This window comes from Heteronotia binoei, chromosome 21 (assembly GCF_032191835.1).
Source record: "Heteronotia binoei isolate CCM8104 ecotype False Entrance Well chromosome 21, APGP_CSIRO_Hbin_v1, whole genome shotgun sequence".
In the NCBI taxonomy this organism is placed as follows: domain Eukaryota; kingdom Metazoa; phylum Chordata; class Lepidosauria; order Squamata; family Gekkonidae; genus Heteronotia; species Heteronotia binoei.
In genome coordinates, this window is record NC_083243.1 from 1,035,973 (window position 1) to 1,108,061 (window position 72,089).

The following is a 72,089-nucleotide window of genomic DNA, read 5'->3' on the forward strand; positions in this document are numbered from 1 at the left end:
GCATTTGTCTCTTTAAATCACTTCTCCAAACTAAGGCAGCCAGCAGCTTGGAGAATGCATTTAAAGTTAAAGTTGCTTTCTCTCTCCCCAATCCTTCCTTCCTTCCTTCCTTCCTTCCTTCCTTCCTTCCTTCCTTCCTTCCTTCCTTCCTTCCTTCCTTCCTTCCTTCCTTCCTTCCTTCCTTCCTTCCTTCCTCCCTCCCTCCCTTCCTTCCTCCCTCTCTCCAGTTTGGTGCAATGGTTAAGTGTGCAGACTCTTATCTGGGAGAACCGGTTTTGATTCCCCACTCCTCCACTTGCACCTGCTGGGATGGCCTTGGGTCAGCCATAGCTCTCGAAGGTGTTGTCCTTGAAAGGGCAGCTTCTGGGAGAGCTCTCCCAGCAGGGTGTCTGTTGTGGGGGAGGAAGGTAAAAGAGATTCTGAGCCATTCTGAAACTCTTCGGAGTGAAGGGCAGGATATAAATCCAATATCTTCTTCTTCTTCTTCTTCTCCCTCCCTTCCTTCCCTCTCTCAAACATTTGATGTTCATGTCATGCAGCTCTCAAACATCTGGCATTTATTCTATGTGGCTCTTACATTAAGCAGTTTGGCTGACTCTGGCATAGGCAAATGGTGGAGTAATTCTGGAGATTTTTTTTTTTTTAATTGGACTCTGTGGAAGTTGGAGTAGGGCACCGATCTCTCTCTGTGATTAAATCCTCTGGTCTATGTGAGGCCACAGTGAACTGGCCTTATTTTTTATCCGTGACTATTTCCCAGCAATCCTCACTCCTCCCCCTTCTCCAATGGCACTATTTCTCAGCCTAAGTGCTCAATTCCAGCTCCCCAAAAGTTAAAGCTGCAGGAGTCCTAGGGATTCCATCCCTGCAAGCCATCTGCTACGTGAGTGCAGGAGGGAAAAAACGTTGCTTTTAAAATATATGACAGGCCATAAATGAAGGCTTTTGAAGTCAAAATGTCTTTTCACAAACTTACCTGATGAGACTCAACTTTTTCTCCTTCCTCAGGGCAGGGGGAGGATTTCCCCTTTGTTATCAGGTTCAGCCTCCATGGACTCAAAGATGTTCTTTTGCCTGAGCACAGGATAGCTTGACCAATCTGAGGAGCGAAACCCTTTGTGAATAGAGCAAAAGGAAAGGGAAGGCAGAATGGGACAGTGCGGTCTTGTCAGATCTCAGAAGCTAACCAGGGTCGGTCCTTGGAACGGGGAGCACCAAGGAGGACTCTGCGGATGAAGGCACTGGGCAACCACCTCTGCTTCTCATCGGCCTTGAAAGCCCCTTGGGGGTAGAAGCTAAGCGGGGTCAGTAGTCGGAAGGGGGACCACCAAGGAAGGCTCTGCAGAGGAAGGCAATGGGCAACCACCTCTGCTTCTCATCGGCCTTGAAAGCCCCTTGGGGGTAGAAGCTAAGCGGGGTCAGTAGTCGGAAGGGGGACCACCAAGGAAGGCTCTGCAGAGGAAGGCAATGGGCAACCACCTCTGCTTCTCATCGGCCTTGAAAGCCCCTTGGGGGTAGAAGCTAAGCGGGGTCAGTACTTAGAAGAGAGGTTAGGCGTTTGCCACTGTGAGGTCAGCGTCATGGTTTGTATCTAAAATAAATTCAAACACTTCGAATCATGGCAGCGTTTCTTGTTCACCTTTTCACAGAGCGTGGCCTTTATTCCCTCCCGCCAATAATTGGGAGAGTTTGGTGGCTCCGACAAATTTTGAAGCTGTAGAAAGGGAACTCCTCTTGGGCTCCCGAGTTTTTGTTCCTTTTTCGCATCCTGGCAGCTCCCGCAATCTGTGTGCCCTTTAAATGGGCTAATTTTATGAGGGAATGTAATTGCCACAGTTTCTCACATCTAGAAGTGCACATAGTTTTCTTTTTTTAACATTTCTGTGGACCTCGTTACCCGATATTTAATTAGAGTGACCCATTTCACACACATACCAGCTTGTCGCTTTCTAATGAAGATGATCTTCGTTGCCAAAGAACAGCTCGGTGTGTTTTCAGATGGCGTCGGGGAACCATCAGTGTGAGGTTATCTGCTTTGAATGGGTGTTCTTTATCACACAGCAGAGAAACAGGGGAAATCACACAATGGCCTGGAAAAGGCCAATCAGATTCCTTTGTGTGCTTTTTAGGAGTTATAGACGAAAATCCTGTGTTTTTTTTATAATACGACAGCGTTATTCTTGCTTAATTCCTACATTACGGAAATGACAATGCTCCAATTGTAGAATGTTTGAAGAGGAGCTCATAGCATTCTGGTGGAGCAGATGGAAGAAGAAGAAGAAGTGCAGATTTATACCCCGCCCTTCTCTCTGAATCAGAGTCTCAGAGCAGCTCACAATCTCCTTTCCCTTCCCTCCACCTCACAACAGACACCCTGTGAGGTGGGTGGGACTGAGAGGGCTCTGACAGAAGCTGCCCTTTCAAGAACAACTCCTATGAGAGCTATGGCTGACCCAAAGCCATTCCAGCAGCTGCAAGTGGAGGAGTGGGGGATCAAACCCGGTTCTCCCAGATAAGAGTCCGCACATTTAACGACTACACCAAACTGGCTCTCTATACCAGTAGGCCTGCAGGAGATCCCTAATTCAGTCTCATCATCACTATAAGCTCCTTAAATCCAATCAGTACCATAAACTCTATAACAGGAAGGGCTGTGGCTTAGTGGCAGAACATGTGCTTGGGAAGAGGAAGGTCCCAGGTTCAATCCCCAGCATCTCCAGCTAAAAGGACCTGGCAGTAGGCGATGGGAAAGACACAGGGGTTCGTTTGGTAGAAAAATAGTTGGCAGAGCTCATTACCATAACTCATTAGCATATGCCGCACACACACGTCCTTGCCAAAAGCAACCCAATGCAAGAAAGGAGAGCCCTGGGTGAGAGAGGCCTGCTTGGGCTGGCTAGAGATCCAGCCAGCCCAAGCAGGCCTCACTTGCCTGGGGCTCTCCTGAGCCGCCCCCCGCCCCAGTCAAAAGGTCAGCAAGCTACCCGCAGCTCAAAATCACATCAGAAGCGGAGAAAGGGTGGTGTGGGCTTCTCCAGGGTTCATGAGGGCTGTTGGGGGTTTGGCAAAGGCCATGGGGGCTGACTGGCTGCCCGCTCTCCTAATCCACGGATTGTTATGCAGCTGCACCTCCTATAGGCTTCCCAACCCTCCCGCCCTGGCGGGGCACCCCAGGGTTTCCACCCTCTTACCCCACTCCCCCAAAAAACGGAAGCGGGGGAGGGGGAGGGGGAAAACAGCGCCGGGGAGCATGGCGAGCTGCCCGATCCTGGGCGCCGCGCCGCTGCTGCCCCCTCCCCGCCCACCACAGCTGCTCCTCCAAGATGGGCCCAGGCTGAGCCCATCTCGGAGGAGCAGGCAAAACCAGAGAAGGGGAGGGCGAGGCAGGCCAGGAGCATGGCGAGCCGCGAATCCGGGCCCTTCTAGGACCCAGACTTGCGGCTCGCCACGCCCCTGGCCTGCCTCCACCACCCCCTCCGCTTCCACCCCAGAGGCAGAGCGGGTGAGGCCGCCGCACCGCAGCCGCCTCTTCTCTGCTCGCCGTGGCTGCTCCTCCGAGATGGGCTCAGGCTGAGCCCATCTCGGAGGAGCAGCCACGGTGAGCGGAGAAGAGGCGGCAGCTGCGGGGCGGCTCGCCACTCTCCCAGGTGCCGTTTCCCCCCTAGCTCCACCCCAGTGTCTCCTGGCTCCACCCCCAAAGTCTCCTGGCTCCACCCCCAAAGTCCCCAGATATTTCTGGGGTTGGACTTGGCAACCCTAACCTCCTATTCAATGGACAAGGTAGGTGGTGAGGAGGAGGGGGAAAGATTCAGGAGCTGCGCCTGGAAAAGACCTTTCTCTGCCTTAGACCTTGGAGAGCTGATAATAGTGACTCTGATGGACTGATGGTCTGAATCAGTATGAGGCAGCTTCATGCCTCCTCCTGCCCTTCACATCTCCGGTCAAAAGGCTCTCAGTTTACAGGACCGGAAAAGGCTCCTGCCCATGTTCTTGGGGAGCCGATTCAGTCAGAGCAGAGAGTGTCCAGATGGACAGAGGTCTGACTCAGGCATTCAGTCCACAGATCAATATATGAGAAACGTTTGTATAAGCTGGCTTTTATCTGGTTCTTGTCTCCTGCAGATATCAATTCCTCCATCTGCAGTAGCCAACCAGAGGCCCCTGAACACAACACATTGCAGTAGTCTAGTTTCCATGTTACTGTGCCATGGATTTTAGTGGTTTGTTCCACCGTGTCAGTGTAAGGGGTCATCTTTTGGGCTAGGCTGAGTTGGAATCCTAGAATCATAGAGTGGGAAGGGACCTCCAGGGTCATCTACTCCAACCCCCTGCACACTGCAGGAAACTCACAAACACCTCCACCAAAATTCACAGGATGGAAGAAAGCCTATTTTTCCTTTTTTTTGCAGCTGCATTGAATTGCTTCTCCAGCAATAAAGTTGGGTCCAGACTTGAGCATATCCTCCATAAACTTATGTTATTTATTTAAAACATTTCTGTGTTGCCTTTCTGCCCATATAGGGTCCCCATGGCAGAAAGCAGCAAGACATTAAAACATCATTTAAATAAAGCACCTGTTTTGTTCAACATCTTTATCAATGAGTTGGATGAAGGAATAGAGGGAATGCTTATTAAATTTGCAGATGATACAAAATTGGGAGGGGTTGCAAATACAGTAGAAGACAGAGACAGGATACAGGATGACCTTGACAGGCTGGAAAACTGGGCTAAAACCAATAAAGTGAATTTAACGGGGATAAATGTAAAGTTCTGCATTTAGGTAGGAAAAATCCAATGCATGATTATAGGATGGGGGAGACTTGTCTTAGCAGTAGTATGTGTGAAAAGGATCTAGGGGTCTTAGTGGATCATATGGTGAACATGAGTCCACAGTGTGATGCAGTGGCTAAAAAGGCAAATGCAATTTTGGGCTGTATCAACAGAAGTCTAGTGTGCAGATCACATGATGTGATGGTATCGCTTTACTCTGCTCTGGTAAGACCTCACCTGGAGTCTTGTGTTCAGTTTTGGGCACCACATTTTAAGAAGGATTTAGAGAAGCTGGAACGGGTCCAGAGGAGGGCAACAAAGATGTTGAGGGGTCTGGAAACCAAGTCCTGTGAGGATCCTGTGAATTTAGGGGGAGGTATTTGTGAGGTTCCTGCATTGTGCAGGGGGTTGGACTAGATGACCCTAGAAGTCCCTTCCAACTCTATGATTCTATGACTGTTAGAGCGATTCCTCAGTGGAACAGGCTTCCTCCTGGGGAGGTGGTGGGCTCTCCTTCCTTGGAGGTTTTTCAACAGAGGCTAGATGGCCATCTGACAACGATGAAAATCCTGTGAATTTAGGGGGAGGGGTTAGTGGCCTTCACTCCACCCTAAGGCCATAAATACTTTTCTCCAAGAAGCCCGTTCTCTTTTTCTTTCCTGAATCTGTTGCCCATTAACGTTATAGGGTGCCCTGAGTCCTAGTATTTTGGGAGAGAGAGAAGAAGAAAAAGTTTTCTTCCTCCCTTTTCCCCACTGCATGGAATAGTGTTGTAAACATCAGTAATGCCCCCACTCCACACCATCCTCTATTGATTTTTATTTATTTGTTTACTAGGCTTATATTCCGCCTTTTCCCATAAACGGGCTCAAGGTGGATCTCTCTCTCTCTCACAACATATAAAAATGTTATATGGGGAGAGACAGTGGCTCAGTGGTAGAGCATCTGCTTGGTAAGCAGAAGGTCCCAGGTTCAATCCTCGGCATCTCCAATTCAAAAGGGTCCAGGCAAGTAGGCGTGAAAAACCTCAGCTGGAGACCCTGGAGAGCAGCTGCCAGTCTGAGGAGACAAGACTGACTCTGAGGGACCCGGGGGGGGGTTGATTCAGTAGAAAGAAACTTCATATGTTCATATGCTCAGGGGAGGGACGGTGGCTCAGTGGTAGAGCATCTGCTTGGTAAGCAGGAGGTCCCAGGTTCAATCCCCGGCATCTCCAACTAAAAAGGGGCCAAGCAAATAGGCGTGAAAAACCTCAGCTTGAGACCCTGGAGAGCCATGAATGTGGCTGTGGCTGAGTGGTAGAGCATCTGCTTGGGAAGCAGAAGGTCCCAGGTTCAATCCCCGGCATCTCCAACTAAAAAGGGTCCAGGCAAGTAGGCATCAAAAACCTCAGCTGGAGAGTTGCTGCCAGTCTGAGGAGACAAGACTGACTCTGATGGACCTTTGAGGGGGGTCTGATTCAGTAGAAGGCAGCTTCATAGGTTCTGTTATTAGGGGAGGGACGGTGGCTGAGTGGCAGAGCATCTGCTTGGGAAGCAGAAGGTCCCAGGTTCAATCCCCAGCATCTCCAACTAAAAAGGGACCAAGCAAATAGGCATGAAAAACCTCAGCTTGAGACCCTGGAGAGCCATGAATGTGGCTGTGGCTCAGTGGTAGAGCATCTGCTTGGGAAGCAGAAGGTCCCAGGTTCAATCCCTGGCATCTCCAACTAAAAAAGGGTCCAGGCAAGTAGGCATGAAAAACCTCAGCTGGAGACCCTGGAGAGCCATGAATGGAGCTGTGGCTCAGTGGTAGAGCATCTGCTTGGTAAGCAGAAGGTCCCAGGTTCAATCCCCGGCATCTCCACCTAAAAAAGGGTCCAGGCAAGTAGGCATGAAAAACCTCAGCTGGAGTCCCTGGAGAGTTGCTGCCAGTTTGAGGAGACAAGACTGACTCTGATGGACCTTTGAGGGGGGTCTGATTCAGTAGAAGGCTGCTTCATATGACCAAAATAACAATAAAAACCTATATACCAAAGTTAAAACACTAAATTAAAATTAACAATGAAAACAATGAATAAAAGGCCCCCCGGTGGACAGGCGCAGCATATCAACAACCAGCAGCAGGTCTCTGGGACAGCCCTTCAAGCCCTTGAAGATGGGGATCCTGTCCCCTCTCAGCCGCCTCCTCTCCCGGCTGGGCATATTTGCCTTGTGTTGGTGGACTCTAATTATTCTTCATAGTAATGTTTTTCTACATACTTCTACATGACTAAAAGTGATACTGTAAAGTAATTGTTGCATCTTATTGTAATATGAATTGATAATTGTAATTATATATTCATAGAATCCTAGAGTTGGAAGGGACCTCTTGGGTCATCTAGTCCAACCGCCTGCACAATGCAGGAAACTCACAAACACCTCCCCCTAAATTCACAGGATCTTCATTGCTGTCAGATGGCCATCTAGCCTCTGCTTAAGAACTCCCAAGGAAGGAGAGCCCACCACCTCCCAAGGAGGAAGCCTGTTCCACTGAGGAACTGCTCTAACAGTCATAGAATCCTAGAGTTGGAAGGGACCTCCAGGGTCATCCAGTCCAACCCCCTGCACAATGCTGGAAACTCACAAACACCTCCCCCTAAACTCACAGGATCCTCATTGCTGTCAGATGGCCATCTAGCCTCTGTTGAAAAACCTCCAAGGAAGGAGAGCCCACCACCTCCCAAGGAGGAAGCCTGTTCCACTGAGGAACCGCTCTAACGGTCAGGAAGCTCTTCCTAATGTTGAGCCGGAAACTCTTCTGATTTAATTTCAACCCATTGGTTCTGGTCCTACCTTCCGGAGCCACAGAAAACAACCAGAGTTTTTAGTAGCTAACTAGTGTAATAATGAGTTGTTGACACGGTTATCTCTAGGTCTACAGCCTGAAGACTGTCAACCCGAACTCCATGGCTGGCCATCCATCAACAGAGATAACTGGGTGTCATCAGCATAGAATAATGAAGGCTGTCTTAAGCCACAAAAATCCACAAAGGAGTAATCACACATATTCTATCTGGAATTTTTCATAGGCTTGTGTAGAGGCGTGACGACATGCATCCCAGGTGACTATTTTGCATGTTTCAATAAGGTATCTTTGTCAAGGTCGTCTTCGTCTGGTTGGAACCACTGCTCACAATTTTAAAGTGCATGAGAAGGATTCCTGGCAGTATAGTTCTGACTGAGCCTTCATTATTCTATGTTTATTAACCTTGTAATATGTAATTGACCCTAGTGGAATTGTTCGACAACCCTGTGAAGTTCTTTTTTAATGGCTTACACGTTGTTTGCGTCTCTCGATTATCAACCTATACACCATGTCGTTTTCCTCTGGTTGTTCAGTCCTCAGGTGGGGGAGGGGATCCCCTGGTTTGGAGGCCCTCCCCCCGCTTCAGGGTTATCAGGAAGCGATGGAGGGGGAGGGAAATATCTGCTGGGCACTCCATTATACTCTATGGAGACCAGTTCCCATAATGGAGAATTGAGCTGTGAGTATCTGGGGTTATTGGGGGCTATTTTTGAGGTCAAAGCTATGTATTCCAAGTAGTAATGTATGGCTATGAGAGCTGGACCATAAGGAAGGCTGAGTGCAGAAGAATAGAGGCTTTTGAGCTGTGAACATAAGAACATAAGAGAAGCCATGTTAGATCAGGCCAGCGGCCCATCCAGTCCAACACTCTGTGTCACACAGTGGCCAATATATATATATATACATACACACACACACAGTGGCTAATAGCCACTGATGGACCTCTGCTCCATATTTTTATCTAACCCCCTCTTGAAGCTGGCTATGCTTGCAGCCGCCACCTCCTCCTGTGGCAGTGAATTCCACATGTTAATCACCCTTTGGGTGAAGAAATATTTCCTTCCATCCATTTTAACCTGACTGCTCAGTAATTTTATTGAATGCCCACGAGTTCTTGTATTGTGAGAAAGGGAGAAAAATACTTCTTTGTCTACTTTCTCCATCCCATGCATTATCTTGTAAACCTCTATCATGTCACCCCGCAGTTGACGTTTCTCCAAGCTAAAGAGCCCAAGCGTTTTAACCTTTCTTCATAGGGAAGGTGTTCCAAGCCTTTAATCATTCCAGTTGCCCTTTTCTGCACTTTTTCCAATGCTATAATATCCTTTTTGAGGTTTGGTGACCAGAATTGTACACAGTATTCCAAATGAGACCGCACCATTGATTTATACACGGGAATTATGATACTGTGGTGCTGGAGAAGACTCTTGAGAGTCCCTTGGACTGCAAGAAGATCCAACCAGTCAGTTCTAAGGTAAATCAACCCAGACTGTTCCCTGGAAGGTCAGATGTTGAAGATGAAGCTCAAATACTTTGGCCACCAAATGAGAAAGGAGCATTCACTGGAGAAGATCCTGATGCTGGGAAAGACAGAAGGCAAAAGAAGAAAAAGAGGAGATGGCTGGACATCATTACTGATGTAACTAACACAAATTTGAACAGACTTTGGAGGATGGTGGAAGACAGAAGGGCCTGGCATGACTTTGTCCATGGGGTCGCAAAGAGTCGGACTTGACTGTGCAACTGAACAACAACTACAAAAATTGTAAAGGCATACAGTCCCTTTAAATGTGATGGCCAGAACTCCTTTTGGAGTTCAATCATGCTTAGAATCATAGAATCCTAGAGTTGGAAGGGACCCCCAGGGTCTTCTAGTCCAACCCCCAGGCTACACAATGCAGGAAACTCACAAACACCTCCCCCTAAATTCACAGGATCCTCATTGCTGTCAGGTGGTCATCTAGCCTCTGCTTCAAAACCTCCCAGGGAGGAGAGCCCACTTCTTGTCACACCCTTGCTCCTGGCTCCACCCCCAAAGTCCCCAGATATTTCTTGAGTTGGACTTGGCAACCCTAAGTAACTTCCACATGGAACTGAAGGCAGTACAATTCCATGCATTAAAGTTAGGCATGGATGGTCCAAGATAGGCTCGTTTCATCATACTTCAGAAGTGAAGCGAGGGCAAATTTGGGTGGGAAACCACTGGTGAAGTCCAGGGTGACTCTGCAGAGGCCGGCCAGAGTAAACCCCCTCTGAAGGTCCCTTGTCCTGGAAGCCCCATGAGTCAGCTTCAGTTTCACAGCTCTTTCCATCGCTACCAATGCTAAGAAAACTGGATTCCACCGAGAATGCTGGTTTGGATCCAGCAGTTCACATCCACAGCAGGACTTCGCTCCAGTCTAAGGGCCTTCTCCTAAATGGAACCATGACATTTGTTGAAGACACATTCTGGTCTTTGCCAAGGGGTTGTTTTGTAGGGAAAAAAAAGTGGTAGAGCTCATCCAGAGATTGTTATGCGGCTTCACCTACTATTAAATGGACAAGGTGAGAAGAAAGAGGTGGAACTGACAGAAAGGTTCAGGAGCTATGCTCCTGTGAGCTCCCACTGAATCCGAGGCCTGGTCTTCGCGTCGGAGCCCTTGGCATAGCTGTTCCAAAAGTTCTCAAGGACGTGTGCCATTCGAAGAACGTAGATTGAAACAGCACAGCATATTGCCAAGAGGCTGTTGTATGGCTCTCTGCGTGTTAAATCATTGTGACGATGGAGGGGGCGATTAGCATAATTCCTTCCGCAAGGGGTCTGTTGCAACAAAGTGAGTGAATTGGCTCTGAATGAAATGGGTGATTTAATTTTGTTTCTATCAATAAAGCAAGGAGATTTTAATTCGTTGATGGGGTTCACTAAGTGGAAGTTTGTAATCAGGGGATTGCCTTGCCGCCACTTCGAGAGACACCAGCACTGTGTTTGTCACAAAGACGACAACAAGCCGTTTGAATATTTCCAGTAGCACAGCTTGCATTTCAGTCTTGGGATGAAGTGGGGGATATTGGGATGGAGAATTTATATTTGGAGGGCAAAACAAGTGTTGGGGACAATATGAGCTCCTGGGAAGAACAACCAACAGAGGTTAATGAGAAGCTGCTGTCATTTTGATGTCTGGAAAATCCATTAGGCATCTCCTGAATGATATAAAATCAGGCATGGGGTTCCATCTTCTTGGGAAGGGCTGGATGGCTCAGTGACTGAGAATCCGCTTGGCATGCAGAAAGGTCCCAGGTTCCATCCTGGGCATCTCCTGTTCAAAGGACCAGCTAGGAGGTGATGTGAAAAATCCCATTCCCATTAAGACTTTGTACATGCAACTTAAAACAAGTTGATCTGTCGTCCCATAGTCTTCTTTATTGCTTCCAATATGATACTCTACGCCTTCGGTTTCAAGACCCAATTCTGCTAAATATGATTTGCCATCTGAAATAACTGAAGAGGCTGCTTTATGCTTATGGTAGTCAAGGATCAATTGTCCAATGTGTAGCTGCATATGATATGGTTTATTTTATTATCTCTGTTTCTCTTTTTTTCCTATTTAGAATCTGATATATGCAAATAAAGAAGAAGATGAAGAAGGTGAAGATATTGGGTTTATATCCCGCCCTCCACTCCGAAGAGTCTCAGAGTGGCTCACAATCTCCTTTCCCTTCCTCCCCCACAACAGACACCCTGTGAGGTAGATGAAGATATTGGATTTATATCCCGCCCTCCACTCTGAAGAGTCTCAGAGTGGCTCGCAATCTTCATTCCCTTCTTCCCCCACAACAGACACCCTGTCAGGTGGGTGGGTCTGAGAGAGCTCTCACAATAACTGCCCTTTCAAGGACAACTCTGCAAGAGCTATGGCTGACCCAAGGCCATTCCAGCAGCTGCAAGTGGAGGAGTGGGGAATCAAACCTGGGTCTCCCAGATAAGAGTCCACACACTTAACCACTACACCAAACTGGCTCTCTTATAGAAACAGAAAGAACATTATTTTCAGCTTCCTTTTATTATAGGATTCACCAGACCAACCATCATTGCATGAAGCCCTCCCCTCTCCTCCTGTCACAAATGGATTCCTCACTATCAGTTGTTCTGCCCCACCCCCCCAGACTTCTCCTTTCTCTGGCTCAAGTGATCGATTTCCCACCAGTTGCTGCACGGCACGTGTTGACTCACGGCTCCCTCCAATTTCCCCCGAGGCTTCTTGTTCTTGTTTTTCTGAGATCAGGAAGCCTCAGAGAAAATTGGAGGGAGCTGTGGATCAAAATATGCCCATGCAGCAACTGGTAGGGAATTGATTGCTTGAGCCAGAAAAAGCAGAAAAAGCCTTAATGTCAAGCTCCAATAGTCCCAATAACGATATCCTTTGTTTATTTCAAAGAGATTCATTTATTAAGACCTAGAGATGCTTACAAGAAGAACCAAAGTACATACAGAGATATATAATGGGCGTTCACAACCCTTACTTTTGGCAGACACTTCTACCTTAAGAGTCAAATGTTACCATAATAAACAACAAATGAGAAAGAACTACATATAAGAACATAAGAACATAAGAGAAGCCATGTTGGATCAGGCCAATGGCCCCTCCAGTCCAACACTCTGTGTCACATAAGAACATAAGAGAGGCCCTGTTGGATCAGGCCAGTGGCCCCTCCAGTCCAACACTCTGTGTCACAGAAGAACATAAGAGAGGCCCTGCTGGATCAGGCCAGTGGCCCCTCCAGTCCAACACTCTATGTCACATAAGAGAAACCATGTTGGATCAATCCAATGACCCATCCATTCCAATATTCTGTGTCACATAAGAACATAAGAGGAGCCCTGTTGGATCAGACCAATGGCTCATCCAGTCCAAAACTCTGTGTCTCATAAGAACATAAGAGAAGCCATGTTGGATCAGGTCACTGGCCCATCCAGTCCAACACTCTGTGTCACACAGTGGCCAAATAAATAAATAAATTATATATACACACACACACACACTGCAGCTAATAGCCACTGATGGACCTCTGCTCCATATTTTTATCTAACCCCCTCTTGAAGCTGGCTATGCTTGTAGCCGCCGCCACCTCCTGTGGCAGTGAATTCCACATGTTAATCACCCTTTGGGTGAAGAAGTACTTCCTTTTATCCGTTCTAACCCAACTGCTCAGCAATTTCATCGAATGCCCACGAGTTCTTGTATTGTGAGAAAGGGAGAAAAGTACTTCTTTCTCTGCTTTCTCCATCCCATGCATAATCTTGTAAACCTCTATTATGTCACCCTGCAGTTGACGTTTCTCCAAGCTAAAGAGCCCCAAAGAGATAAAGATGTTTGAAGCTCCTAGAGCATTTCTTCTCACACTTGTGAGACACAACAGTATTCCAAGAGAATCTAAACATCCCCTAGCCAGATGGCCCTGTCTATTAAGTTCTAAATACCACAATTCAGCTTCTAAGGGAAAGATATATGCAGGAGCATGACACTTTGGTGGAGCAACTGCTAGTGAGGAATCGATCTGAGACTCAAATCAGGCAGCAAGACCTGCAGCCTTCCTCTGGTTGCCAACTCCGGTTAGAGAAAGGTTTGAAGATGCAGAGTTGGAGGCTGGGGAGGGCTGGGTTTGGAGAGGAGGGTTCTCCATGGGACCTCATGCTGTAGAGTCCATGAACCAAATCAGCTAGGTTCTCCAGGGCCTCTGTAGCCTGGAGGTCAGTTGTAATTCCAGGAGGTCTCCAGCCCCCACCTGGAGTTTGGCAATCCACCCTGTCGCCAGTGTTGGGGCTGTCATTCAATGGCCCATGTCATCATCCATCTGCCCAGTGACCTCAGCCATTGACTCCTTCCAGTCCTGATGTTCATGTCTCAATCATCTCTTCCTTCCAACTCAGTAGGTCTGACTTATTTCATCAAGGAAGAATGGATGCCTTCAGTTTATTGCCTGGGCCCCAAGTGAATCGTTCTTGCCTAGTGTTGTAGAATCGGCAGTCAACTGAATGAGAAAATACCTAGAGAGGAAGATGAGACACAAATACCATTGCTTGGTCCTGGTCACAATATGGGGGGGGGGGGGGGGGGGGTTGGAGGTGGTCGAGTTCTGCCTTCCCCCGGGGCCGCCATTGTTTATGGATATTGATTTCTTTTGTACCGGGCAGGTTGTTAATAATGGAGACTCAGCAGCTTCAGCAGAACTCTGGCAAGGTGGTTGGTGGCCCCCGAGACTTCCGCCATCATAAAATCCATTGCCGACTCTCTCGCCTTTAATTAATTATGTTTGGTTTGGCTCCTGGTGGAAAAGCAGGTCAGTGGCTCTTCTTTTGAACTGGAACTAATCGCTGCAGCTCAATTGTTACTTATCCGAGAGAGCAGAGACTCTGCTGGATTTGTGAAGATGTCGGAGGTTTCTGTGGATTCCCTCGTCTTTCAGCCCGACCCAGGGGAGCAGCGCCTTCCTAGAAAAGATGCAACCAATCAAGTGTGGCTGGAAATAGAAGTGGGTCGCACAGAGGGAGCTGGATGGCATCGCGGCCAAGGGCTTTGTTCTGCTCAGCGCAAGCAGAAATGAATTTGAAGGGAGAGGGAGAATTCCGAGCTATGGAAGTGGAAACCGTCACCTTCAGCTGGTAAATGGCAATCAGTGAGGGCTCGTGGAAGGAAAACAGGAACTGCTCCTGAACAAAGTATAGAGTCCAGCCAGGCACCTTTAAGACCAACAAAGTTATATTCAAGGGACAAACTTTCATGGGCATGCGCACAAAAGCTCACACCCAGAATTGAACTTTATTGGTCTTAGACACTGTTCCTGTAAAAGTATTTATCATTTTCTAAATTTAAAAAAAAGTAATTTACTGTCTATATGGTCCTTCTTTCACACTGAGACTCAAATTACTATGTTTGCCAGTTCTGGGATGGGAAATTCCTAGAGATTTGGGGATGGAGGCTGGGGAGAGTGGGGTTGGGTTGGGACTTTTTATTGAGACATTTTGTTTTCATATATTGTTCTGATTTATAGTCCATTTCAAGACCTTCCTCATGGAGGGGCTGAATGTTGTCCTGTTGTTGTTGTTTTTTAATTGTTCCATAGCACACGGGATAGTTTACGAGTATCACAAGCACATCAGGTCTTCAAAGAAAAAAAATCTCCACCATACATGGGCCTAGTTAAAACCGAAACTCTACAAAAGTATTCCAAGATGAGTATCCCCTGTGGAAGCTTTTACACCACCAAAACTTATGAAATTAAACCAATGCTATAAGTATGAGGATTTATTGCAACAAGATAAGGAACTAAAAAAGAACTAGAAACCAAGTACATTGATATGAGCTGGTGGCTCAGAATGCAAATGGAGTCCAGATATGCGAAGGACAAGGTAATAGGGTTTAACACGGATCAATATCCATTTGATAGGATATTTTTAGGCCCTCGAGAAAAATTAATTGTGAAAGACTGTATGGTACAATGGGTGAAAAATATAGGGCATAGTATTATGATAGATGAATGGAAGACTTTATGGAATTCAAATATTAAGCTAACTAAATCAGTTTCTTTTTTTAAAAAAATGTATAAAATGTTCTATAGATGGTATGTAACTCCTCAAAAACGTTCTAAAATGTATTCTAATATGTCTAACAAATGTTGGAAATGTACAAAGCAAGTGGGGTCGTTGTACCACATGTGGTGGACTTGTGAGAAGTCGAAAGATTATTGGAAGATGGTCCATGAACTATTATAAAAGATTTTGAAGCTGCAGATCCAACTTAAACCACAACCGTTTTTGTTGAATATGTTCCCTAAAGACTATACAAAAGAAACAAGACAATGGATGGTGCACATGAATACTGCAGCTAGGATTTTATCTGCTCAGAAATGGAAGCTTCAAGAGTTACCTACAAAGCAGGAGGTGATAGGGAAAGTACTGGAAGTAGCGGAGATGGAGTATTTATCTTTAATGCTTGCTGGAAAATCCGAAGAGGAAGCAAGCAAATATTGGGAGAAGTTATATGTATGGTTAAATACTTAAACTGCTTTAATGATGAATGGTGATAGATACCGTTCAAATTATTTGATTGGAATATAAACCAAACATGAACTAAATTGAGAATCTAAATGGGAACTTACAATATAACTTTATATGACTAATGTGATAAGAGGCTTAATGTGTAATAATAATGAACATAAGAGAAGCCATGTTGGATCAGGCCAATGGCCCATCTAGTCCAACACTCTGTGTGACACAGTGGCCAAAAAAATGTGTATATATATATACACACACACACACACACACACACACTGTGGCTAATAGTCACTGATGGACCTCTGCTCCATATTTTTATCTAAACCACTATTGAAGGTGGCTATGCTTGTGGCTGCCACCACCTCCTGTGGCAGTGAATTTCACATGTTAATCACCCTTTGGGTGAAGAAGTACTTCCTTTTATCCATTTTAACCTGTCTGCTCAGCAATTTCATCAAATGCCCACGAGCTCTTGTATTGTGAGAAAGGGAGAAAAGTACTTCTTTCTCTACTTTCTCCATCCCATGCATTATCTTGTAAACCTCTATCATGTCACTCGCAGTGGATGTTTCTCCAAGCTAAAGAGTCCCAAGCGATTCAACCTTTCTTCATAAGAAAAGTGTTCCAGCCCTTTGATCATTCTAGTTGCCCTTTTCTGGACTTTCTCCAATGCTATAATATCCTTTTTGAGGTGCGGCGACCAGAACTGCACACAGTACTCCAAATGAGACCGCACCATCGATTTATACAGGGGCATTATGATACTGGCTGATTTGTTTTCAATTCCCTTCCTAATAATTCCCAGCATGGCGTTCGCCTTTTTTATTGCAAACGCAAACTGTCTTGACATTTTCAGTGAGTTATCTACCACAACCCCAAGATCTCTCCCTTGGTCAGTCTCTGCCAGTTCACATCCCATCAACTTTTATTTGTAGCTGGGATTCTTGGCCCCAACCTGCATTACTTTGCACTTGGCCACATTGAACCGCATCTGCCACATTGACGCCCACTCACCCAGCCTCAACAGATCCCTTTGGAGTTCCTCACAATCCTCTCTGGTTCTCACCACCCTGAACAATTTAGTGTCATCTGCAAACTTGGCCACTTCACTGCTCACTCCCAACTCTAAATCATTTATGAACAAGTTAAAGAGCATGGGACCCAGTACCAATCCCTGCGGCACCCCACTGCTAACTGTCCTCCACTGCGAAGACTGCCCATTTATACTCACTCTCTGCTTCTTATTACTCAGCCAGTTTTTGATCCACAAGGGGACCTGTCCTTTTACTCCATGACTCTCAAGCTTTCTAAGGAGCCTTTGATGAGGGACTTTATCAAAAGCTTTCTGGAAGTCAAGGTAAACAACATCTATCGGGTCTCCTTTGTCCACATGTTTGTTCACCCCCTCAAAGAAATGTAACACGTTAGTGAGGCAAGATCTTCCCTTGCAGAACCCATGCTGAGTCTTTCTCAATAACCCATGTTCATCAATGTGCCTACTCATTCTGTCCTTGATAATGGTTTCTACCAACTTTCCCGGTATTGAAGTCAGACTGACTGGCCTGTAATTTCCCGGATCTCCTCTGGAACCCTTTTAAAAGATGGGGGTGACATTTGCTACCTTCCAGTCCTCAGGAACAGAGGCAGATTTCAATGAAAAATTACAGATTTTAGTTAGAAGATCCACAAGTTCAACTTTGAGTTCTTTCAGAACTCTCGGATGTATGCCATCCGGACCCGGTGACTTATTAGTTTTTAATTTGTCTATCAGTTGTAGGACCTCCTCTTTTGTCACCTCAATCTGACTCAGGTCTTTCAACGCCCCTTCCAAAATTAGTGGTTCTGGGGCGGGCAAAAAGTTCTCATCTTCCACAGTGAAGACGGAGGCAAAAAATTCATTTAGCTTCTCAGCCATTTCCCTATCCTCCTTCAGTAATCCTTTTACCCCATGGTCATCCAAGGGCCCCACTTCCTCCCTGGATGGTTTCCTACTTCTAATATATTTGAAGAATTTTTTATTGTTGGTCTTTATGTTTTTTGCAATATGCTCCTTATAGTCCCTTTTTGCCTGCCTGATCACAGTCTTGCATTTGATTTGCCACAGCCTGTGTTCCCTTTTACTAATCTCACTTGGACTGGTTTTCCACCGCTTAAAGGAGTCCTTCTTACCTTTTATAGCTTCCATTACTTTAAGCCTTCTATCATATTATAATCCTCTCTCTTTTGATTTGGTGGGTGATAACAAACTCCCATAGTTAAATTTCCTTTTGGGCCCTCTATTTCAACCCAAAGCATTTCTAAAAGGGAATCTAATTCTCTGACCTCAGTCTTACTGGACCGTATATCCTCTCTGACATACAGAACCACCCCACCTCCAACCCTTCCCTCCCTATTCTTCTGATATAACTTATATCCAGGAATCACCATGTCCCACTGATTCTCCTTATCCTCAGTACGGTGCCCTGTTCCCTCTCAACCCTCGTGCTCCCTGGCAGCAACGAGGCTGCCATGTTCAGAGCGGGGCACATCTAATATGACCCCGAGGGTCTTCCCCGAGTGCCTAACTGACCGTCTCTGCTTCTCCAGGGCAGTCACCTCGGCCTCAAGGGTACGAAGTCGTTCCCTGAGGACCAGGAGCTCCTTGCATCGAGCACACACCCAAGACTTCTGTCCTTTGGGCAGATAGTCATACATGTGACACTCAGTGCAAAACACTGGAAAGCCCCCACCCCCCTGCTGGCATTCTAATATATATATATATATATATATATATATATATATATATATATATATATATATATATATATATATATATATATATATATATATATATATATATACAGTCCTCTTTAAATGCTGTTTGTTTAAGTGGCTCCCCTTCTGGAGAGTCAGCCTACCTTATTGGGGGAACAAAAAAATCAGGAATCTGGGTTCCTGGTCCTTAGGGAGCCCCTAGGAGAAGAGCCACAGGAAGAGAAGAGCCCTAGGAGAAGAGCCACAGGCCAAGAGCCCTTTAGCTCTCTGGCAAGGCGCAGCTTAAAATGCAAAGAGGGTGGAGCAGAGGCACTCCTAAGCAATCAGCAGCAATCACTCTCAATCACTCTCAATCTCTTTCACCTTTAGCCCACTCAACCAAACAAAGAGCAGTTCCCCAGCTATCACAACTCAGAATTTTAGGCAGCCCCACAAACCTCAGAATGAAGTCTTTCAAAACTCAGAAATTCTCAGCAACTTCTCCAGCTGTCTCAGCTATTAGAGCTCCTCTGTTCTGCTGCTCTCAGACCTCTGTGTGATGATATGATGGAACTTCTTTATATTTGGTGATACAGTGATATGCAGAATGTTTTCTATAATTTTTGAACAGATGTTTTAATACTTTTCTACATCCACTTCCCCTTTTCCTTTTTCATTTGAAAAAAAATAGATAAAAAATAAGCGGAAAAAAGGAAAAAATCTCCAGATTTAATTATTTGGCAGGTTGACAAAAAAATAATATAGACACTATAGACAATACCAAAGAAAGAGCAGGAAACGTCTGCACACTCTATTTCATTCATGCACATATCTTAATTTCTATCTGAAGAGTAAGAAAACAGCTACAAAAGCAGCAAGGAAAATGAGTTATTCACCCAGAAACAGTCACATATAGCTCCATAAGAACTAACGGCACAATTGGATAAATAATTAAAGTTTATAACATAGAACATATTGAACTCTTCAGGAGTGTTTCATCATCATATTCACAGCAGAAAATGAATCGACAACATTAGTCACATTTACATATTCTTCCATTATTTCAGGAAGTCTACATAGCACATGTTTTTAGATAAATCTGTCACATTTAATCAAGAAAAATATCTTGGAAAATATGCTGTACATGCCCACCCCATGCACAGGAATTATCATTATCTAGTTCTGTGGATTGCCTCATACAACATCCTTCCATTGACATATTATGAATAAATAAAATTGTGCCTTATTTCTTTGACGTATTCCAAAAGATACATTTTCTTGGAGGTTTTTTTCAATGTTCTCCAGAAGTTCTCCAGTGTTCTTCAAAAGGAAAAAGAAAGGCATTTATGTATTTGTTTGTTTGTTCATGCATTTCGGGCTTCACATTTTCAGTCCAGTCTGGTTGAGAGTTCTCAGAAGGTTGTGCTCACTATTAAATTAGTCATCGGTCCAGATTATTTTTTTATTTCTGTTTGTTATTGATTTACTTTATTTGCAGCTCACCTTTCTCATTGTACTCAACAGGGTGAGACATCTAACAAGCAAAGGACTGGGATGGTGGAAATCTGAAACACTTTTCTAGCTGGATTAATGTTGAAGATGCATTCTGTTTAAGAAATTGTAAGTTCGGTGCCCATTTACCCTTGCAGGTCTCTTCTCTTTGTGAATGTAACAGAAGGACTTCTGAAGAAACATCCCCAAAGAGAGAGTGACTGGTGGGTGTGACTACATATCTTCTTGAAAAGGGAACCTCGTATATACTCATTTTGGCAGTTGATTTTACAGCATATTTTTTATGATAACAGGAGTCATGTTTCCTGTCAGGCCAGAAATCCTGTTATCTCTGCTATCAGTGGGCTTTGGAAACCACAGTAAAAATATTTTGATTACAACTTTGTTAGCCATCACTGGGATAGTAATTGCTACAAAATGGGGAGATGAAAGTTCACCTTCTTTATTGTCCTGGCAAAATGTGTGGGAATATTTTGTCCATTGCAGAATTAACAGTTATTATCTCATGCCAAATTTGCAAAATTATCAAGAAAAATATACAGCAGTATGGTTTCTTGTAGTATCCTATTTGACTCAGCGAAAACTGGTTCCTAACAAGGCTTAGTATCTGGCCTTGTTATTTTTTTAACACATTCCTTATTTGTATCTTATCTGTAGCACATCTGGTTCTCTGTATTCTGTTATCATCCTTTGCATTTGTCATTCCGTGAACTGTATCAATGTATTGACATATTGATTCGGTGTATGTTAAAAATAAAGGTTATTTCAAAAATTTTAAAAAGGGAACCTTGAAATGTGTGTATTGATTATATTCAGAAACCATGTTGGGCTTCTCTAACAAATTTTGGAGGACTTCTTTGATATATCATGGACACTGTTGATATTTTTTGTGATTGAAACTGCTTAAAGCATTTCTTGTCCCCCCCCCGCCTTATGCTATGAATGTTATGAATAAGACATTCTATTTATAGGTGTTGTGTCATTTCATTATTTAGAATCACTAATATCTAATATGAAATTACACATAGGACAATAGTTGGAAGAGACTCCCTTCCATACATTTCTCATAAAACAACTGAATCTTTATTAAGGTTTTGAAAGGTACTTGTAATTAGGTATTGATAATTTCTTATTCAGTGTTTCTTTCTAGTTGTTGAAATCTGAAGCAAAGTATAAGTATTAGGCATCATACGTTAAATGCAGGAATGCTCTTTTATTTGTTTATTAAAATATTTCTACCCTGCCTTTCCTCATAATTTAAGGTAGATTACAGTAATAGTTAAAACATTCCCAGCAAAAACAAAATAAACGATCTGGGAAACAATTCAGTCACAACAGGATGATGCATACAGCAAAGAGATAATACTCGCTATACCCCGTTGCTCTGTGTGTATCCACACTCCCCCTCCTTTTTATTAAATCACCCACTGAGCCATTCCCTTATAATAGAGCCTTATTACCTTTATAAAAATACCCTCCTGAACAATTTCAATTTCTTCATCGTCAACTTTAAAGTTGTGCAATTTCCCTGTAGTCATTGCTTTTGTCTTCTTGATGTTTAGCGGCTGTTTGGTTTAAACGCTCCCCCCTCTGAAAAACAGCAGGGAGCAGAAAGCAGAATTTTAAACTTTAAATGGTTCTCGAACCAACAGGAACCGAGTCGGTTCACAAACCAGCCTCCCAGTTAGTATGGGTTCATGGTTCATGGCTGAACTGAATGGGGTGCTGAGGCCGAAACACGACAGCCTCACTCCAGTCAGGTTTGCTTCAAGGGTGAGTATAGCCTTGATTTGAAATAGAACCCACTGATTTCTCTTTCTGGCAGTCTAAGGTATCCTTTCAAGTCCTGAAATCTCATATTTAGTCAGAAGTATGCCCTGTGACGCAGAGTAGCAAAGCTGCAGTACTGCAGTCGGAGTTCTCTGCTCATGACCTGAATTCGATCCCAGCGGAAGCTGGTTTCAGGTAGCTGGCTCGAGGTCGACTCAGCCTTCGAATTAGAAGTGGTGGGGGGGAGGACAATTTGTAATGTATTGGCTGATTATCTTTGGGTTTTGATAGAGGTATATTTTTTCAATGTATTGCAAAAATAATAAAAAATTTGATTTACACGAGGTTGACTCAGCCTTCCATCCTTCCAAGGTCAGTAAAATGAGTCCCCAGCTTGCTGGGGGGAAAGCGTAGATGACTGGGGAAGGCAATGGCAAACCACCCTGTTTAAAAGTCTGCTGTGAAAACGTGAAAGCACCATCACCCCAGAGTTGGACACGACTGGTGCTTGCACAGGGGACTACCTTGACCTTTTTATTTTTATGCTGGTATATTTCCCAATCCATTTGCTTGGATCTGAGGTGCTGTCAACATTATTTTGTTTGTTTGTTTCTAGTTATGAGTGATGTCTAAAGTCCTTGCAATGATGTGGTTAGTTTCAGAAGCACCAACTTTTCTTTTACTGTGAACTTTCACACACCGTATTGCTATGAATATGAATCCTATAGTCATAAACATACTTAACTGGGAAGCTAAGCTGTGCTATTTATTTCTAAGCAGAGGTACAATGCTTAATTGACTTTGATTTTGATTAATTAGATGAACCAATCTAAAGCTTTAAGGTCAATTAAAAGAGGGCCATGATTTATTTAGCAGCAGATTTTTAAAGAGTGCGTGTGCATGCAAATGAACATATGCTTATGAACTGGTGGCAGCAGGCACAATTGTAAAAGGAGAATATTCTTACTTGCACGTGAGGGAAAGCGTCTGACATAAACCCTTCTCTGAAATGAGTGTGCAGCATGAGAAACTATGGAAAGGATAGGAGTAGGTTTTGGGGTAGCAGTTTGGCCAATATATATATAATAATAACAATAAAGAAGCAACAACTGAAGGCTGAAAAAAAATACGTGTTGCTCCTAGAGCCAAAGGAAATACGTCAAGATCTGACATGGGTGGCTTTAAAGTGAAATTAGGCAAACTCTTGGTGTTTTGGGGGGGCACAGTGGGAGGGCTTCTAGTGTTCTGGCCCCACTGATGGACCTCCTGATGGCGCCTGGTATTTTTGGCCACTGTGTGATACAGCGTGTTGGACTGGATGGGCCATTGGCCTGATCCAACATGGCTTCTCTTATGTGACACAGAGTGTTGGACTGGATGGGCCATTGGCCTGATCCAACATGGCTGCTCTTATGTTCTTATGTGAGACAGAGTGTTGGACTGGATGGGCCACTGGCCTGATCCAACATGGCTGCTCTTATGTTCTTATGTGACACAGAGTGTTGGACTGGATTGGCCACTGGCCTGATCCAACATGGCTGCTCTTATGTTCTTATGTGACACAGAGTGTTGGACTGGATGGGCCATTGGCCTGATCCAACATGGCTGCTCTTATGTTCTTATGTGACACAGAGTGTAAGACTGGATGGGCCACTGGCCTGATCCAACATGGCTTCTCTTATGTTCTTATGTGACACAGAGTGTAGGACTGGATGGGCCACTGGCCTGATCCAACATGGCTGCTCTTATGTTCTTATGTGACACAGAGTGTTGGACTGGAGGGGCCACTGGCCTGATCCAACAGGGCTTCTCTTCTGTTCTTATGTGACACAGAGTGTTGGACTGGATGGGCCACTGGCCTGATCCAACATGGCTTCTCTTATGTTCTTATGTCTGGGGCAGTGATGCTCTGTATTCTTGGTGCTTGGGAGGGGCACAGTGGGAGGACTTTTAGTTTCCTGGCCCCGCTGATGGACCTCCTGATGGTGCCTGTTTTTTTTGGCCACTGTATGACACAGAGCGTTGGGCTGGATGGGCCATTGGCCTGATCCAACATGGCTTCTCTTATGTTCTTAACAGATCCATCAATAGCTAATAACCATACTAGTGAAATGGAACTTCCATGTTCAGGAATCATATACCAGTGGCAGTTGCAATAGCAGAGAGGATTTGGCCTCTGCATGGGGTCCTTCTAGGGCAACTGAATGCCTTAAGAAACCAGAAGCTGGAGTAGATGGACCATTGATCTGATCCAGTGGTTTTCCTGTGTAGTTAAAAAGATGTTCTAATAGGGCATGACAGAAAAATCACAAGCCTATGCATTTTGTGATACTTTTAAAATGAAGTATAGGAGATGTTACAAATGTAATATGGATAAACTGAGCTTGGTAGAAAAAAAGGGGCAGGTGTTGCTTGTTTGTTTTAAAGAGAAGATAGCACATATTCTTCCTGCCCTAATCTTGTAGGTAAAAGAACTAAGTTTATTTCATAGTGAAGAAGGAAAGATCCTTTGCATCTTTTGCATATGCTCAGATATAATATTATAAAACCCGTTATGGATAGTGCCAGCAGAAGTGATAAAAATAACAGCTGGAGCAGGGGAAGAAAAATGGTTGTGATATAATCAGCTATTAAAAATACAAGGTGGTAAAATGGAGCTGAAAACTGCGAATAATAAATATGATTGGTTCCAAATGCAACAAATAAAGAGCTTGGTGGAAAAGGATATCGAAACTGAAGGAATAAGAAAAGAACAAACTGAAATGGAAAAAAATTCTGCTTGGAGATAATGAAAAATTAATTTCAAAACTATATAAACTGCTTTTGAAATGGTCTACAGAAGATGAAGTAGTGAAATCTCAAATGATTAAGTGGGCAATTAATGTAAATAAAGAAATACAGATGGAAACTTGGGAATATCTTTGGAAGAATTCTATAAAGCTTTCAACATGTCATAGTATTAAAGAGAACTGTTTTAAAATGATGTATAGATGGTACATAACTCCTAAAAGATTGGCAAAGATGAACAATAAGATGCCAGATAGATGTTGGAAGTGTAAAAAAACATGAATGTTCCTTTTACCATATGTGGTGTACTTGTGAAAGAGCAAAAAAAAAAAGTTGGCAGAAGAAATATCTAGGATCTTGGGATATAAAATCAAGAAAGTTGCAGAGACTTTTTTGTTGGGATTATATATGGAATAATTTCCAAAAGAAGATAGAACTATAATTTGGTACTTGCTCTCAGCTGCTAGGACATTGTATGCGCAGTTGTGGAAGCAAGAGAGAATACCAGTGAAATGGGACTGAATCTTAAAAGTTATAACATGGAGTGAAATGGACAAATTGACAATAATTTTAAAAGACTATGATTTAGAAACTTTTAGTTTAGAGTGGAAGAAGTTTAGAAGTTATATAGAAAAAGAGTGGAAAATAAAAGGACATTGGACAATTTTTGATAATAATAAAGTCTTAAAAGAAAGAAAAATAGAAATTTTTGTTTTACTAGTGGTACCTTTAAATATTAGAATATTAAATATATAACACCGGCAGGGGCAAATAACAGGGGGAGGGGGATTAGAAAAGTAATACATGGGATAGATAAAAAGAAGTAATTAATAATGCGAAGAATTGATGGTTACCATATGTTACTGAAATAAAATTGTTTTAAAACAAAAAAAAAAGATATAATATTATAAAGCCCTTGCGCTGTGAACTAGCTTGTAACTGTCTTAAATCAAACCTGCACTGCCCTCCACAATTCTCACTTATTCCCAAGAGGCTTGCAACTGTTTGTGTTTCTGGATGTGTATGTGCCTTTAAATCTCAGTATGAGGAAAGCTGCAGGGGAGTGGGTCAAGCAGACACATCCACCTTACTCTCAGTCCCTCTGTTTGATTAGAGGAAAACTCCACCCCCGAGGCTGTTCTTTCGTTTCCCTATTAGTCTGAAGAAGTTGGTTGAAATACAGCAGATGGTTATATTCAGCAATGTGAGTAAATTGCACCAGTGAGATCACAAAAGTGCTTGCAAAATGCGTTTATCGTGGCAACTTTCTGAGAGCATACATGAAGTTTAGCTGCTGTGGGAAAAGGGAATGAAGACTTTGTCCAGGGAAACTGCTGTATTTTTGTTTATTTTAAGGAATGGGAGTCTCCTGGCTCCACTCCCAAAGTCCCCAGATATTTTCTGAGTAGGGCCTGGCAACCCTATCTGAGTAGCCCAGGAATATCTGGCAGGAAACAGCAGTTGTTGTTATAGGGGAGGGATTTCACCCCCCCCCCCCAAAAAAATCACTTTTTTAGATATAGCCACTAATCTCTCTTATTCCCTCTTTTCTAGCTCTCTCTTTTAAGAGACAGATTTCTTACAGGGATTTCAGTCTCCAGCTCCCTTGGAATCGCAGCTCATCTGCAGACTATACAGATCAGTTCCCCTGGAGAAAATGGCTGATTTGGAGGGTTGGCTCTGTGACATCATGCCCCACTGAGGCCCCTCCCCTCCCCAGGCTCCACCCCCAAATCTCCGTAAATTTCCTAATCTGGATCTGGGACCCCTACCCCTATCTGGGACGTGGCGGCCCTACTTTGAAGAGAAGCCGTTGCACCCTCTTGTCCCTTCTGCGCTTGTGGTTGTTTTTGGTCACACACCACAGTGTGGTGGATAGGGAGGTTTGGGAAGACATTGTTCTGCCTCTGAGCATCTACAGAGTGCAATTCTGAAATTCTGCATCACCTCCCTTCCTGCCCCTCTGGGTTGAATGTACGCTTCCTTGCTGAACCCTCAGGTATGTTGGTGAGCCGTAAATGTGGACAGAGCATGTGTGTGTGGGTGGGGGGCGGGATCTGCCCATAGAAACTCCAGCTTTAAGTTTCTCTGGCTGCTGTTAGAGAATGAGGCCAATGCATTTTTTAAATGATTTCTATAATAAACCAGTTTGTGTCCTGCTGTTCCGTAAATGATGCTTTGTAGCAAGCCTGTGACTGTTCTCAGTAAACGTTTATTTTAGCACTGTTTTTGTCCAATGGCCAGGTGAAGTTGATGACAAAATATTATCGTTCTGTATCCCAAGAGCTCTTCTAGACATGGGGACCATGGACTGTTCTCACTCTACCCTTCAGACCTTTGGGTTGCGCACTGCTTGGAAGCTCTCCTCACTCTCAAAAGAAGTTGCCAAGATGACATGGAAGAAGGGATGCCAGCAGCCTCCAGGTGGGACCTGGGGATTCCCTGGAATTACTGCTCATCTCCAGACTACAGAGAGAGAAAAGGGCTGCTTTGGAGGGGGAGGGGCTCCAGGGCATCTTGCCTCGCTGAGGTCCCTGTTCTCCCCAGGCCCCATCCCCAAATCTCCAGGTGTTTCCCAACCTGCATCTGGCAACCCTCCCCTCTGTCTCCCAGCGGCCGGGAGGGGGGCAGTCTGGCAACCCTACAAGGAGAGAGGCTGCTTGTGCCCAAAGCCCAGCTGCAGTCACAGGACTAGCGGAGGGAAAAAACTGGATTCTAGATATAATCTTGGTATGAATTGCTATAGCGAACCTGGGCAGTATAATAAAAAGTAGAGACATCAGCCTGCCAACAAAAGTCCGTATAGTCAAAGCGATGGTATTCCCAGTAGTCATGTATGGCTGTGAGAGCTGGACCATAAGGAAGGCCGAGCGCAGAAGAATAGATGCTTTCGAGCTGTGGTGCTGGAGAAGACTCTTGAGAGTCCCTTGGACTGCAAGAAGATCCAATCAGTCAGTCCTAAGGGAAATCAACCCAGTATTCCTTGGAGGGTCCAATCCTTTGGCCACCCAATGAGAAGGAAGCACTCCCTGGATAAGATCTTGATGCTGGGAAAGACAGAAGGCAAAAGAAGGGGAGGGCAAAAGAGGAGATGGCTGGACAGTGTTACTGATATAACTAGCATGAATTTGAGCAGACTTCGGAGGATAGTGGAAGACAGGAGGGCCTAACGTGACTTGGTCCATGGGGTTGCAAAGAGTCGGACTCCACTGTGCAAACGAACAGCAATAACGTGAGTTGCACTGAATTTGGGAAAGTAAGAATGTTTGATGGACCAAGAGGAGACTTTAAAAAAAAATGTTAGTGCCTTTTTAGTTTTTTGGGGGGGAAGGGAAAAGGAAAGGTCCCCTGTGCAAGCACCAGTCGTTTCCGACTGCTTTCACAATGTTTTCATGGTAGACTTTTTATGGGGTGGTTTGCCATTGCCTTCCCCGGCCATCTACACTTTCCCTCCAACAAGCTGGGGACTCATTTTACTGACCTCGGAAGGATGGAAGGCTGAGTCAACCTCGAGCCGGCTAACTGAAAACCCAGCTTCTGCCAGGGGTTGAACTCAGGTCGTGAGCAGAGCTTAGGACTGCAGCTTTAACACTCTGCGCCACGGGGCTCTTTTTGGGGGGGAGAAGATGATTAACGAGGAAGATCATGGAACTTTGTAATATTACACATAGCGATAGATTTTAGAATGGGTGTCATTCTAAAGGCAGGTGCCCCATTATGTATTAGGGCTGCAGGATGACATTGCCCATTTTCAAGGAGGGGTACCGTGCTCACAACAAAGGTTTGGACAGAACAGACAAGGGGAAGTCTTCTTCCCACAGCATGCAATGCAGTTGCCTCCAAGCAGTTACTGGGGGAGGGGTAGGAGGTGGGGGGTGGGACACAATGAGGGATGGCCGTTGCCCTCTGAGGCCTCAGTCCTCTCTTAGGTTATCCCCAACAAGTCCCTGTTCTTCGCATGAAGCCACGAGTGTGACAGGACCCGGGGTGGGATTCTAGGCAGCTGTCGTAGGGTTTGGGCTGCCTGTACCTTCCCCTAAGCATCTTCAGGAAGGGATGCAAAACCTTATGGGACCTCACATTTAGAGACCAAGGGCTTCCTGCAGCAATTCCCAAGAGAATCCCGAGGGCTCGTTGGGGGAAGTCCGAACACTTGCATGGCTTTGGAATAATAATAATAATACATTTTATTTATATCCCACCCTCCCCGCCGAAGCAGACTCGGGGCGGCTCACAACATGTAAATTCAATTCACAATAAAACATCAGCACAATTTGATAAATAATTCATTAATAAAGCCATCATTTAAAACCATCATTGACAATTAAAATTAACATTTTCGGTGCTATCTCTCAGATTTTCCTCAGTGAGATTTTGGTGGCTGGATGTATCTACAGCAGGTCTGTCTCAGGTCTATATTTAAGCGAAGGCCATTTTAAAAAGAGTAGTCTTGCAGGCCCTACGGAACTGATCAAGACTCCGCAGGGCCCGCACTTCATCCGGAAGTTGATTCCACCAGTGTGGAGCTACGATCGAAAAGGTCCGTTCTCGTGCGCGCTTCAATTTGGCCTCCTTCGGCCCAGGGATTGTCAGCCAGTTCTTTCCCCCTGATCTCCGTACTCTGGGGCTCATACGAGGAGAGACGGTCCCCAAGGTAGGCAGGCCCTCGACCATATAGGGCTTTAAAGGTAATAACCAGCACTTTGTAATGAACCCGGTATACAACTGGCAGCCAGTGCAGCTCGCACAGCCCCGGCTGTATACGCTCCCATGACCACACAGATAGCTTCCTTCTACTGAGCCAGCCCCTTGGCCCATTGTTGTGTATGTGGACTAATGTTGTGTATTACTAGTGTCCCTGCCTGGCTCATTGGAGCCTGCGGGACTGAGCTTGGGGACTCAGGAGGAAGGAGCGGGATCCAAATCCCTCCTTCCCTGCACCAATCACGGCCCCCTGGCTGGTTTGAAGGATCCAATGGTGTCCCTGCACGGGAACTTTGATGTGTATATAGTTGGCCCCATTGAACAGTCTTCTAGTCCAGCCGTTACCCTGCTGTAACTAATAAAGAGAGCGATGATCACTCTGCCTCGCATTGAACCCACTATATTAGGGGTGGCCAAGGGTAGCTCTCCAGATGTTTTTTGCCTACAGCTCCCGTTGGCCCCAGCCAGCATGGCCAACTGCTGGGGCTGATGGGAGTTGTAGGCAAAAAGCACCTGGAGAGCTACCGTTGGCCACCCCTGCACTCTATTATAATCCATCAAAGTCAGCGTTGTCTACCCAGACTGGCAGCTTCTCTCAGGGGCCTCAGGCAAAGAAAGGTCTTCCCCATCCCCTCCTGCCTCATCCTTTTTAACCGCAGATGCTGCTGGTGGGGACTGAACAGGGACGTCAAGCAAAGACTCTCCCTCAGAGCCACAGAGTGGTGTGTGGGTGGAGAAACCGTCGTTTGAAACATCTGCTCTAAGAAATTTTCAAGGATAGCTTGGACAGGTTTTAGCTTTAAGAACTATATACGGAAAAGTAGTGCATGGGGGGGGGGAATGAATAAAATAGATGCATGCTGTAAACAAAATATAATTCAAGGAAAAGAGCTGGGGGGTTTTTTTGCATCTTTTCAGTGGGTGAAATCAGCTCTCCCACAGAGCAATGGCCAGGCAGTGCCCTGCGGTGCAGAGAAGGGTGACTCTCCTCCTAAGGCTGTGGGGTGACCGAGTTGCCAACCCTCCTCCATCCCAGGCTGGGAGATTTTGGGATGGGTCCTTGGGGAGGGAGGAGTTTCATCACTGCCTGCTGATGCTTGGGGAGAGAGGGACGGTGGCTCAGTGGCAGAGCATCTGCTTGGGAAGCAGAAGGTCCCAGGTTCAATCCCCGGCATCTCCAACTAAAAAGGGTCCAGGCAAGGAGGCGTGAAAAACCTCAGCTTGAGCCCCTGGAGAGCCACTGCCAGTCTGAGTAGACAAGGCTTATGGTGGCTCAGTGGTCGAGCATCTGCTTGGTAAGCAGAAGGTCCCAGGTTCAATCCCCGGCAACTAAAAAGGGTCCAAGCAAATAGGTGTGAAAAACCTCAGCTTGAGACCCTGGAGAGCCGCTGCCAGTCTGAGGAGACAAGACTGACTTTGATGGACCAAGGAGGGTCTGATTCAGTAGAAGGCAGCTTCATATGTTCATATGCTTTAGGATCTCCCTCAGTCACTGTGGTCTTTTCACCACGGGCATTGGGGGAAATCCCTGCAGCATCACTATCAATGCCCCCTCCCCCATTGTTTCCTTCAAATTATTGAGGTGAAAGGACTGAGGGAGCAGGTGGGAGACTTCATGCACCCAACCACCAGGACAAAAGGGAGCGTCAAGGGCCCCTGCATTTTGCTGCTTCTGTGTCCTGGGTGTACGAAGGATGGAGTGGGGGGGTGCTCCATGCCTGCTTTGCCTTTCACTTTGCAACAGTCATAAATATTTGTTTCTGCCCTACAAAGACGAGCACAGCCAGACTTCCAAGGCCGTTCTCTCATTTAGTGGAGACAGCTCCGCTGCCCACTGTCTGGTGTGAGAGAGATGTTGGTGGGAAGCGACAAATGCTTCCTCTAAGCTGTGGAGTCTTGTGAATAAAAATTCTACTTTGTGAGCTCCTGGCATCAAAGTTGTGAGCGAGTGATTTGTCTACTGCATAAACCAGTTTGCTCGGGGGCCATTTTCCCTGAGCTGAGACAAAAGCATGTGAGCTGGAGGCTAGAAAACGATGAGCTAGCTCACACTAACTCAGCTAAGAGGGAACACAGAGCGCGAACCAATTTGTATTGCTCTACGTGGGCTTTTTTGCATTGTCGCTTTGGCGGGCTGTTTAATGGCCCCCGATAAGGTATATAAGCCTGCTCACCTCTCAGGTGAGCCAGTTCTGACATAGTTGTGTATTGCTACTGATCTCTCTATCCATAAAGACAGCTTTCTGATCACACTGGAAGCCTCTTTTGATTGAGGATAGTTCCAGTGCTGACAGGAAGGCCAAGTCACACCCCATTTATGGCAACCCCTCATGGGGTTTTTGAGGCTTCAGAGGTGGTTTGCCAATGCCTACCTCTGCTTAGGGACCCTGGACTTCTTTGGGGGTCCCTCATCCAACTCCTAACCATGGCCGACCCTGCTTGGCTTCTGGGATAGAATCCTAGAGTTGGAAGGGACCTCCAGGGTCATCTAGTCCAACCCCCTGCACAAGGCAGGAAACTCACAAACACCTCCCCCTAAATTCACAGGATCTTCACTGTTCTCAGAGGGCCATCTAGCCTCTGTTTAAAAACCTCCAAGGAAGGGGAGCCCACCACCTCCCAAGGAGGAAGCCTGTTCCACTGAGGAACCGCTCTAACGGTTAGGAAGTTCTTCCTCACGTTGTGCTGGAAACTCTTTTGATTTAATTTCAACCCATTGGTCCTGGTCCTACCTTCTGGGGCCACAGAAAATAATTCCACACCATCCTCTATAGGACAGCCCTTCAACTGGAAGATGGTGATCCTATCACCTCTCAGCCGCCTCCTCTCCAGGCTAAACATGCCCAGCTCCTTCAACCGTCCCTCATAGGACTTGGTCTCCAGACCCCTCACCATCTTCGTCGCCCTTCTCTAGACCTGTTCCAGCTTGTCTAGACCCTTCTTAAAATGTGGTGCCCCAAAGTGAACACAATACTCCAGGGGAGGTCTTACCAAAGCAGAGTAAAGTGTAAAGATCTGATCTGCACTTGCCAGCTTTGTCCAGATTAGGGCAATGGAAAACCTACTGTGTGAAAATGGGCATGCATGGAATAATGCCAGTAAGGGTATAAAAAACATAAATAAAATAAAACCACAATATTTATGATCACTTGCTGATGGATTTGTTTAATCCTTCTCCAAAGGATTAAACAAACTCCTTTGGATTTGGACAGGGCTTTTTTTTTTGTAGCAGAAACTCCTTTGCATATTAGGCCACACACCCCGATGTAGCCAATCCCCGAAGAGCTTACAGTGGCCCATGTAAGAACAGTCCTGTAAGCCTTTGGAGGATTGGCTACATCAGGGGTGTGTGGCCTAATATCGAAAGGAGTTCCTGCTACAAAAGCCTTGGGCTTGAATCACTCTGTAATTTCCGGAGACAAATATGTCACTGATGTACAGATGATCGGATCCCCTGAGTGGCGATCTGTTTCCCAGAGTTCATGGGGGGGGGCGTCTGCACAACAGCACTGACACAGGCTCAGTGTTTAGGGGTGTGTGTCACCGGCTCTTAAATCCCAGCGCCACTGCTGCACAGACATAATTATATTCTCTGCAACCATGTTTAAATCTGTCTTCCAAAATGAATTAATTTTAAAGTAGGTTCTACCTTTTGCCGTTCTCATTAATGAAATCTGAACGTAACAGCCAGCATGATTTTACTGCTTCGCAGCCCATAAAGCCAGGAATGGATTTGGAAGAACAAGGGAATGAGTTTTAATATGGTCTCTACAAGTAGAACGAGGCCAGGTCCTTCGTCTGACTGGACCCACTTAAAACACCACTGGAAAGACCCCACCCACTCACCAGCCGCAGTCCCACCTTCCTTTCTTAGATGAAGGGAACAGAGAGCCAGTTTGGTGTAGTGGTTAAGTGTGCGGACTCTTATCTGGGAGAACTGGGTCTGATTCCCCACTCCTCCACTTGCAGCGGCTGGAATGGCCTTGGGTCAGCCATAGTTCTCGTAGGAGTTGTCCTTGAAAGGGCAGCTTTTGTCAGAGCTCTCTCAGCCCCACCCACCTCACAGGGTGTCTGTTGTGGGGAAGGAAGGAAGGGAAAGGAGATTGTGAGCCACTCTGTCCTTGGAAGGGCAGCTTCTGGGAGAGCTCTCTCAGCCCCACCCACCTAACAGGGTGTCTGTTGTGGGGGAGGAAGGGAAAGGAGATTGTAGGCCGCTCTGAAATTGAGACTCTGTCCTTGGAAGGGCAGCTTCTGGGAGAGCTCTCTCAGCCCCACCCACCTCACAGGGTGTCTGTTGTGGGGGAAGAAGATAAAGGAGATTGTGAGCTGCTCTGAGACTCTGATTCAGAGAGAAGGGCGGGGTATAAATCTGCAGTTTTCTTCTTCAAGACACCAAGCTTTCAGTCACTAGGCAATACCGCCATTTCTTTGCTTTCTTTCTCCGCTTTGTTCTTTTCTTTCTTACTCATAGTACTAATAAATTTTGCTAATAAAAGCTGCACTCTGGAAACCTGCGCCTGCTGACTTGAGAATGCTTCTGGAGGAGGAGGATAGGTCTGTCAGCGTCTCTGCAAGCAGAAATGAGGAGGCAATTCCTTCTCTCTGGGTGCAGAAGAGAGGGCACAGCCCTGGGAAAGCTATTCCTAGCAAATCTAGGGACAACCATTCATGGCATTATGTCCCCAGCCCTTCACTTGGATCTCAGAGCGACTTACAATCTCCTTCCCTTCCTCTGCCTCCAGCAACAGAGCAGAACCGGTTAGGTAGTCTGTGCAGAGAAAGCTTGTCAAGAACTGCTCTTCAGAGACAGCTCTTTCAAGTAACTGGCAGGACTGACCCAAGGTCACCCCAGCAGCTGCAAGTGAGGAAGGGAGTGGGGAATTCAAAGCTTGGTTCCCCCTTGATAAGAGTCTGCGCAGCTTTAACCACTACGACCAAAGACTGGGCTTACCATCTCCTTTATCTTCTTCCACCACAACAGACACCATGTGAGGTGGGTGGGGCTGAGAGAGCTCTCCCAGCAGCTGCCCTTCAAGGACAACCTCTGCCAGAGCTATGCCTGACTCAAGGCCATTCCAGCAGCTGCGAGTGGGAAATCAAACTTGGTTCTCCCAGATTAGAGTCCACGCACTTAAACACTACACCAAACTGGCCCTCTCTGGACCTCCTCCATAAGAACATAACAGAAGCCATGTTAGATCAGGCCAATGGCCCATCCAGTCCACACTGTGGCTAATAGCCACTGATGGACCTCTTGCTCCGTATTTTTATCTAAACCCCTCTTGAAGGTGGCTATGCTTGTGGCTGCCACCACCTCCTGTGGCAGTGAATTCCACATGTTAATCACCCTTTGGGTGAAGGACTTCCTTTTATCCGTTTTAACCTGTCTGCTCAGCAATTTCATTGAATGCCCACGAGTTCTTGTACTGTGAGAAGAGAGAAAAGTATGTACTTCTTTCTCTACTTTCTCCATCCCATGCATTATCTTGTAAACCTCTATCATGTCACCCCACAGTCGATGTTTCTCCAAGCTAAAGAGTCCCAAGCGTTTCAACCATTCTTCATAGGGAAAGTGTTCCAGCCCTTTAATCATTCTAGTTGCCCTTTTCTGGACTTTCTCCAATGCTATAATATCCTTTTTGAGGTGCCGCGACCAGAACTGCACACAGTATTCCGAATGAGACCGCACCATCGATTTATACAGGGGCATTATGATACTGGCTGATTTGTTTTCAGTTCCCTTCCTAATAATTCCCAGCATGGCGTTGGCCTTTGTTATTGCAAACGCACACTGTCTTGACATTTTCAGTGAGTTATCTACCACGACCCCAAGATCTCTCTCTTGGTCAGTCTCTGCCAGTTCACACCCCATCAACTTGTATTTGTAGCTGGGATTCTTGGCCCCAATGTGCATTACTTTGCACTTGGCCACATTGAACCGCATCTGCCACGTTGACGCCCACTTCACCCAGCCTCAACAGATCCCTTTGGAGTGCCTCACAATCCTCTCTGGTTCTCACCACCCTGAACAATTTAGTGTCATCCGCAAACTTGGCCACTTCACTGCTCACTCCCAACTCCAAATCATTTATGAACAAGTTAAAGAGCATGGGACCCAGTACTGAGCCCTGCGGCACCCCACTGCTTACCGTCCTCCACTGCGAAGACTGCCCATTTATACTCACTCTCTGCTTCCCTTGTGTTTCTTTGATTCACTCATTTGATTTGCACTTTTGCAATGGGGGGAGCAGGTCCGCCGGAAGTGCTGCTTGCCCAGGACAAGTTTTTGAAAGGGGGGGGGGATTTGCCGCACTGGGGAAGAACCCCCAGATCAGCTCTCTAGATTTGCCTCCGTGGATTTTGATTAATCCACCAAATGAACTCGTTCCTGGCGAAGATCATGAGTGACCTACTTATTGAAAGGATGAGTTCCTCCATGGCGTGCAGTGACGGCAGGGGGAGGGGGAGGGAATTACTTGTCCCATTGGGGTGTGTGAGAAGACACTTGTGTGAAATGCTGCGGATTGCCCTGTGCACAAGCAGACATGAGCATCGCTCGCTCAGTGAAGGATGGGGGTGGGATGAAGAAAACCCAGTTTTTGGATTCCCATCCCAGCTTCTTAAATGATGTCACTTCCACTCAGCACTGATGATTCCCTCCCCCCTTTTTTTGCTTTGAATGCAGCGGTGAACCCCGCCCTCTTAATACTGGGGGTACTGCCATTTGCCTCTGCAGGAAAAAGAAGAAGAATTGCAGATTTATAACCTGCCCTTCTCTCTGAATCAGAGACTCAGAGCAGCTTAATATCTCCTTTATCTCCTTCCCCCACAACAGACACCCTTTGAGGTGGGTGGGGCTGAGAGAGCTCTACCAGAAGCTGCCCTTTCAAGGACAACTCCTGCCAGAGCTATGGCTGACCCAAGGTCATTCCAGTAGGTGCAAGTGGAGGAGTGGGGAATCAAACCCAGTTCTCCCAGATAAGAGTCCGCACACTTAACCACTACAACAAACTGGCTCTCAAGGTAGACTGGAGAGGGGGGGGGGGAATGGATCACACCAGACTTTGCCCCAAAATGGATCCCAAACAATTTCTGATGACAACAATGAATGTGGTGCTTCTTTTCCCAACTCCTCTCGGATGCCTTTAATGCAATCATTATAAGGATATAGTAGACAAATCTGCAAAACAAAAATTATAAAAACAACTAAGAGGTGGCTATTTCATTAGCATCCCGTTGCTATTTGGGGTTTTTTTTGCCCCAATAAATACTTAAAGAAATGGGTACTGGGGATTTGAACATATGAAGCTGCCTTATACTGAATCAGACCCTGGGTCCATCAAAGTCAGTATTGTCTTCTCAGACTGGCAGCGGCTCTCCAGGGTCTCCAGCTGAGGTTTTTCACGCCTACTTGCCTGGACCCTTTTTAGTTCGAGATGCTGGGGATTGAACCTGGGACCTTCTGCTTCCCAAGCAGATGCTCTACCACTGAGCCACCATCCCCGATTTAAACTCTTGATTATCGCCAGTTTCATCCCGCTAAGTGAAAAAATAAAGACAATATTTAAATGGTGCTTGTACAGCCAGGGATGGAATTTTAGCAGGAGCGCCTTTGCATATTAGGCCACACACCCCTGATGTAGCCAATCCTCCAAGAGCTTACAGAAAAGAGCCTTGTAAGCTCTTGGAGGATGGGCTACATCAGGGGAGGTGTGGCCTAATAGCCAAAGGATCTCCTGCTAGAATTCCACCCACGTGTACAGCCATGAAGGAGGGGTAATGGTGGAAGGTGGTTGGATGGGCAGAATGCCTTTATGCGAGTGGGGGGAGCAGGGATCATGGGGCAGCAAAGGGCTGGGGGGGGGGGATCTGATAAAATCATCATGATCTTGGAGTTGCTTCAACTTTGACACAAAAACAAACAAAACAACTTGCCACAAATGTGCTCTCAGAAAATGCGGGGGGGGGGGGGGGTGTGGAATGGAACAGAAAGCAAAGTGAGCACTAAAGGGAGGAAAATACATGCATAATAATAATAATAATAATAAAAACCTGTACACTGAAAGTGAAGGAAAACACACACGCATGATTGGCCATGCATTTGTTCGCCATCCTGTGTTTTGACTAGACACCGTTGTGAGGCTGGAGTGCCCTTTGTTTCAGCCTTCAGGCCTCAGAATCGCTGCTTAGAAAGACTTGTGGAATATATAATAAGACTGTTATTTATCTCTATTTAATTATAATCATTTAATTCCGGGATGCTCACCCCTTGCAACTTCGCGGGGAGCCTTCTTGGGAGGCCGCGCAGGCAATTAAAAGACAGCCCCGGCAGTGGAACAAATTAAACTCTTGTAAGACAACAGAAACGAAAAGGGGGGGGGGGAGGGAAATGAAATTATGGCAGAAAATAAAGCCAAGAGCAGCCAAGATGGAAGAGGCCAAACGGTTCCAGCAGACCCTGCAAGCGGGAAGCACAAAGGGAAGTTTGCAAAAGCCGTTCCTTCTTCCTCCGACTTGTTGTTAGGCAAGCCAAGTCTCTCGGGCACCGTCATTTTTCTGCAAAACAGCGGGCAAGAATATTGCCGGAGAACGGCCGTCTTGTTTTCCCGCAGAGCATCCTCTGAACGGCGGCCAGAATTTAGCCTTGATTGCTGCCCAAATGCACCTGAGGTGGTGTTTTCCTCTTGCTGAGTGCCTGAACTGAGGTGTGAAGGGAAATGGCTCCAGGAAAGGAAGGGGGGCATTTTTGGAGAAGAGGAGGAAGAAATTTCAGCATGTTGGTGGTTTTTCCTTGGGACTGGGCCAGAAGGGTTTTGCTTTCCCGTGTTCTTCCTCCTGGCTCCTCTGATTCTCCGCAAGGGTATTTTTTGGGCCTGGAGCAGACAGAGCAGGGGGCTGGGTTTGGATTCCGCCCAAATGCTGGAGGAGAACTCAGGGGGAGAACAAACAAACGAAGAAGTTGTTTGGTTCTTTTCAATGCATTTTCCATTTGTCAGTTTTTTGGGTTGTTTTTTTTCTGCTTTTGTCAGCTCCACATCAAATTGGCAGGGGCTGCATACATTCTCGAGAAATTGACTTTTCCATCTGTCACTCTGACATCATTTTAGAGGGAAATGACACATTTTATCTATGAATGAATCCTGAAAGTTTTAGTAAAGCTGCATGTAGAAATCTGAGTAGAAAGAGCCTGGCCCATCCATCTCCCTCTGACACAATCCCCTTTCAAAATACCTCCTTGCGGGGAAACTCCTCTTGTGGAATTCTTGTGGCCCTGAATTGGCGGGGGTGGGGGTGGGGAATCTCGACGGGGCACAATCCCAGAGTCGGGCTTTTGTCTTCCAAAGTAGATGTGGCTTCTTCTACCTTCTGCAGTTAGTTCCCTGCAGGGGTCATTTTGTAGAAAAATAGGCGGCGGAGCTTGTTAGCACAACTCATTAGCATATGCCCACCACCGCCAACAGCAACCTGATGCAAGAAAGGAGAGCCCTGGGCCAGTGAGGCCTGCTTGGACTGGCTAGAGATCCAGCCAGCTCAAGCGGGCCTTGCTCAGCTGGGGCTCTCCTGGGTTTCCCCTCCCAGTCAAAAGGACAACAAGCCACCCGCCACCCAAAATCACATCAGAAGTGGAGAAAGGGTGACGTGGGCTCCTCCAGGAGTTAATGAGGGATGCTGGGGGTGTGGCAAAGCCCCTGGGGGCTGGCTGGCTGCCCGCTCTCCTAATCCAGGGATTGTGATGCATCTGTATAACAGAGCGGGTTCTTAGGCATTGAAGAGGAGAGGTGGAAGTGAGAACAAGCTCTTTATTGCGTACAGCATGATGGGTGGCTGTACTAGCAAGAATGAAGAACATGACCTGCTGGGCCAACCATATACAACTCAGGGTTCCCGCGCTAGCACGTGATTGGGTCATTCAAACCAACAGGGGCCTGTGATAGGAGCAGGGCAGTTTGGATTTGGATCCTCCTGCCCATTGTTCCCAAGTCTCCAAGCGCAATGAGCCAGGAAGCAACACCATTGATAACAGCATTTACTCTCATACATAACAAGCTGCACCTCCTATTCAAGGGACAAGGGAGGTGGGGAGGGAGAGGTGGAACCCTCAGAAAGGCTCCTGTGAGCTCCTGCGGAATCTGAGGCCTGGTTCCCTGAGATCAGAGGCCCTCCATTCCTGCTGCAAAGGAGATTGAGGAAGAATCGCACTGCTACAGGACCAACCCTAAATCAGACTTTTCCCTGCAGCCGCTGTGGCCGGACCTGCCTGTCCCACATTGGTCTTGTCAGCCACCAGCGAGCCTGCAGCAAACGTGGACTATTGCACCCTTCTTAAATCTTCGTTCGCGAAGCCAAGCCGAGAGAGAGAGGCCCAGGTGGTGAAGGTCTGGTGCTGAGCATGCTGCTGGGCCTGAATCCACCTCCAGCAGCCATCCCCACCCCACATGGTGCTCAAGGGGGGCAGCTGACAACCTTCTTGCTGCTTGCCAACCTTGTGAAGAAAGTGGGTTGTGCTTTTCTCTAGCAGGGTTTCTGACTGGTCACTGGAGATTTGACTGGCTGTGTGGATCTTTCTAAAGTTGCTTCGGCAGGACCTGCCACCACCATATAGGGACCTTCACCCTGTAAAGTTAAGCCGTGGTAGCCATTTTGTGGCAGGTTCTGCCTCTTGTGGTGACCATTTTGTAGCTGGTTCCGTCTCTTGTGGTGGCCATTTTGTAGCTGGATCCGCTTCTTGTGGTAGCCATTTTGTGGCAGGTTCTGCCTCTTGTGGTGACCATTTTGTAGCTGGTTCCGCCTCTTGTGGTGGCCATTTTGTGGCAGGTGGGGCTCTCACAGCAGCTACCCTTTCAAGGACAACTCCTGCAAGAGCTATGGCTAACCCAAGGCCATTCCAGCAGCTGCAAGTGGAGGAGTGGGGAATCAAACCCTGTTCTCCCAGATAAGATAAGAGTGCTTGTGAATAGTTCCTCATCCTCTTGGAGAGGAGTGACAAGTGGAGTGCCTCAAGAATCTGTCCTGGGACATCTTTTGTTCAACATCTTTATCAATTTGGATGAAAGAAAAGAGGGAAGTCTTGTTAAATTTGCAGGTGATACTAAACTGGGAGAGGCTGCAAATACAGTAGAAGACGGAAACAGGATACAGGATTGTAGTGTATCATGAAATGTCATGCGACCCGACGGGGGGGGGCAACTGGGCAGTCCCAGGAGCCCCAGCGCCGGGAGCCTGTCCCCGCCTATCTCCAGCTGTGGCGGGAAGTTCAACGGGGCTGGATTGGCCCGACCAACCCAGTAGGCTGTACCCGGGATTGTACATAAGCGGGACCCGGCCCGCGTGTTCGCTCTCTTGCAACGTGCTCCTAATAAACCATGTTGCCCTACTCTCGTCTCCGCCTCGAGTACGTTACACTGGCGACGAAGGTGGGATCCTAGCCTCAGCGGCTACGACGGAGATCTGGGCAACAAGCGACTGCCGCCGCCATCATGGCCAACCAAGGCGGAATCACCGGCTACCTCGAGCCCTTCGACCCAACCAATCCAGAGGGATGGGAGTCCTACGCGGAGTGGGTCGAGTTCTACCTCCGGGCCAACAAGATCACTGACGCCGGAGCAAAGAGGGACGTTCTCATGAGCGTCTGCGGGCCTGCCACGTTCGAGATCGCCAAGGGTCTCTCGGCACCCGCCCGTCTGGCAGAGAAATCCTACGACGAGATCATCCGACTCCTCACGGGACACTTCTCACCACAGCCTTCGCGGGTGGCTCGCAGGTTCCTGTTCCACAAACGGGACCAGATTGCGGGCGAGTCCGCCGCGGACTACCTGGCGGCCCTCCGCAAACTCGCCGGGAACTGCAACCTCCCCCAACTGGAGGAAGCCCTGGCGGACAGATTCACGTGGGGCCTCCGCGACGAGAGGCTCCAGCAGAAGCTCTTCGCCAAAGAAGAGCTTACTCTCCAGGCCGCCTTCAGCGAAGCGGTGGCATGGGAACGAACCGCACGAACGTTTCCCCGGGCCAAGATGGAGGCTGCCCACCACGGAGAGCTGGACCACGACGGCCCCGAGGAGGAGGAAGCCCATCAGCTACGCCGTCCAGCCGGGCCACCCAACAGAGCGACCCAACGCCCCCGAGCGACCGACCGACCACCAGCGTCGGAGAGAGCCCCGGCCACCAAGTGCGCCAGCTGCGGCGGCCCCCACGAGCGGAGAGACTGCCAATACTGGACCTGGGACTGCAGGAGCTGCGGAAAGACCGGCCACATTGCCAGGGCTTGCCGAGCCAAGCCCAACCGCAGGAAGCCGACCACGTACCACGAGTCCGCGGAGTCCCACGCGGTAGACTCTACGTCCCTACAGGTACTGAACTTGCCCCACGATTCCCCCGATAAAATCAAAGTGGCGGTCCTTATAGAGGGGAACCCCTGCCAAATGGAGGTGGACTCAGGGTCCTCCATTTCCCTTATCGCGGAAGAAACCCTAAGAGAACTGTGTCCCCGCCAGCGGCTGCAACTTCGGCCGGCAGACTTCATACTCCGGGACTTCCAGAAGAACCCGGTGCAAATTGCGGGGTGGGCGCGGGTACAAGTCGAGCGGGGGTCCTTCCACGGCCCGCTGGACATCCTGGTGGTTAAGCGCCAGCTGGCCACCCTGCTAGGTCTGGCCTGGTTCAAACCCTTGGGAATCCGCGTGGAGGGGGTGGGCCAGACCATAACGCCCCGGGGGTTCGGGGAGATTTGCAAGGAATTCCCCGAGGTATTCGATGGGTCCCTAGGGAGCTACCGGGGGCCGCCCATCTCCCTGCCCCTAGACCCCACGGTCAGACCGATTCGGCTCAAGGCCAGGAGGGTTCCGTTCGCCTTGAAACCTAAGATCGAGGCAGAGTTAGACCGCCTCACGGCACAAGGCGTCCTCGAGCCGGTGGACTACGCCACCTGGGAAACCCCCATCGTTACCCCCATCAAGCCAAACGGGGAGGTGCGGATCTGTGCCGATTATAAATGCACCATAAACAAGGCACTACAGGACAACCCCTATCCAGTGCCGGTGGTGAGCCATGTCCTGGCCGCCCTAGCGGGGGCTAGGATATTTGGGAAGCTAGACCTGGCCCAGGCCTACCAGCAGCTCCCAGTAGACAATAAGACGGCGGAGGCCCAAACGATCGTGACCCACAGGGGGGCTTTCCGGGTAAAGAGGCTTCAGTTTGGGGTTAGCGTCGCTCCGGGGATTTTCCAGAGCCTAATGGACGCTCTCCTTAAAGGGATCCCAGGAGTCCAGCCGTTTTTCGACGACGTTTTAGTCGCCGCCCCGGACCCCGATGAATTCGGCAACCGCCTTCGAGAGGTGCTCCGCCGGTTCCAGGCAGCGGGGCTCAAGGTCAAGAGAGAGAAATGCTTGCTGGGGGTTCCACGGGTGGAGTTTCTGGGGTTCGCCGTTGACGCAGCAGGAATCCACCCCACGGAAGAAAAGACCCGAGCCATCGTGCAAGCCCCGGCTCCCACTTGTAAAGCGGAGCTCCAAAGCTTCTTGGGGGTGCTCAACTTTTACCACTCCTTCCTCCCCCACAAGGCAGCCCTGGCGGAGCCCCTTCACCGGCTGCTGGACAAAAAAGCCCCTTGGGTTTGGGGCAAACGACAGGCCGCGGCGTTTCAGGCGGTCAAGGACGTCCTGGTGTCCAATGCGGTGCTCCACCATTTTGACGAGGCCCTCCCCGTCATCCTGGCCTGCGATGCGTCGCCGTATGGGGTGGGAGCAGTCCTGGGGCACCAGCTTCCGGACGGGAGGGAGGTACCGGTCGCATATTACTCCCGCACGCTCACTTCAGCCGAGCGCAACTACGCGCAGATAGATAAAGAGGCCCTGGCAATCGTGGCAGGGGTCCGAAAGTTCCATGAGTATCTATATGGGAGAAGGTTCACCATTGCCACGGACCACAAGCCCCTCTTAGGTCTACTGGCCCCAGACCGACAAACCCCCCAAATACTCTCACAGCGCGTGTTGAGGTGGAACCAATTCCTCAACTCATACACGTACACACTGGTTCATAGGGCCGGCAAGGCTATGGGACACGCGGATGCGCTTAGCCGTTTGCCGCTTCCGGAGACGGGTCCGGACCCCGCACCCGCACACCAGGTCATGATGATAGAGAGCCTCCCAGAGCCGCCCCTCCACGCAACGGAGGTGGCCAAGGCCACCCAGAAACACAAGACACTGGCACGGGTGCTCGACTGGGTGGTGAGGGGGTGGCCAGAGGGAAACATGGGGGAAGAATTCAAGCCTTACAAGGCGAGGAGGGAGGAATTAGCCGCACACAAGGGCTGCATACTTTGGGGCAGTAGGGTAGTGATTCCACCCCCGCTCCAAAAGCGTGTTCTAGAATCCCTACACGAGACTCATCCCGGCATAGTGCGAATGAAGGCTCTGGCCAGGAGCTACGTCTGGTGGCCGGGAATGGACGGGGAGATCGAGGGCTGGGTCCGCGGGTGCCAGACCTGCCAGGAATCACGGCCCGAGCCGCCCAGCGCCCCCGTCACTAGGTGGGAGTCCACCCGGAAACCATGGTCGAGGCTCCATATCGACTTTGCGGGTCCATTCCAGGGGCAAACCTTCATCATAATGGTGGACTCCTACACCAAATGGCTGGAGGTCATCCCCGTAGGGTCCACCTCGTCCACAGCCGCGATCAGAGCTCTGCGCAGGGTCCTATGCACACATGGCATCCCGGACACCATAGTCTCTGATAACGGGGCCGCCTTCACCTCAGCCGACTTCCAGGCGTTCCTGCAAAGATATCTGATCAGGCACATAAGGTCGGCTCCCTTCCATCCGGCCACCAACGGCCAGGCGGAGCGGATGGTCCGCACAACAAAGGAGGCCCTCGGCCGAATTGTACAGGGGGACTGGGACCACAGGCTGGCCGCGTTCCTCTTCGATAATCGGATCACCCCTAACCCGGTCACAGGAGTCAGCCCGGCTGAGCTCCTCATGGGACGCAAACTCATAACCCGGCTGGACCGGCTGCATCCCGACCGAGCTTCAGACACCCGCGGGAGCCCCGAAGTCCGAGACGCCGCCCGGGGCTTCTTCGCGGGCGACCCAGTTTTCGCCCGAAACTATGCAAGGGGCCCCGATTGGGTGGCGGGGCGGGTACTGAGGGTAACCGGGTCCCGCCACTACGACATATCAACGGAGGGGGGCCAGGTACTACGGCGGCACATTGACCAGTTGAGGCGCCGCACCCTTCCGGAGGCCCCCACAGACACGGACGAGGCTATATCCAGCGAGGAGCCTAATGGAGACCGCCTAGAGGACGCGATCCCAACATCCGTGATGCGGGCGCCGGAGGTACCGGAACCGACCGAGCCCGAGGGATCCGCTGAACCGGACGGGCCGCCCCCGTCCACTCCAGGACCTACCGAGGCACCATCCTCGGCGGCCGCGCCGCCGCCACCGGGACCCCCCAGACGGTCCACTCGGGAGCGCCGGCCCCCCGCATACTTACAGGACTTTGTACATTAACCAGGGGGGGAGGGGTGTAGTGTATCATGAAATGTCATGCGACCCGACGGGGGGGGGGGCAACTGGGCAGTCCCAGGAGCCCCAGCGCCGGGAGCCTGTCCCCGCCTATCTCCAGCTGTGGCGGGAAGTTCAACGGGGCTGGATTGGCCCGACCAACCCAGTAGGCTGTACCCGGGATTGTACATAAGCGGGACCCGGCCCGCGTGTTCGCTCTCTTGCAACGTGCTCCTAATAAACCATGTTGCCCTACTCTCGTCTCCGCCTCGAGTACGTTACAAGGATGACCCTGACAGTCTGGAAAAATGGGCTAAAACCAAGAAAATGACTTTTTAACTGGGATAAATGTAAAGTTCTGCATTTAGGTAGGAAAAATCCAATGCATAGTTATTGGATGGGGGAGACTTGTCTTAGCAGTAGTATGTGCAAAAAGGATCTAAGAGCCTTAGTAGACCATATACTGAACAAGAGTCAGCAGTGCAATGCAGCAGTTAAAAAGGCAAATGTGATTTGGGGCTGTATCAATAGAAGTATAGTGTCCAGATCAAACAAAGTGATGGTATCGCTTTACTCTTCTCTGGTTAGTCCTCACCTAAAGTATTGTGTTCAGCTTAGGGCACCACATTTTAAGAAGGATATAGAGAAGCTGGAAGGGGTCCAGAGGAGGGTGACGAAGATGATGAGGGGTCTGGAGACCAAGTCCTATGAAGAAAGGTTGAAGGATCTGGGCATGTTTAGCCTAGAGAGGAGGCGGCTGAGAGGTGATGTGATCACCATCTTCAAGTACTTGAACAGCAATCATGGTCCAGAACTGTTTTCTGTTGCGCAGAAGGTCAGACAAGAACCAACAGGCTGAAATTAAATCAGAAATTTTTTTTGACTAAACATTAGGAAGAACTTCCTGACTGTTCCCCTGGATGTCCAACAACAGAACATAGAGGCTGAGGCCTTTCCCTGAGAAGAACATCAGAAGAGCCCTGCTGGATCAGACCAGGGAGGGTCCATCTAGTCCAGCTTCCTGTCTCACACAGTGGCCAACCAGTTCCTGCGGAGAGACAACAACAGGGCAGAGAGGCCGAGGCCTTCCCTGTAAAAGAACATCAGAAGAGCCCTGCTGGATCAGACCAGTGAGGGTCCATCTAGTCCAGCCTCCTGTCTCACACAGTGGCCAACCAGTTCCTGCGGAGAGACAACAACAGGGCAGAGAGGCCGAGGCCTTCCCTGGAAAAGAACATCAGAAGAGCCCTGCTGGATCAGACCAGTGAGGGTCCTCTTAGTCAAATATCCTGTCTCATACAACAGCCAGCCAGTTTCTCTGGAGGGCCAACAACAGGGCAGAGAGGCTGAGGCCTTCATAAGAACATCAGAAGAGCCCTCCTGGATCAGACCAGTGAAGGTCCATCTAGTTCAGCATCCCATCTCACACAGTGGCCAGTCAGTTGTGATGAAGAGCCTACCACAGGGCATAGAGACTAAGGCCTTCCCCTGATGTTGTCCCCTGGCTCTGGGATTCAGAGGCTTGGTGCTCTTCAATGTGGTTCCTGAGAACAAGGGGTTTCCTTGATTTTTTTGTATATAGTAGACTCCTGTGGAGTGATTGGAGGGCTCAGGGATGACTCTGTCATGGGCCCCATATGACCCTTTTGTGCGGAAGAGCATCCCTTTGCTGACAACTCCCCCCCCCCCTCTGTCTCTGTGTGTGTGTGTTGTGTGTGTGTGAGTGAGTGTGGTCATCCCCAAGATCTGAAAGGTATTTTTGTAAAAAGCTCTCTGGCTTCAGATTTGTTTGCCAAACATTCAGATGTAAATTGAGTTTCTTTCCCCTTCCAGCCAAATGGCTTTGTGTATTCCCCTTCTTGCTGTCCGGAAGAGCCAAGTGAGAAGGAAGAGGGTTTTGTGTGGCTGGAAGGCATCCCCTGCCTTGCCCAGAAGAGGAGTCTGCCTTGGAGGGGATGTGAGATGCAGAACAGAGTCTCCTTTCATGCCTTGACAACTGCTCCAGGTGGGACTTGTGTCGTCAGTGATCAGGAAGGCGACCTGTTCTGATGACTGCCTGCCTGGTCCAAGGAGGACTGGCCAGGCCATTCACCTGGCGGTGGCAAAGCTGCACCCAGCACAGGAGGGGGGGGTACTTCTTAAGCAAAGCCATTAACTAATTGGCTACCTACCCTCTAGATAGGGCTGCTTCTTCTGTTTTCATTCCAACTTAGCCAAAGTGTGAATAATGCTTTGTCCGTCTTACAGGTGCCACTGGACTCAAACTTTATTTTATTACTTCAAGAGTTCACAAACAGATGTGAAACTAAGTTTTAGTCCAGTGCCCCCCTCCCCCCAAGACCAGCAAAGTAATTCTGGGTATGATGATGATGATGATGATAATGATGATATTGGATTTATATCCCTCCCTCCACTCCGAATCTCAGAGTCTCAGAGCGGCTCACCATCTCCTTTCCCTTCCTCCCCCACAACAGACACCCTGTGAGGTAGATGAAGATATTGGATTTATATCCCGCCCTCCACTCCGAAGAGGCTCAGAGCGGCTCACAATCTCCTTTACCTTCCTCCCCCACAACAGACACCCTGTGAGGTAGATGAAGATATTGGATTTATTCCCGCCCTCCACTCCGAAGAGTCTCAGAGCGGCTCACAATCTCCTTTCCCTTCCTCCCCCACAACAGACACGCTGTGAGGTAGATGAAGATATTGGATTTATATCCCGCCCTCCACTCCGAAGAGTCTCAGAGTGGCCCACAATTTACTTTCCCTTCCTGCCCCACAACAGACACCCTGTGAGGTAGATGAAGATATTGGATTTATATCCCGCCCTCCACTCCGAAGAGTCTCAGAGCAGCTCACAATCTCCTTTCCCTTCCTCCCCCACAACAGACACCCTGTGAGGTAGATGAAGATATTGGATTTATATCCCGCCCTCCACTCCGAAGAGTCTCAGAGCGGCTCACCATCTCCTTTCCCTTCCTTCCCACAACAGACACCCAGTGAGGTAGATGAAGATATTGGATTTATATCCCGCCCTCCACTCTGAAGAGTCTCAGAGCAGCTCACAATCTCCTTTGCCTTCCTCCCCCACAACAGACACCCTGTGAGGTAGATGAAGATATTGGATTTATATCCCACCCTCCACTCCGAAGAGTCTCAGAGCGGCTCACAATCTCCTTTCCCTTCCTTCCCCACAACAGACACCCTGTGAGGGGGATGAAGATATTGGATTTATATCCCACCCTCCACTCCGAAGAGTCTCAGAGCAGCTCACAATCTCCTTTCCCTTCCTCCCCCACAACAGACACCCTGTGAGGTAGATGAAGATATTGGATTTATATCCCGCCCTTCACTCCAAAGAGTCTCAGAGTGGCTCACAATCTCCTTTCCCTTCCTCCCCCACAACAAACACCCTGTGAGGCAGGTGGGGCTGAGAGGGCTCTCACAGCAGCTGCCCTTTCAAGGACAACCTTTGCCAGAGCTATGGCTGAGCCAAGGCCGTTCCAGCAGGTGCAAGTGGAGGAGTGGGGAATCAAACACGTTTTTCCCAGATAAGAGTCCACACACTTAACCACTGCACCAAACTGGCAAGGACTGAGAGACTTTGCTTGTAGATAGATGCACACTTCCTCAGATACATTGGAACAAATTTCCTCAAGCATTATATCTAAGTAGAAGGGTGGGGAATTAGTTGCTAAGAAGAGGCAATTTGCTCTATTGCGTCAGACCAACACAGATACCCCCTTGGATCTATTTATAATTCAGATATCTTTTAAAATGTTTTTTTTTCCTGGTTTAATCCAGTTCCACTATATGGTAGATAATAGTAATTTTAATGAAATTTCTCCTGAGCAAATTGGTTTCCTTCCCACGTCTAACTTTATACTGTGATTTAAAACACACACACACAAAGGTGTATTTTAGGTAGCCTGATTATCTTTACCAGGTATGTTTCCAGTGTTGTTCTGTTGATAGTATTGCAGCTGTAGCCCAGTTCTTAATAAGTGTTTTAGATTTTGTCTTCTTCCTAAAACATTCCTAAATCCTAGAATTCTAGAGTTGGAAGGGACCTCCAGGGTCATCGAGTCCAACCCCTGCACAATGCAGGAAACTCACAAACACCTCCCCCTAAATTCACTGGATCTTCATTGCTGTCAGATGGCCATCCAGCCTCTGTTTAAAAACCCCCAAGGAAGGAGAGCCCACCACCTCCCAAGGAAGCCTCTTCCGCTGAGGAACCGCTCTAACAGTCATAGAATCATAGAATTCTAGAGTTGGAAGGGACCTCCAGGGTCATCTAGTCCAACCCCCTGCACAATGCAGGAAACTCACAAATACCTCCCCCTCAATTCACAGGATCTTCATTGCTGTCAGATGGCCATCTAGCCTCTGTTGAAAAACCTCCAAGGAAGGAGAGCCCACCACCTCCCAAGGAGGAACCCTGTTCTACTGAGGAACCGCTCTAACAGTCATAGAATCATAGGATCCTAGAGTTGGAAGGGACCTCCAGGGTCATCTAGTCCAATGCACGAAAGTCACAAAACACCTCCCCCCCCCACCCCGTGCATTCACAGGATTTGCAAAGATTAGTCTTTGCGCCTGGCCACTACACCAAACTGGCTCTCAGTTTGCACCTGCAGCAGAGATCCCACCTGGCACAGAGCCATGTCTCTCCACCCACCTTGCTATTTTTGGGGTGCATGCATAGCATGGCTTCAGAGTAGTGCCACGCCTTCATTGGCCTCCCAGTGCTGTAGGGTTGCCAAGTCCAATTCAAGAAATATCTGGGGACTTTGGGGGTGGAGCCAGGAGACTTTGGGGGTGGAGCCAGGAACAAGGGTGTGACAAGCATAATTGAACTCCAAGGGGAGTTCTGGCCATCACATTTAAAGGGACGGCACACCTTTTCAATTCCTTCCTTCCATAGGAGATAATGAAGGATAGGGGCATCTTATTTTGGGGCTCATAGAATTGGACCCCCTGGTCCAATCGTTTTGAAACTTGGGGGGTATTTTGGGGAGAGGCACTAGATGCTATACTAAAAATCTGGTGCTTCTACCCCCCAAAAAGCCCCCCCACCCCGAGCCCCAGATACCCGCGGATCAATTCCTCATTTTTCCCTACAGGAATCGTTCTACATAGGGAATAATAGAGTGCCCAGTAGACATTTCCCTCCCCCCCACGCTTTCTAAAGGGGGGAGAGGGCCTCCAAACCAGGGGATACCCTGCCCCCTCCCTTTCTCTCTCACACACACAAATACTTACTGGGTCTTGTTCCTGCAGAACTTTACTTGCTCTGAAAACGAAAGCAAAAGAAAGGGAGGGGCCGTTCTCCGAAGCCCTTCCTGTTCCCTGCTTCCTGCTCAGCCTTAAAGGCACACATTTTAAAACCTGTTTGCAGGTTTCTAAACCTGCAGGAGCTCTAAAACTACAGGATGACTGCAGGGGTGGGGAGAAGCCTCAAGCCTGTCAAAACGGGGGATCCCCCGCTGGGACCCGGGGATTGGGAAGCCTACTACTGAGGTCCCTCCCCTTTTCTCCCCGGGCTCCACCTTCAAAATCTCCAGGTACTTCCCACCCCAGAGGTGGTAGCCCTCATCCTGACAGAGTGCTGGGAGGAAAGGAAGGAGCACTTTAGGAACTTTTCAACTGCTAATGGAGAGAGGGGAGGGAAAGAGTGTCATCCTGTAGTAACAGCATTGCAATAGCCCCTGGGGGTGGGATTTTAAAAGCTCCGTGTTGTTCCCTGTGAAAAAGCCGAAGGAGCAGGTCGAGGGCACGTTCGAATGGAAGGCGTACCAGACACATTAAAAAAGACTGCTCCAATAACACCATACCAGGAAAGGTCTTTTCCCCAGGTCTGAAAATAGCGGCGATTTTAGCAGAAAGAACAGACTGTTGGTGAAAGAACAGCATCCAGGGCCAAGTGCGTGGCTAGAGGTGCTGGGGAATCATCTCTGGGCTGGCTGGGCTGGTGGTAAAGGGGGTTCCAGCTGAAGTTGCATCTGCTCAGACCGTGAGGGCATTGCCCTAGGGTTGCCAATCCCCAGGTGGGGGCAGGGGATCCCCCAGTTTGGAGACCCTCCCCCCGCTTCAGGGTCAAAGCGGGGGGAGAGGAGGGAAATGTCTGCGGGGAACTCTATTATTCCCTATGGAGATTTATTTCCATAGAAAATCATGGAGAATTGATCTGTGGGTATCTGGGGCTCTGGGGGGGTGTGTGCTGTTCTTTGGGGTAGAGGCACCAAATTTTCAGTATAGCATCTAGTGCCTCTCCCCAAAATACCCACCAAGTTCCAAAACGATTGGACCAGGGGGTCCAATTCTATGAGTCCCAAAAGAAGGTGCCCCTATCCTTCATGATTTCCTATGGAAGGAAGGAATGGAAAAGGTGTGCCGTCCCTTTAAATGTGATGGCCAGAACTCCCTTTGGAGTTCAATTATGCTTGTCACAGCCTTGATCTTGGCTCCACCCCTAATGTCTCCTGGCTCCACCCCCAAAGTCCCCAGATATTTCTTGAATTAGACTTGGCAACCCTACATTGCCCCCTGACTTCCAGGCAAGGCCTCCTGATTTCTGGGAGGCAGAATGTGTTCCCCCATTTTCTTTTGCCATGGCTGAGCCATCAAAGTGTCATCAGCAGTAGCTGGAGCTGGGAGAGCTAAGCAGAGCACAGGGCGCTGCAGGTGGAGAGGAGGGAGGTGCTTGGAATGGGCGGGGGGGGGCAGATGGAGCTGCTGGTTGCAAAGTGCCAGCAGGGGAGAGGGAGGTGGAAGGAAACCCCACTGCTTGCTCGCAAGGTGAAGTCCCTTCTTAACTCCAAAGTTTTATGGTTGGCTGGCTCAACTTGGCTGCTTTCAGAGCCTCCAGCTTTTGCCCCCACCCCAGAAAGATTCTGAGAAGCAGTAAGCCCCACAGTGGATGGGAAAGGGGGCCCCCCGACTTTTAAAATCCTGGCTACGGCCCTGCCCTGCTCAGACAGACATGCTGCGGCTGCGGGTCTTGCGTGGCTATCCGACGGGAGGCCAGAGTGCCTGGATCAGCCATAAGGAGTCCATCCTGCCCGCGTGTACTGATAACACCCTCAAACCCATTTGCAGGTTCGGGTTTCCAGTAATGGCCTTTTTGCCCCAGATCTGCTCAGAGTGTTGCTTGCTCACTTCATTGACAGGTCTGGATGTTTTCATGCAATTATTATATGCTCGCATCTGCTATTCATTATGAGACGTGTACTTTGAAGCCCACATCGCGAGCTACGCTGTTTCTCAGTTTCTTGCAGGTGCCTTTTTTGCTCACAGTCGCAATGCATCATGGAGCATACAGTTTCAGGGCAATATAAATGACAGAACTCTCCAGGGCTTTTTTTTTTTGAGCAGGAATGCAGCGGAACGCCATTTTGGCTGGCTTGGTGTCAGGGGGTGTGGCCTAATATACAAATGAGTCCCTGCTGGGCTTTTTCTGCAACTCTCCCTAGATGAAAAAACAGCAGATGCAAAGCAGACTTGGGAAAACTCCCTTTCACTGCCCGAGAGGAACTCAAGATGCTCTCCTGAGTTCTTCCTGAGGTGGGATCGGGCTGAAGGCCTGCTCTTTCCCTCCTTCCACCTGCCTTGACCTGAGTGTGGGAGAATCACGCCCTTGGCATACCAACCTGATCACCTGTATTCCACAAATTCTGATGACACATAAAGTGCAGGCTGCTCGCACTCGTGTTTAACCACATCCCTGTTCCCACAAGGTCCAGACGAATATATCCCTGGCTGCTGCTAGCTTGCAGTAATTCTTGTAGACTATGCAAACGCCGCTCCCTTGTGTCAAGTCTGTCTGTAAACTCTGGCTCAGTCAGAGAGCATTTTGGGTAGAACCAAAGTATAACCAAATGCTGCTAGCTCAAACCTTTCCCATCCCCTCCTTTCCTGTAGTGGATAGTTTTGCTTTGAAATGGAAAGATGTGAAAGCCTTATCTGTACCTTCTCAGGCCTGGCTCTCAGGAGGGAGTCAGGAGCTACAGACGATCAAGGCCATCAAGCCTGAGAATGAATTTGTAACATCAATGTGTGAATGTGCCCTGCATAGTCCCCCCCCCCCTTAGGAATTCCTCAGAAGTATCCCTTAAATGCAATGTATCAAGGTATACTCTTTAGTCTTTCAATGCTGGCTTTGCCTCAAGTAACAGTATCAATAAACTAGCTTCTTTGTATCAACAATGACTCGTTATTGAATCTGCCGACTTGACACCTTGTGCTGGGCAGGTGTTTCCTGTTATGCTTGGAACTTGGGTAACTGCAGTGTAACTTGAGCCTGTCTAAATAAAGACAGCTTGCACAGAAGGCAGGTTCTTCTACCCAGTACACGTGTTGAGTGATCATTCCCACACCTGAGGGTCAGAGAGATGACAGCTCAGATGCTGCAAAAGCAGTTTCAGCCAACAGTGCTTTCTACTTAGTGGCACTTTTTCCTCTCCTCCCCCCCACCCGGTTTCTATGCACCCCAAGTCTTTAGTGCTCTTCTTTTGGAGACACCAGCATGTTAACAGGAAGCAGGGGGCTTTTTGTAGCAGGAGCTCCTTTGCATATCAGGCCACACACCCCTGATGTTGCCAATCCTCCAAGAGCTGACAGGGCTCTTAGTACAGGGGCTATTGTAAGCTCCAGGAGGATTAGCTACATCAGGGGTGTGTGGCCTAATATGCAAAAGAGTTCCTGCTACAAAAAGAGCCCTGTCTGGAAACCAGTCCTCTCACCTTGCCCAGAGCCTCGCAGGGGCTGCTGCTAGGCTTGCCAATCCCCAGGTCCCAGCAAAGGTTCTTCCACTTTCCCAGGCTCCTTCCCACCCCCAGTCAGCTGGCTGGTGGGGGGAAGTCCCACCCCCAGAGGATCATGAGCCTTTCCCCATCCGGAGGCTTCAGTCTCCGATTGAAAGGCTTCCTCTTGGGATGGGGTGTCTGTGTTATTTTGGAGAAGTTGGCAGCAACTCGTGAGTAGAGAGGCCAATCCCTCACTTCAGAGTCCCTAGAAACGGCGGGGGGGGGGGAGGTAAACATCTGCTGAGCACTTCATTATTCCCTATGTGGAGATCGGTTCTCATAGGGTATAATGGGGAATTGATCTGGAGGTTTCGGGGACTCTGGGAGAGCTGTGTTTTGAGGTAGAGGCACCAAATTTTCAGTATAGTATCTAGTGCCTCTCCCCAAAGTACCCCCCAAGTTTCAAAACGATTGGACCAAGGGGTCCAATTCTATGAGCCCCAAAATAAAGGTGACCCTATCCTTCATTATTTCCTATGGAAGGAAGACATTTAAAAAGGTGTGCTGTCCCTTTAAATGTGATGGGCAGAACTCCCTTGGAGTTCAGTGATGCTTGTCACACCCTTGTTCCTGGCTCCACCCCCAATGTCTCCTGGCTCCTCCCCCAAAGTCTCCTGGCTCCACCGCCAAAGTCCCCAGATATTTCTTGAATTGGACTTGGCAGCCCTCCTCCTGGCTCCACCCCCAAAGTCTCCTGGCTCCACCCCCACTGTCCCCAGATATTTTTTGAATTGGACCTGGCAATCTAGCTGCTGCTGCTGCCCTGCCTTCATTGGGCACCAACCAGCCCTTTCAAAATGGCTGCCATTTGTCCAGATAAACGCTTAAGGGCAGCCCCCCCCCCAACCTTTTTGAGCCCGTGGCCACCTTTGGGAGTCTGACATAATGTGGTGGGGGCGGCCACAACATGGCTGCCACAGGAAGTGGAGCTGGCCAAGTCTGATAGTCACAGTTTAACTCCAGTCCTGCACTGTGGATCCTGGTGCGGTGGGGGCAGCTGACGCCAAAGCAATGTTGTTAAAAATCTCCACAGCCAATAATAATAAGAAGATATTGGATATATATCCCGTCCTCCACTCCAAAGAGTCTCAGAGCGGGTTACAATCGCCTTTACCTTCCTCCCCTCAACAGACACCCTGTGAGGTAGATGAAGATATTGGATTTATATCCCACCCTCCACTCCGAAGAGTCTCAGAGCGGCTCACAATCTCCTTTCCCTTCCTCCCCCACAACAGGCACCCTGTGAGGTAGATGAAGATATTGGATTTATATCCTGCCCTCAACTCTGAAGAGTCTCAGAGTGGCTCACAATCTCCTTTACCTTCCTCCCCTCAACAGACACCCTGTGAGGTAGATGAAGATATTGGATTTATATCCCACCCTCCACTCCGAAGAGTCTCAGAACGGCTCACAATCTCCTTTACCTTCCTCCCCCACAACAGACACCCTGTGAGGTAGATGAAGATATTGGATTTATATCCCACCCTCCACTCCGAAGAGTCTCAGAGCGGCTCACAATCTCCTTTCCCTTCCTCCCCCACAACAGACACCCTGTGAGGTAGATGAAGATATTGGATTTATATCCCGCCCTCCACTCCAAAGAGTCTCAGAGCGGCTCACAATCTCCTTTCCCTTCCTCCCCCACAACAGACACCCTGTGAGGTAGATGAAGATATTGGATTTATATCCCACCCTCCACTTCGAAGAGTCTCAGAGCAGCTCACAATCTCCTTTCCCTTCCTCCCCCACAACAGACACCTGTGAGGTAGATGAAGATATTGGATTTATATCCCACCCTTCACTCCGAAGAGTCTCAGAGCGGCTCACAATCTCCTTTCCCTTCCTCCCCCACAACAGGCACCCTGTGAGGTAGATGAAGATATTGGATTTATATCCTGCCCTCAACTCTGAAGAGTCTCAGAGTGGCTCACAATCTCCTTTACCTTCCTCCCCTCAACAGACACCCTGTGAGGTAGATGAAGATATTGGATTTATATCCCGTCCTCCACTCTGAAGAGTCTCAGAGCGGCTCACAATCTCCTTTACCTTCCTCCCCTCAACAGACACCCTGTGAGGTGGGTGGGGCTAAGAGGGCTCTCCCAAAACCTGCCCTTTCAAGGACAGAGACTCAGAGTGGCTCACAATCTCCTTTCCTTTCCTCCCCCACAACAGACACCCTGTGAGATGGATTCTCACAGCAGCTGCCCTTTCAAGAACAACCTCTGCCAGAGCTCTGGCTGACCCAAGGCCATTCCAGCAGCTGCAAGTGGAGGAGTGGGGAATCAAACCCGATTCTCCCAGATAAGAGTCCACACACTTAACCACTACACCAAATCAGCTCTCCCGGGACCAAATAGAAGCCCCATCTGTGCCAGCCCACTTCCTACAAATATTTAGGAAAGCCAGAGATGGTGTCCTTGGTTGCCCTGGCCCCATGTGGAGGGCCATTCTGGGAACTCCTGACTGAAGCTGTTCAGGAGGGGAGGGGGCTGTTTCTGGTTGATTTGGGCCCCTCGATCCATAAGCCAGAACCGTCCCCTCTCAGGGTGGAAAAGGCATCTCCTTCCCTCCCAGCCAGCTTCTGCCACTTATCATCATCGCGCTGTCAGGCAGCAGCCCCCGCAGAGAATGGATGGCTGGTCCTACAGAGTCTCCCCTTTGCCTCACCAGCTTCCCATTTTTCCCCATTATGTGAACTATCGTTTTTCTACGATGTCTCCGAGTTGCATTCGGCCTCTGATTTATTCTCTGTTCATTTCGTAAAAATGATTATGTGTCTCCTACCTGTGATTTATAACCGTAAATCATCTTTGCCCTGAAAACAGTTGCACGGCATCTACCTTGCCTAGCATTTCTAAATCTGTAATATTCTTGTGCTCTTTGGCAGGCAAGGAGCCCGACAGCCAGGCCAACACAGAGGAGGGGAGCATGGAAGCAGGTTGGATCTAGCCGGGCACCTGGTTCTTGCAAAACAGGTCCCAGTTGGGTTTCCCAGGGGAGGATTCCTCATGTATGGTTCAAGATCTGCCAGCAACCATTTGTGAGCACCAAATGCAAGAAGAAAAAGAAGAAGGAGGAGAAGTAGAATGAGGAGAAGGAGAACAAGGAGAAGGAGGAGGAGGAGAAGGAGAAGAAGCAGGAGGAGGACGAGAAGAAGGAGGAGGAGAAGGAGGAAAAGAAAAGGAAAGGCACAAACAGGCATAAGAAAAGGCCTGCATGGTTAACAAACAAAGTAATGGAAGCTGTAAAAGGTAAGAAGGGACGGTGGCTCAGTGGTAGAGCATCTGCTTGGGAAGCAGAAGGTCCCAGGTTCAATCCCTGGCATCTCCAAAAAAGGGTCCAGGCAAATAGGTGTAAAAGACCTCAGCCTGAGACTCTGGAGAGCCACTGCCAGTCTGAGAAGACAATACTGACTTTGATGGACCAAAGGTCTGATTCAGTATAAGGCAGCTTCATATGTTCAAGAAGGACTCCTTTAAGCGGTGGAAAACCAGTCCAAGTGAGATTAGTAAAAGGGAACACAGGCTGTGGCAAATCAAATGCAAGACTGTGATCAGGCAGGCAAAAAGGGACTATGAGGAGCATATTGCAAAAAACATAAAGACCAACAATAAAATTTTCTTCAAATATATTAGAAGCAGGAAACCAACCAGGGAGGCAGTGGGGCCCTTGGATGACCATGGGGTAAAAAGATTACTGAAGGAGGATAGGGAAATGGCTGAGAAGCTGAATGCATTTTTTGCCTCCGTCTTCACTGTGGAAGATGAGAACTTTTTGCTCGCTCCAGAACCACTAATTTTGGAGGGATGTTGAAAGACCTGAGTCAGAATGAGGTGACAAAAGAGGAGGTCCTACAACTGATAGACAACTTAAAAACTAATAAGTCACCGGGTCCGGATGGCATACATCTGAGAATTCTGAAAGAACTCAAAGTTGAACTTGTGGATCTTCTAACAAAAATCTGTAATCTTTCATTGAAATCTGCCTCTGTTCCTGAGGACTGGAAAGTAGCAAATGTCACCCCCATCTTTAAAAAGGGTTCCAGAGGAGATCCGGGAAATTACAGGCCAGTCTGTCTGACTTCAATACCGGGAAAGTTGGTAGAAACCATCATCAAGGACAGAATGAATAGGTACATTGATGAACATGGGTTATTGAGGAAGACTCAGCATGGGTTCTGTAGGGGAAGATCTTGCCTCACTAACCTGTTACATTTCTTTGAGGGGGTGAACAAACATGTGGACAAAGGAGACCCGATAGACTTCCAGAAAGCTTTTGATAAAGTTCCTCATCAAAGGCTCCTTAGAAAGCTTGAGAGTCATGGAGTAAAAGGACAGGTCCTCTTGTGGATCAAAAACTGGCTGAGTAATAGGAAGCAGAAAGTGAGTATAAATGGTCAGTCTTCGCAGTGGAGGACGGTAAGCAGTGGGGTGCCGCAGGGCTCGGTACTGGGTCCCATGCTCTTTAACTTGTTCATAAACGATTTAGAGTTGGGAGTGAGCAGTGAAGTGGCCAAGTTTGAGGATTACACTAAATTGTTCAGGGTGGTGAGAACCAGAGAGGATTGTGAGAATCTCCAAAGAGATCTGTTGAGGCTGGGTGAGTGGGCGTCAACGTGGCAGATGCGGTTCAATGTGGCCAAGTGCAAAGTAATGCACATTGGGGCCAAGAATCCCAGCTACAAATACAAGTTGATGGGGTGTGAACTGGCAGAGACTGACCAAGAGAGAGATCTTGGGGTTGTGGTAGATAACTCACTGAAAATGTCAAGACAGTGTGCGTTTGCAATAAAAAAGGCCAATGCCATGCTGGGAATTATTAGGAAGGGAATTGAAAACAAATCAGCCAGTATCATAATGCCCCTGTATAAATCGATGGTGCGGTCTCATTTGGAGTACTGTGTGCAGTTCTGGTCGCCGCACCTCAAAAAGGATATTATAGCATTGGAGAAAGTCCAGAAAAGGGCAACTAGAATGATTAAAGGGCTGGAGCACTTTCCCTATGAAGAAAGGTTGAAACGCTTGGGACTCTTTAGCTTGGAGAAACGCTGACTGCGGGGTGACATAATAGAGGTTTACAAGATAATGCATGGGATGGAGAAAGTAGAGAAAAAAGTACTTTTCTCCCTTTCTCACAATGCAAGAACTCGTGGGCATTCGATGAAATTGCCGAGCAGACAGGTTAAAACGGATAAAAGGCAGTACTTCTTCACCTAAAGGGTGATTAACATGTGGAATTCACTGCCACAGGAGGTGGTGGTGGCCACAAGCATAGCCACCTTCAAGAGTGGTTTAGATAAACATATGGAGCAAAGGTCCATCAGTGGCTGTTAGCCACAGTGTGTGTGTGTATCTATATCTCTATCTATCTATCTATCTATCTATCTATCTATCTATCTATCTATCTATCTATCTATCTATCTATCTATCTATCTATCTATCTATCTATCTATCTATCTATCTATCATCTATCTATCTATCTATCTATCTATCTATCTATCTATCTATCTATCTATCTATCTATCTATCTATCTATCTATCTATCTATCTATATCTATATATATAATTTTTTTGGCTGCTGTGTGACCCAGAGTGTTGGACTGGATGGGCCATTGGCCTGATCTAACATGGCTTCTCATGTTCTTATGTTCTTAAGAAGGAGGAGGAGGAGAAGGAGAAGATGGAGAAGGAGGGGAAGGAGAAGGAGGAGGAGGAGAAGGAGGAGGAGGAGGAAGAGGAGAAGGAGAAGGAGGAGGAGAAGAAGGAGGAGGAGAAGAAGGAGAAGGAGGAGAAGAAGACTGCAGATTTATACTCCACCAGTAGTAGATAGGGGGCCCTATCATCATCAAAGTGACAGCTACCCCACCCACACATGCGCGCGCACACACAAAAAATGAACGCCGTATGTTTCCTTATGAGGGAGTGACGCAACAGTCCCTGATGGGAGGCTAGGGATCCGCCCACCCCAAGGAATGCCGGCTGTTTCCTAAGGGGGAAAGGTGGGTCAGCCACAGGTGTAGCAGGCTTCATATTGTTTGGGGAAAGCGTGTTTTGCAACACGGATGTTATTTAGAGAATTGTGGAGATGCAACAGTTCTAAGCGGCCATAGTTTGGAGAGGAGACATACCCAACGGATAAAATGATGGCTTTAAAACTGAGCACGGCTAACTTTATACGTGTAACACGTCCCTTTAACATCAGGTTGCGTGTCGATACAACTCATGCTCTTTAACTTGTTCATTAATGATCCGGAGTCGGGAGTAAGCAGCAAAGTGGCCAGGTTTGCAGATGACACGAAATTGTTCAGGGTGGTGAGAATGGAGAGGATTGCGAGGCACTCCAAAGGGGTCTGTTGAGGCTGGGTGAGTGGGCAACAACGTGGCAGATGAGGTTCAACGTGACGAAGTGCAAAGTAATGCACACTGGGGCCAAGAATCCCTCCTACAAACACAAGTTGATGGGGTGTGAACTGGCAGAGACTGACCAAGAGAGAGATCTTGGGGTCATGGTAGATAACTCACTGAAAATGTCAAGACAGTGTGCGATTGCAATGAAAAAGGCCAACACCATGCTGGGAATTATTAGGAACGGGATTGAAAACAAAGCAGCTGGTATCATAATGCCCCCCTGTATACAAGTGTATACAATATATATATTTGGGCACTGTGTGACACAGAGTGTTGGCCTGATCCAACATGGCTTCTCTTACATTCTTATCATGATCTGCAATTTGTGTTTCACAACTTGGTGCATGCTTAAAGTCACTGTTAATTACTTGATCCCTTTCTAAGATTGGCAATGTGTGGTGATTAACATGTGGAATTCACCGCCGCAGGAGGTGGTGGAGGCTACAAGCATAGGCAGCTTCAAGAAGGGATTGGATAAAAATATGGAGCAGAGGTCCATCAGCGCCTATTAGCCACAGCCTTTTATTGGAACAGTCTGGGGCAGTGATGCTCTGTATTCTTCGTGCTTCGGTGTGGGGGGGGGGGCAAAGTGGAAAGGCTTCTAGCACCACTTGTGAACCTCCTGATGGAACATAGGTTTTGTTTTGTTTTTTTGCCAACTATCTACAATCTCTTATATCTTCCCCCCACCACAACAGACACCTTGTGAGGTGGGTGGGGCTGAGAGAACCCCACTTTCCATATCCTGCCCTCACCTGGCTCTGCGCCCAAATCTCCATGAACTTCCCAAACCAAAGTTGGCAAAACTACTTGCAAGCAGAGGGCAGGAGGGGCAGAAGAAGAAGAAGACCATAGATTTACACCTTACTCCTCTCTCTGAATCAGAGTCTCAGAGCGATCACAATCTCCTTTACCTCCTCACCCCACAACAGGGTGAGGTGGGTGGGGCTGAGAGGGCTCTCACAGCACCTGCCCTTTCAAGGACAACCCTGCATGAGCTATGGGTGACCCAAGGCCATTCCAGCAGCTGCAAGTGGAGGAGTGGGGAATCAAACCCGGTTCTCCCAGATAAGAGAGCTCTGGCTGACCCAAGGCCATTCCAGCAGCTGCAAGTGGAGGAGCGGGGAATCCAACCCAGTTCTCCCAGATAAGAGAGCTCTGGCTGACCCAAGGCCATTCCAGAAGCCGCAAGTGGAGGAGTGGGGAATCAAACCCGGTTCTTCCAGTTAAGAGAGCTCTGGCTGACCCAAGGCCATTCCAGCAGGTGCAAGTGGAGGAGTGGGGAATCAAACCCGGTTCTCCCAGATAAGAGTTCGCACACTTCACCACTACACCAAACTGGAATCTTATCATGGTCACCTGGAGATCAGTTGTAACAGCAGGAGATCTCGAGGTGCCCCCTGGAAATTGGCAACCCTCCTCCAAGGACTTCCAGGCTTGAATTCTGTAGGACGCCCATCTGCTGCGTTTCCCCTGCAGAGCCCAGAGAAAACTGCACACCAAGGAAATTCCCCCTGCATCTTGCAAAGATCTCAACGCATCTGGGAGTTGGTTAATTACTAGTGAGGCACATTAATTTGCTCTCTGTATTGCCTTTTGGGGTGTGATTCACTCAAACTGGCGTAGTTAAGACCACAAATCTGTTGAGAATCACAACTGCTCCCCTTGCTGCTTCTCTCTGCACAGGGAATCCCGTCTGTTGGCTCCCCGGTCCTGAAAGAAAGAAGATCCACATAGAGAAGGCTCCTCTGCCTCCACCCATCAACTGCAGCCAAGGCCAGGGAGGTGAACAGACCAGAGGCTGAGAGACCAGAGAGCCAGTGTTGGTGTAGTGCTTAAGTGTGCGGACTCTTATCTGGAAGAACCGGGTTTGATTCCCCACTCCTCCACTTGCACATGCTGGAAAGGCCTTGGGTCAGCCAGAGCTCTCTTATCTGGGAGAACCAGGTTTGATTCCCCACTCCTCCCCTTGCAGCTGCTGGAATGGCCTTGGGTCAGCCAGAGCTCTCTTATCTGGGAGAACCGGGTTTGATTCCCCACTCCTCCACTTGCAGCTGCTGGAAAGGCCTTGGGTCAGCCAGAGCTCTCTTATCTGGGAGAACCGGGTTTGATTCCCCACTCCTCCCCTTGCAGCTGCTGGAATGGCCTTGGGTCAGCCAGAGCTCTCTTATCTGGGAGAACCGGGTTTGATTCCCCACTCCTCCACTTGCAGCTGCTGGAATGGCCTTGGGTCAGCCAGAGCTCTCTTATCTGGGAGAACCGGGTTTGATTCCCCACTCCTCCACTTGCAGCTGCTGGAATGGCCTTGGGTCAGCCAGAGCTCTCTTATCTGGGAGAACCGGGTTTGATTCCCCACTCCTCTGCTTGCACCTGCTGGAATGGCCTTGGGTCAGCCAGAGCTCTCTTATCTGGGAGAACCGGGTTTGATTCCCCACTCCTCCACTTGCAGCTGCTGGAATGGCCTTGGGTCAGCCAGAGCTCTCTTATCTGAGAGAACCTGGTTGGATTCCCCACTCCTCTGCTTGCACCTGCTGGAATGGCCTTGGGTCAGCCAGAGCTCTCTTATCTGGGAGAACCGGGTTTGATTCCCCACTCCTCCGCTTGCACCTGCTGGAATGGCCTTGGGTCAGCCAGAGCTCTCTTATCTGGGAGAACTGGGTTTGATTCCCCACTCCTCCACTTGCACCTGCTGGAATGGCCTTGGGTCAGCCAGAGCTCTCTTATCTGGGAGAACCGGGTTTGATTCCCCACTCCTCCACTTGCACCTGCTGGAATGGCCTTGGGTCAGCCAGAGCTCTCTTATCTGGGAGAACCGGGTTTGATTCCCCACTCCTCCACTTGCACCTGCTGGAATGGCCTTGGGTCAGCCAGAGCTCTCTTATCTGGGAGAACCGGGTTGGATTCCCCACTCCTCTGCTTGCACCTGCTGGAATGGCCTTGGGTCAGCCAGAGCTCTCTTATCTGGGAGAACCGGGTTTGATTCCCCACTCCTCCTCTTGCACCTGCTGGAATGGCCTTGGGTCAGCCAGAGCTCTCTTATCTGGGAGAACCGGGTTTGATTCCCCACTCCTCTGCTTGCACCTGCTGGAATGGCCTTGGGTCAGCCAGAGCTCTCTTATCTGGGAGAACCGGGTTTGATTCCCCACTCCTCCACTTGCACCTGCTGGAATGGCCTTGGGTCAGCCAGAGCTCTCTTATCTGGGAGAACCGGGTTTGATTCCCCACTCCTCCACTTGCACCTGCTGGAATGGCCTTGGGTCAGCCAGAGCTCTCTTATCTGGGAGAACCGGGTTTGATTCCCCACTCCTCCACTTGCACCTGCTGGAATGGCCTTGGGTCAGCCAGAGCTCTCTTATCTGGGAGAACCGGGTTGGATTCCCCACTCCTCTGCTTGCACCTGCTGGAATGGCCTTGGGTCAGCCAGAGCTCTCTTATCTGGGAGAACCGGGTTTGATTCCCCACTCCTCCACTTGCACCTGCTGGTATGGTCTTGGGTCAGCCAGAGCTCTCTTATCTGGGAGAACCGGGTTTGATTCCCCACTTGCAGCTGCTGGAATGGCCTTGGGTCAGTCAGAGCTCTCTTATCTGGGAGAACAGGGTTTGATTCCCCACTTCTCCCCTTGCAGCTGCTGGAATGGCGTTGGGTCAGCCAGACCTGTATCATCTGGGAGAACCGGGTTTGATCCTCCCCACCTCCACTTGCAGCTGCTGGAATGGCCTTGGGTCAGCCAGAGCTCTCTTATCTGGGAGAACCGGGTTTGATTCCCCACTCCTCCACTTGCACCTGCTGGAATGGCCTTGGGTCAGCCAGAGCTCTCTTATCTGGGAGAACCGGGTTGGATTCCCCACTCCTCTGCTTGCACCTGCTGGAATGGCCTTGGGTCAGCCAGAGCTCTCTTATCTGGGAGAACCGGGTTTGATTCCCCACTCCTCCACTTGCACCTGCTGGAATGGCCTTGGGTCAGCCAGAGCTCTCTTATCTGGGAGAACCGGGTTTGATTCCCCCACTCCTCCACTTGCAGCTGCTGGAATGGCCTTGGGTCAGCCAGAGCTCTCTTCTCTGGGAGAACCGGGTTTGATTCCCCACTCCTCCACTTGCACCTGCTGGAAAGGCCTTGGGTCAGCCAGAGCTCTCTTATCTGGGAGAACCGGGTTTGATTCCCCACTCCTCCACTTGCAGCTGCTGGAATGGCCTTGGGTCAGCCAGAGCTCTCTTATCTGGGAGAACAGGGTTTGATTCCCCACTCCTCCACTTGCACCTGCTGGAAAGGCCTTGGGTCAGCCAGAGCTCTCTTATCTGGGAGAACAGGGTTTGATTCCCCACTCCTCCACTTGCACCTGCTGGAAAGGCCTTGGGTCAGCCAGAGCTCTCTTATCTGGGAGAACCGGGTTTGATTCCCCACTCCTCCACTTGCAGCTGCTGGAATGGCCTTGAGTCAGCCAGAGCTCTCTTATCTGGCAGAACCAGGTTTGATTCCCCACTCCTCCACTTGCACCTGCTGGTATGGTCTTGGGTCAGCCAGAGCTCTCTTATGTGGGAGAACCGGGTTTGATTCCCCACTCCTCCACTTGCACCTGCTGGAATGGCCTTGGGTCAGCCAGAGCTCTCTTATGTGGGAGAACCGGGTTTGATTCCCCCCTCCTCCACTTGCACCTGCTGGAATGGCTTTGGGTCAGCCAGAGCTCTCTTATCTGGGAGAACCGGGTTTGATTCCCCACTCCTCCACTTGCACCTGCTGGAATGGCCTTGGGTCAGCCAGAGCTCTCTTATCTGGCAGAACCAGGTTTGATTCCCCACTCCTCCACTTGCACCTGCTGGAATGGTCTTGGGTCAGCCAGAGCTCTCTTATGTGGGAGAACCGGGTTTGATTCCCCACTCCTCCACTTGCACCTGCTGGAATGGCCTTGGGTCAGCCAGAGCTCTCTTATGTGGGAGAACCGGGTTTGATTCCCCCCTCCTCCACTTGCACCTGCTGGAATGGCCTTGGGTCAGCCAGAGCTCTCTTATCTGGGAGAACCGGGTTTGATTCCCCACTCCTCTACTTGCACCTGCTGGAAGGCCTTGGGTTAGCCAGAGCTCTCTTATCTGGGAGAACCGGGTTTGATTCCCCACTCCTTCACTTGCAGTTGCTGCAATGGCCTTGGGTCAGCCAGAGCTCTCTTATCTGGGAGAACCGGGTTTGATTCCCCACTTGCAGCTGCTGGAATGGCCTTGGGTCAGTCAGAGCTCTCTTATCTGGGAGAACAGGGTTTGATTCCCCACTTCTCCCCTTGCAGCTGCTGGAATGGCGTTGGGTCAGCCAGACCTGTATCATCTGGGAGAACCGGGTTTGATCCTCCCCACCTCCACTTGCAGCTGCTGGAATGGCCTTGGGTCAGCCATAGCTCTCTTAACTGGGAGAACCAGGTTTGATTTCCCACTCCTCCCCTTGCAGCTGGTGGAATGGCCTTGGGTCATCCAGAGCTTTCTTATCTGGGAGAACCGGGTTTGATTCCCCACTTCTCCTACTGCAGCTGATGGAATAGCCTTGGGTCAGCCAGAGCTCTCTTATCTGGGAGTACCTGGTTGGATACCCCACTCCTCTACTTGCTGCTGGTGGAATGGCCTTGGGTCAGCCTGAGCTCTCTTATCTGGGAGAACCGGGTTGGATTGCACACTCCTCCACTTGCAGCTTCTGGAATGGCCTTGGGTCCGCCAGAGCTCTCTTATGTGGGAGAACCGTGTTGGATTCCCCACTCCCCCACTTGCAGCTGCTGGAATGGCCTTGAGTCAGCCAGAGCTCTCTTATGTGGGATAACCGGATTGGATTCCCCACTACTGCACTTGCAGCTGCTGGAATGGCCTTGGGTTAGCCAGAGCTCTCTTATCTGGGAGAACCGGGTTGGATTCCCCACTCCTCCACTTGCAGCTGCTGGAATGGCCTTGGGTCAGCCAGAGCTCTCTTATCTGGGAGAACCGGCTTTGATTCCCCACTCCTCCACTTGCACCTGCTGGAATGGCCTTGGGTCAGCCATAGTTCTCTTATCTGGGAGAACCGGGTGTGATCCCCCACTCCTCCACCTGCATCTGCTGGAATGGCCTTGGGTCAGCCATAGCTCTCTTATCTGGGAGAACCGGGTTTGATTCCCAACTCCTCGACTTGCAGCTGCTGGAATAGCCTTGGGTCAGCCAAAGCTCTCTTATCTGGGAGAACCGGGTTTGATTCTCTACTCCTCCACGTGCAGCTGCTGGAATAGCCTTGGGTTAGCTATAGCTGTCTTATCTGGGAGAACCGGGTTTGATTCCCCACTCCTCCACTTGCAGCTGCTGGAATGGCTTTGGGTCAGCCAGAGCTCTCTTATCTGGGAGAACCGGGTTGGATTCCCCACTCCTCCACTTGCAGCTGCTGGAATGGCCTTGGGTCAGCCAGAGCTCTCTTATCTGGGAGAACCGGGTTTGATTCTCTACTCCTCCACTTGCACCTGCTGGAATGGCCTTGGGTCAGCCATAGTTCTCTTATCTGGGAGAACTGGGTTTGAATCTCCACTTGTACCTGCTGGAATGGCCTTGGGTCAGCCATAGCTCTCTTATCTGGGAGAACCGGGTTTGATCCCCCACTCCTCCACCTGCACCTGCTGGAATGGCCTTGGGTCAGCCAGAGCTCTCTTCTCTGGGAGAACCGGGTTTGATTCCCAACTCCTCCACTTGGAGCTGCTGGAATAGCCTTGGGTCAGCCAAAGCTCTCTTATCTGGGAGAACCGGGTTTGATTCTCTACTCCTCCACTTGCAGCTGCTGGAATAGCCTTGGGTTAGCCATAGCTCTCTTATCTGGGAGAACCGGGTTTGATTCCCCACTCCTCCACTTGCAGCTGCTGGAATGGGTTTGGGTCAGCCATAGCTCTCTTTTCTGGGAGAACCGGGTTTGATTCCCCACTCATCCATTGCAGCTGCTGGAATGGCCTTGGGTTAGCCAGAGCTCTCTTATCTGGGAGAACCAGGTTTGATTCCCCTCCTTCACTTGCAGCTGCTGGAATGGCCTTGGGTTAGCCAGAGCTCTCGCAGAGATGTCTTTGAAAGAGCAGCTGCTCTGAGAGTTCTCTCAGTCCGGTCTTCTTTTTCAGCCCCCCCTCCACTCTGCTTGTAAGTAGGGTTGCCACCTTTTGGTAGGGAAATTCCTGGAGATTTGGGGGCAGAGGCAGGTGAGGGAAGGATACAGAAAGTAGGGTTGATCTCAGCATGGTGCCATAGAGCTCACACTTCAAAACACCATTTTTTCCAGGGGAACTTATTTCTCTAGTCCAGAGATAATTCTGGGTCTCTCCGGGCTCACTTGGAGGATGGCAGTCCTGCTTGTCCGCCAGCGAGAGTGTTTTCTCTGGAGGATGGGTGGGAATGCGTGCAGGGGAGCAACAGGCAAGCCACAGGGGAACAGGGTGCTTCTCCCCGCCTGTTTGCTCCAGGCAGCTCCTTCAGACTGTGCTGCCAGGAATGATTGCATCTGTTGAGTTTTGGCAACTTCACTTCCTGGAGTCAGAAGATAATTCATTTCCCCTAAATTCACAGGATCTTCATTGCTGTCAGATGGCCATCTAGCCTCTGCTGAAAAACGTCCAAGGAAGGAGAGCCCAGTACCTCCTGAGGAGGAAGCCTCTTCCACTGAGGAACCACTCTAGCGGTCAGAAAGTTCTTCCTAATCCTAGAATCCTAGAGTTGGAAGGGACCTCCAGGGTCATCTAGTCCAACCCCCTGCACAATGCAGGAAACCCACAAACACCTCCCCCTAAATTCACAGGCTCTTAATTGCTGTCAGATGGCCACCTAGCCTCTGCTTCAAAACCTCCAAGGAAGGAGAGCCCACCACCTCCCGAGGAGGAAGGCTTCTGGGGTAGAAAAATGAAAGGAGGATGAGGCTGGTGGGGTCACTCACAACTCTCCATCCTGAGGAACTTCCTGTTGGTAAAGTGGTACAAAGTAACATCTTTGTAGAGTTGATAAAGCAGGGAAGGAAAGAAGCCAGTTATACATTGCACAGAAATGTGACCTTGGGATTTGGCTGCTGCTTCCCTCCCCCCCCCCCTTGAGTGTGGCTGGCCCCAGTTGCCCCCTCCAGCCAGGCTTCCTTTTGCCCATTGATGACCAGGGGGCTTCTGCTGCTGCTACTGGGTCTCTCCCTCTTTTTCTTGATGCCCTAGACCTGTGGGTGAAAGGCCTGGAGTCGTCAGCCAGTCCGTTATACTTGAATTTGGAATCCTTTGGAATACTGTGTACCATTCTGGTCACCACACCTCCAAAAGGATATTATAGCACTGAAGAAAGTCAAGAGAAGGGCAACTAGAATGATTAAAGGTTTGGAACACTTTCCCTATGAAGAAAGGTTAAAACGCTTGGGGCTCTTTAGCTTAGAGAAACGTCGACTGCGGGGTGACATGATAGAGGTTGACAAGATTGTGCATGGGATGGAGAAAGTAAAGAAAGAAATCCTTTTCTCCCTTTCTCACAATACAAGAACTCGAGGGCATTCAATGAAATTGCTGACCAGTCAGGTTAAAACGGATAAAAGGAAGTCCTTCTTCACCCAAAGGGTGATTAACATGTGGAATTCACTGCCACAGGAGGTGGTGGCAGCCACAAGCATAGCCACCTTCAAGAGGGGTTTAGATAAAAATATGGAGCACAGGTCCATCAGTGGCTATTAGCCACAGTGTATGTGTGTATATATATATATATATTGGCCACTGTGTGACAGAGTGTTGGACTGGATGGGCCACTGGCCTGATCCAAGATGACTTCTCTTAGGTTCTTATGTTCTTAAATGGGAAGCAGCCCCAAAAGAGAAGGGGGAGGAAGGGAGGGAGGGAATCGCACTGAAGGAAGAAAAGAAGGAAGGAAGGAAGAATTTTAAACATATATTCCACTTCTCTTGGAGCACATGGCTACTTTGGAAGGTGGGCTGCAGGCAATATACCCCTCCGTCACTGCCCGCCCCCACTTTCCCAGGCTCTGGGCATTTTCAAGACCAGGGCTGACAACTCTAAGCAGAGACCTAGCCATACCCATCCCCTCGCCATCGGAGAGACTGGAAGTTTTGCTTTCAGTGTGTAAAACGTCCCCAACCCAGTGACAAAGAAGCTAAGGGTTATAATCTGGAGTTGTTTTGCAGAACAATAGGTGGCGGAGCTCATTAGCATAACTCATTAGCATATGCCACCCCCCCCCCCAGCCAAAAGCAACTCAATGCAAGAAAAGAGAGCCCCGGGCGAGCGAGGCCTACTTGGGCTGGCTAGAGATCCAGCCAGCCCAAGCAGATCTCACTTGCCTAGGGCTCTCCTGGGCTGCCCCCCCCCCCCCAGTCAAAAGGCCAGAAGCCACGCACCACCCAAAATCACATAAGAAGTGGAGAAAGGGTGGCGTGGGCTTCTCCAGGGTTCATGAGGGCTGCTGGGGGTTCTAGGCAAGGCGCCTGGGGGCTAGCTGGCTGCCCCCTCTCCTAATCCAGGGATTGTTATGCAGCTGCTCCTCCTGTTCAAGGGACAAAGTGGATGGGGAGGAGGAGGGGGAACCCTCAGAAAGGTTCAGGAGCTGCACTTCTGTGAGCTCCTGCGGAATTCAAGGCCTGGTTATAAGTAACAAAAAGATTCCCAGGTGAACAGTCCAGTTCCTCTTTGGAATTCTGAGCGAGACCCAGCGTGGGAAACACAAAGAGTTCCGGAGAGCAACTGAAAGCACAGCATCTGCGGGTGCTCTCTTTCCGGTCTTTTGCAAATCAGCAAATATTTAGAAATGAAAGGCTTTAAAAATAAAATCCCATTTGAATGGCAGGGTAGGAAATGGCATGCCACAGGTGACAAACAAAACTGCAGGCGGCAGCTGCAACCACACACCTGGCATTCGTTGCTGCCTCCCCCCCTCCCCCCCCCGGGGTGAAATTCTAGCAGGAGCTCCTTTGCATATCAGGCCATACAACCCGGATGTAGCTAGGGTTGCCAATCCCCAGGTGGGGGCAGGGGATCCCCCCGTTTGGAGACCCTCCCCCCGCTTCAGGGTCGTCAGAAAGCGGGGGGAGGGGACGGAAATGTCTGCTGGGAACTCTGTCATTCCCTAGGGAGACTTATTCCCATAGGAAATAATGGAGAATTGATCTACAGGTATCTGGGGCTCTAAGGGAGCTGTTTTTTGAGATAGAGGCACAAAATCTTCAGTTTAGCATTCAGCGCCTCTCCTTAAAATACTCCCCAAGTTTCAAAACAATTGGACCAGGGGATCCGATTCTATGAGCCCCCAAAACAAGGTGCCCTTATCCTTCATTGTTTCCATTGGAGAGAAGGCATTTTAAAAGGTGTGTGGTCCCTTTAAATGTGACAGCCAGGACTCCCTTGGGAGTTCAGTTATGTTTGTCACAACCTCGCTCCTGGCTCCACCCCCAAAGTCTCCTGGCTCCACCCCCAAAGTCTCCAGCTATTTCCTGAATTGGATTTGGCAATTCTAGATATAGCCTGTCCTCCTGGAGCTTACAAGGCTCTTTTTTGTAAGCTCTTGGAGGAATGGCTACATCAGGGGTGTGTGGCGTAAAATGCAAAGGAGCTCCTGCTAGAATCCCACCCCTGGCTCCCCCACTGCCTGCCTGCTACCTGGAGGGCCAGCTCAGAGAGAGGCAGGACAGCTGGACCTCTTCACTCCTCATCACAGGTGGGTCAGCCACTCAGCTCTCCCCACAGTCATAACAGGCAAGCCTCAATGGGGTTGCCAATCCCCAGGTGGGGACAGGGGATTCTCCGGTTTGGAGGCTCTCCCCCCGCTTCAGGGTCAAGAGAAAACAGTGAGGGGGGAGGGAAATGTCTGCTGGGAACTCTATTATTCCCTATAGAGACTTATTTCTGTAGGAAATAATGGAGAATTGATCTGCACATATCTGGGGCTCTGTGGGGGCTGGATTTTGAGGTAGAGGCACCACATTTTCAGCATAGTGTCCACTGCCTCTCCCCAAAACACCACCCAAGTTTCAAAAAGATTGGATCAAGAGGTCTAGTTCTATGAGCCCCAAAAGAAGGTGCCCCTATCCTTCCTTATTTCCAATGGAGGGATTTATAAGTTGTGCGGTCCCTTTAAATGTGGTGGCCAGATCTCCCTTAGGAGTTCAATTGTGTTTGTCACAACCTTGCTCCTGGCTCCACCCCCAATGTCTCCTGGCTCCACCTCCAATGTCTCCTGGCTCCACCCCAATGTCTCCTGGCTCCACCCCCAAAGCCCCCAGATATTTCTTGAGTTGGACTTGGCAAGCCGAAGCCTTCAGGATTCCATAACACCAACATCTTTGTAGAGTATCTAAAGCAGGAAAGGAAAGAAGTCAGTTATACATTGCACAGAAACGGCATGTTGGTGGAGGTGGCTTGCCATTTTGGTCTGAAGCAGCAGAACCAAGTTGGAGCCCGGTGGCAGCGGGAAGACCGACACATTTCTATTCTGGGTAGAAGCTCCCGTGTGTGAAATGTGTTGAGGCAGATGTGGAGCTTTGCTTCAGCTTCACTAAACAAGATTAAGTGCCCGTAGAATTGTGGAACTGTGTTTGCAAATTCAATGAAAGGCATGTTGGTGTTTCTTGAATTGGGGACCTTCCCTCGTCCAGCGTGCTGAGGAGAAAGATCCAGCGTCACCTGTAGAATGAAGCCATGTGCGGCTGTGAAGGCCAATGGGAAGAACCAGGGCTGTTTTTGAGCCGGAATGCACAGGGACACAGAAGAATTGCAGATATATACCCGCCCTTCTCTCTGAATCAGAGACTCAGAGCGGCTCACAATCTCCTTTATCTCCTCCCCCACAACAGACACCCTGTGAGGTGGGTGGGGCTGAGAGGGCTCCCCCAGAAGCTGCCCTTTCAAGGACAGAGGCTCAGAGCAGCTCACAATCTCCTTTACCTTCCTCCCCCACAACAGACACCCTGTGAGGTGGGTGGGACTGAGAGGGCTCTCACAACAGCTGCCCTTTCAAGGACAGAGTCTCAGAGCGGCTCACAATCTCCTTTCCCTTCCTCTCCCACAACAGACACCCTGTGAGGTGGGTGGGGCTGGAGAGGGCTCTCCCAGCAGCTGCCCTTTCAAGGACAACCTCTGCCAGAGCTCTGGCTGACCCAAGGCCTTTCCAGCAGCTGCAAGTGAACTAGAAGAAGACTGCAGATTTATACCCACCCTTCTCTCTGAATCAGAGGCTCAGAGCGACTTACGATCTCCTAGATCTTCTCCTCCCACAACAGACACCCTGTGAGGT